The following is a 72089-nucleotide window of genomic DNA, read 5'->3' on the forward strand; positions in this document are numbered from 1 at the left end:
CAGTTGTTTGGAATGAAGTGAATATGCTATTTTCTGAAAAGATTTACAGCACATAGTAACCCACCAACAGTGCCTTTCTAAAACAGCTCTAGTTTCTGATTGGATGATGCGATTTTGAAATCGATTGTGGATTTGAAAAGCAGAGTAGTAGGGGAAGATTTAATTATATGATACCATTTTTCTCAAACTTGTTGCGTTAGTGGTCAAATCGGCAGTTGTTTGGAATGAAGTGAATCTGCTATTTTCTGAAAAGATTTACAGCAGATAGTAACCCACCAACAGTGCCTTTCTAAAACAGCTCTAGTTTCTGATTGGATGATGCGATTTTGAAATCGATTGTGGATTTGAAAAGCAGAGTAGTAGGGGAAGATTTCATTATATGATACCATCTGCTAATTTTTGACAAGATTTACAGCAGATAGTAACCCACCAACAGCGCCTTACTAAAAAAGCTCTAGTTTCTGATTGGTTGATGCGATTTTGAAATCGATTGTGGATTTGAAAAGCAGAGAAGTATGGGAAGATTTTATCATATGATACCATTTTTCTCAAACTTGTTGCGTTAATGGTCAAATCGGCAGTTGTTTGGAATGTAGTGAATCTGCTAATTTTTGACAAGATTTACAGCAGATAGTAACCCACCAACAGTGCCTTACTAAAACAGCTCTAGTTTCTGATTGGTTGATGCGATTTTGAAATTGATTGTGGATTTGAAAAGCAGAGAAGTAGGGGAAGATTTTATCATATGATACCATTTTTCTCAAACTTGTTGCGTTAGTGGTCAAATCGGCAGTTGTTTGGAATGAAGTGAATCTGCTATTTTCTGAAAAGATTTACAGCAGATAGCAACCCAACAACAGTGCCTTTCTAAAACAGCTCTAGTTTCTGATTGGATGATGCGATTTTGAAATCGATTGTGGATTTGAAAAGCAGAGTAGTAGGGGAAGATTTCATTACATGATACCATTTTTCTCAAACTTGTTGCGTTAGTGGTCAAATCGGCAGTTGTTTGGAATGTAGTGAATCTGCAAATTTTTGACAAGATTTACAGCAGATAGTAACCCACCAACAGCGCCTTACTAAAACAGCTCTAGTTTCTGATTGGTTGATGCGATTTTGAAATCGATTGTGGATTTGAAAAGCAGAGTAGTAGGGGAAGATTTCATTATATGATACCATTTTTCTCAAACTTGTTGCGTTAGTGGTCAAATCGGCAGTTGTTTGGAATGTAGTGAATCTGCTAATTTTTGACAAGATTTACAGCAGATAGTAACCCACAACAGTGCCTTTCTAAAACAGCTCTAGTTTCTGATTGGTTGATGCGATTTTGAAATCGATTGTGGATTTGAAAAGCAGAGAAGTAGGGGAAGATTTCATCATATGATACCATTTTTCTCAAACTTGTTGCGTTAGTGGTCAAATCGGCAGTTGTTTGGAATGAAGTGAATCTGCTATTTTCTGAAAAGATTTACAGCACATAGTAACCCACCAACAGTGCCTTTCTAAAACAGCTCTAGTTTCTGATTGGATGATGCGATTTTGAAATCGATTGTGGATTTGAAAAGCAGAGTAGTAGGGGAAGATTTCATTATATGATACCATTTTTCTCAAACTTGTTGCGTTAGTGGTCAAATCGGCAGTTGTTTGGAATGAAATGAATCTGCTATTTTCTGAAAAGATTTACAGCAGATAGTAACCCACCAACAGTGCCTTTCTAAAACAGCTCTAGTTTCTGATTGGATGATGCGATTTTGAAATCGATTGTGGATTTGAAAAGCAGAGTAGTAGGGGAAGATTTCATTATATGATACCATTTTTCTCAAACTTGTTGCGTTAGTGGTCAAATCGGCAGTTGTTTGGAATGAAGTGAATCTGCTATTTTCTGAAAAGATTTACAGCAGATAGTAACCCACCAACAGTGCCTTTCTAAAACAGCTCTAGTTTCTGATTGGATGATGCGATTTTGAAATCGATTGTGGATTTGAAAAGCAGAGTAGTAGGGGAAGATTTCATCATATGATACCATTTTTCTCAAACTTGTTGCGTTAGTGGTCAAATCGGCAGTTGTTTGGAATGTAGTGAATCTGCTAATTTTTGAAAAGATTTACAGCAGATAGTAACCCACCAACAGCGCCTTACTAAAACAGCTCTAGTTTCTGATTGGTTGATGCGATTTTGAAATCGATTATGGATTTGAAAAGCAGAGAAGTAGGGGAAGATTTTATCATATGATACCATTTTTCTCAAACTTGTTGCGTTAGTGGTCAAATCGGCAGTTGTTTGGAATGAAGTGAATCTGCTATTTTCTGAAAAGATTTACAGCAGATAGTAACCCAACAACAGTGCCTTTCTAAAACAGCTGTAGTTTCTGATTGGATGATGCGATTTTTAAATCGATTGTGGATTTGAAAAGCAGAGTAGTAGGGGAAGATTTCATTACATGATACCATTTTTCTCAAACTTGTTGCGTTAGTGGTCAAATCGGCAGTTGTTTGGAATGTAGTGAATCTGCTAATTTTTGACAAGATTTACAGCAGATAGTAACCCACCAACAGCGCCTTACTAAAACAGCTCTAGTTTCTGATTGGTTGATGCGATTTTGAAATCGATTGTGGATTTGAAAAGCAGAGTAGTAGGGGAAGATTTCATTATATGATACCATTTTTCTCAAACTTGTTCCGTTAGTGGTCAAATCGGCAGTTGTTTGGAATGTAGTGAATCTGCTAATTTTTGACAAGATTTACAGCAGATAGTAACCCACAACAGTGCCTTTCTAAAACAGCTCTAGTTTCTGATTGGTTGATGCGATTTTGAAATCGATTGTGGATTTGAAAAGCAGAGAAGTAGGGGAAGATTTCATCATATGATACCATTTTTCTCAAACTTGTTGCGTTAGTGGTCAAATCGGCAGTTGTTTGGAATGAAGTGAATCTGCTATTTTCTGAAAAGATTTACAGCAGATAGTAACCCACCAACAGTGCCTTTCTTAAACAGCTCTAGTTTCTGATTGGATGATGCGATTTTGAAATCGATTGTGGATTTGAAAAGCAGAGTAGTAGGGGAAGATTTCATTATATGATACCATTTTTCTCAAACTTGTTGCGTTAGTGGTCAAATCGGCAGTTGTTTGGAATGAAGTGAATCTGCTATTTTCTGAAAAGATTTACAGCAGATAGTAACCCACCAACAGTGCCTTTCTAAAACAGCTCTAGTTTCTGATTGGATGATGCGATTTTGAAATCGATTGTGGATTTGAAAAGCAGAGTAGTAGGGGAAGATTTCATTATATGATACCATTTTTCTCAAACTTGTTGCGTTAGTGGTCAAATCGGCAGTTGTTTGGAATGAAGTGAATCTGCTATTTTCTGAAAAGATTTACAGCAGATAGTAACCCACCAACAGTGCCTTTCTAAAACAGCTCTAGTTTCTGATTGGATGATGCGATTTTGAAATCGATTGTGGATTTGAAAAGCAGAGTAGTAGGGGAAGATTTCATCATATGATACCATTTTTCTCAAACTTGTTGCGTTAGTGGTCAAATCGGCAGTTGTTTGGAATGTAGTGAATCTGCTAATTTTTGAAAAGATTTACAGCAGATAGTAACCCACCAACAGCGCCTTACTAAAACAGCTCTAGTTTCTGATTGGTTGATGCGATTTTAAAATCGATTATGGATTTGAAAAGCAGAGAAGTAGGGGAAGATTTTATCATATGATACCATTTTTCTCAAACTTGTTGCGTTAGTGGTCAAATCGGCAGTTGTTTGGAATGAAGTGAATCTGCTATTTTCTGAAAAGATTTACAGCAGATAGTAACCCAACAACAGTGCCTTTCTAAAACAGCTCTAGTTTCTGATTGGATGATGCAATTTTGAAATCGATTGTGGATTTGAAAAGCAGAGTAGTAGGGGAAGATTTCATTATATGATACCATTTTTCTCAAACTTGTTGCGTTAGTGGTCAAATCGGCAGTTGTTTGGAATGTAGTGAATCTGCTCATTTTTGACAAGATTTACAGCAGATAGTAACCCACCAACAGTGCCTTACTAAAACAGCTCTAGTTTCTGATTGGTTGATGCGATTTTGAAATCGATTGTGGATTTGAAAAGCAGAGAAGTAGGGGAAGATTTTATCATATGATACCATTTTTCTCAAAATTGTTGCGTTAGTGGTCAAATCGGCAGTTGTTTGGATTGAAGTGAATCTGCTATTTTCTGAAAAGATTTACAGCAGATAGTAACCCAACAACAGTGCCTTTCTAAAACAGCTCTAGTTTCTGATTGGATGATGCGATTTTGAAATCGATTGTATATTTGAAAAGCAGAGTAGTAGGGGAAGATTTTATCATATGATACCATTTTTCTCAAACTTGTTGCGTTAGTGGTCAAATCGGCAGTTGTTTGGAATGTAGTGAATCTGCTAATTTTTGACAAGATTTACAGCAGATAGTAACCCACAACAGTGCTTTTCTAAAACAGCTCTAGTTTCTGATTGGTTGATGCGATTTTGAAATCGATTGTGGTTTTGAAAAGCAGAGAAGTAGGGGAGGATTTCATCATATGATACCTTTTTTCTCAAACTTGTTGCGTTAGTGGTCAAATCGGCAGTTGTTTGGAATGAAGTGAATCTGCTATTTTCTGAAAAGATTTACAGCAGATAGTAACCCACCAACAGTGCCTTTCTAAAACAGCTCTAGTTTCTGATTGGATGATGCGATTTTGAAATCGATTGTGGATTTGAAAAGCAGAGTAGTAGGGGAAGATTTCATTATATGATACCATTTTTCTCAAACTTGTTGCGTTAGTGGTCAAATCGGCAGTTGTTTGGAATGAAGTGAATCTGCTATTTTCTGAAAAGATTTACAGCAGATAGTAACCCACCAACAGTGCCTTTCTAAAACAGCTCTAGTTTCTGATTGGATGATGCGATTTTGAAATCGATTGTGGATTTGAAAAGCAGAGTAGTAGGGGAAGATTTCATTATATGATACAATTTTTCTCAAACTTGTTGCGTTAGTGGTCAAATCGGCAGTTGTTTGGAATGAAGTGAATCTGCTATTTTCTGAAAAGATTTACAGCAGATAGTAACCCACCAACAGTGCCTTTCTAAAACAGCTCTAGTTTCTGATTGGATGATGCGATTTTGAAATCGATTGTGGATTTGAAAAGCAGAGTAGTAGGGGAAGATTTCATTATATGATACCATTTTTCTCAAACTTGTTGCGTTAGTGGTCAAATCGGCAGTTGTTTGGAATGTAGTGAATCTGCTAATTTTTGACATGATTTACAGCAGATAGTAACCCACAACAGTGCCTTTCTAAAACAGCTCTAGTTTCTGATTGGTTGATGCGATTTTGAAATCGATTGTGGATTTGAAAAGCAGAGAAGTAGGGGAAGATTTCATCATATGATACCATTTTTCTCAAACTTGTTGCGTTAGTGGTCAAATCGGCAGTTGTTTGGAATGTAGTGAATCTGCTAATTTTTGAAAAGATTTACAGCAGATAGTAACCCAACAACAGTGCCTTACTAAAACAGCTCTAGTTTCTGATTGGTTGATGCGATTTTGAAATCGATTGTGGATTTGAAAAGCAGAGAAGTAGGGGAAGATTTCATCATATGATACCATTTTTCTCAAACTTGTTGCGTTAGTGGTCAAATCGGCAGTTGTTTGGAATGAAGTGAATCTGCTATTTTCTGAAAAGATTTACAGCAGATAGTAACCCACCAACAGTGCCTTTCTAAAACAGCTCTAGTTTCTGATTGGATGATGCGATTTTGAAATCGATTGTGGATTTGAAAAGCAGAGTAGTAGGGGAAGATTTCATTATATGATACAATTTTTCTCAAACTTGTTGCGTTAGTGGTCAAATCGGCAGTTGTTTGGAATGAAGTGAATCTGCTATTTTCTGAAAAGATTTACAGCAGATAGTAACCCACCAACAGTGCCTTTCTAAAACAGCTCTAGTTTCTGATTGGATGATGCGATTTTGAAATCGATTGTGGATTTGAAAAGCAGAGTAGTAGGGGAAGATTTCATCATATGATACCATTTTTCTCAAACTTGTTGCGTTAGTGGTCAAATCGGCAGTTGTTTGGAATGTAGTGAATCTGCTAATTTTTGAAAAGATTTACAGCAGATAGTAACCCACCAACAGCGCCTTACTAAAACAGCTCTAGTTTCTGATTGGTTGATGCGATTTTAAAATCGATTATGGATTTGAAAAGCAGAGAAGTAGGGGAAGATTTTATCATATGATACCATTTTTCTCAAACTTGTTGCGTTAGTGGTCAAATCGGCAGTTGTTTGGAATGAAGTGAATCTGCTATTTTCTGAAAAGATTTACAGCAGATAGTAACCCAACAACAGTGCCTTTCTAAAACAGCTCTAGTTTCTGATTGGATGATGCAATTTTGAAATCGATTGTGGATTTGAAAAGCAGAGTAGTAGGGGAAGATTTCATTATATGATACCATTTTTCTCAAACTTGTTGCGTTAGTGGTCAAATCGGCAGTTGTTTGGAATGTAGTGAATCTGCTCATTTTTGACAAGATTTACAGCAGATAGTAACCCACCAACAGTGCCTTACTAAAACAGCTCTAGTTTCTGATTGGTTGATGCGATTTTGAAATCGATTGTGGATTTGAAAAGCAGAGAAGTAGGGGAAGATTTTATCATATGATACCATTTTTCTCAAAATTGTTGCGTTAGTGGTCAAATCGGCAGTTGTTTGGATTGAAGTGAATCTGCTATTTTCTGAAAAGATTTACAGCAGATAGTAACCCAACAACAGTGCCTTTCTAAAACAGCTCTAGTTTCTGATTGGATGATGCGATTTTGAAATCGATTGTATATTTGAAAAGCAGAGTAGTAGGGGAAGATTTTATCATATGATACCATTTTTCTCAAACTTGTTGCGTTAGTGGTCAAATCGGCAGTTGTTTGGAATGTAGTGAATCTGCTAATTTTTGACAAGATTTACAGCAGATAGTAACCCACAACAGTGCTTTTCTAAAACAGCTCTAGTTTCTGATTGGTTGATGCGATTTTGAAATCGATTGTGGTTTTGAAAAGCAGAGAAGTAGGGGAGGATTTCATCATATGATACCTTTTTTCTCAAACTTGTTGCGTTAGTGGTCAAATCGGCAGTTGTTTGGAATGAAGTGAATCTGCTATTTTCTGAAAAGATTTACAGCAGATAGTAACCCACCAACAGTGCCTTTCTAAAACAGCTCTAGTTTCTGATTGGATGATGCGATTTTGAAATCGATTGTGGATTTGAAAAGCAGAGTAGTAGGGGAAGATTTCATTATATGATACCATTTTTCTCAAACTTGTTGCGTTAGTGGTCAAATCGGCAGTTGTTTGGAATGAAGTGAATCTGCTATTTTCTGAAAAGATTTACAGCAGATAGTAACCCACCAACAGTGCCTTTCTAAAACAGCTCTAGTTTCTGATTGGATGATGCGATTTTGAAATCGATTGTGGATTTGAAAAGCAGAGTAGTAGGGGAAGATTTCATTATATGATACAATTTTTCTCAAACTTGTTGCGTTAGTGGTCAAATCGGCAGTTGTTTGGAATGAAGTGAATCTGCTATTTTCTGAAAAGATTTACAGCAGATAGTAACCCACCAACAGTGCCTTTCTAAAACAGCTCTAGTTTCTGATTGGATGATGCGATTTTGAAATCGATTGTGGATTTGAAAAGCAGAGTAGTAGGGGAAGATTTCATTATATGATACCATTTTTCTCAAACTTGTTGCGTTAGTGGTCAAATCGGCAGTTGTTTGGAATGTAGTGAATCTGCTAATTTTTGACATGATTTACAGCAGATAGTAACCCACAACAGTGCCTTTCTAAAACAGCTCTAGTTTCTGATTGGTTGATGCGATTTTGAAATCGATTGTGGATTTGAAAAGCAGAGAAGTAGGGGAAGATTTCATCATATGATACCATTTTTCTCAAACTTGTTGCGTTAGTGGTCAAATCGGCAGTTGTTTGGAATGTAGTGAATCTGCTAATTTTTGAAAAGATTTACAGCAGATAGTAACCCAACAACAGTGCCTTACTAAAACAGCTCTAGTTTCTGATTGGTTGATGCGATTTTGAAATCGATTGTGGATTTGAAAAGCAGAGAAGTAGGGGAAGATTTCATCATATGATACCATTTTTCTCAAACTTGTTGCGTTAGTGGTCAAATCGGCAGTTGTTTGGAATGAAGTGAATCTGCTATTTTCTGAAAAGATTTACAGCAGATAGTAACCCACCAACAGTGCCTTTCTAAAACAGCTCTAGTTTCTGATTGGATGATGCGATTTTGAAATCGATTGTGGATTTGAAAAGCAGAGTAGTAGGGGAAGATTTCATTATATGATACAATTTTTCTCAAACTTGTTGCGTTAGTGGTCAAATCGGCAGTTGTTTGGAATGAAGTGAATCTGCTATTTTCTGAAAAGATTTACAGCAGATAGTAACCCACCAACAGTGCCTTTCTAAAACAGCTCTAGTTTCTGATTGGATGATGCGATTTTGAAATCGAAAATGGATTTGAAAAGCAGAGAAGTAGGGGAAGATTTTATCATATGATACCATTTTTCTCAAACTTGTTGCGTTAGTGGTCAAATCGGCAGTTGTTTGGAATGAAGTGAATCTGCTATTTTCTGAAAAGATTTACAGCAGATAGTAACCCAACAACAGTGCCTTTCTAAAACAGCTCTAGTTTCTGATTGGATGATGCGATTTTGAAATCGATTGTGGATTTGAAAAGCAGAGTAGTAGGGGAAGAATTCATTATATGATACAATTTTTCCCAAACTTGTTGCGTTAGTGGTCAAATCGGCAGTTGTTTGGAATGTAGTGAATCTGCTAATTTTTGACAAGATTTACAGCAGATAGTAACCCACCAACAGTGCCTTACTAAAACAGCTCTAGTTTCTGATTGGTTGATGCGATTTTGAAATCGATTGTGGATTTGAAAAGCAGAGAAGAAGGGGAAGATTTTATCATATGATACAATTTTTCTCAAACTTGTTGCGTTAGTGGTCAAATCGGCAGTTGTTTGGAATGAAGTGAATCTGCTATTTTCTGAAAAGATTTACAGCAGATAGTAACCCAACAACAGTGCCTTTCTAAAACAGCTCTAGTTTCTGATTGGATGATGCGATTTTGAAATCGATTGTGGATTTGAAAAGCAGAGTAGTAGGGGAAGATTTCATTATATGATACCATTTTTCTCAAACTTGTTGCGTTAGTGGTCAAATCGGCAGTTGTTTGGAATGAAGTGAATCTGCTATTTTCTGAAAAGATTTACAGCAGATAGTAACCCACCAACAGTGCCTTTCTAAAACAGCTCTAGTTTCTGATTGGATGATGCGATTTTGAAATCGATTGTGGATTTGAAAAGCAGAGTAGTAGGGGAAGATTTCATTATATGATACCATTTTTCTCAAACTTGTTGCGTTAGTGGTCAAATCGGCAGTTGTTTGGAATGAAGTGAATCTGCTATTTTCTGAAAAGATTTACAGCAGATAGTAACCCACCAACAGTGCCTTTCTAAAACAGCTCTAGTTTCTGATTGGATGATGCGATTTTGAAATCGATTGTGGATTTGAAAAGCAGAGTAGTAGGGGAAGATTTCATTATATGATACCATTTTTCTCAAACTTGTTGCGTTAGTGGTCAAATCGGCAGTTGTTTGGAATGTAGTGAATCTGCTAATTTTTGACATGATTTACAGCAGATAGTAACCCACAACAGTGCCTTTCTAAAACAGCTCTAGTTTCTGATTGGTTGATGCGATTTTGAAATCGATTGTGGATTTGAAAAGCAGAGAAGTAGGGGAAGATTTCATCATATGATACCATTTTTCTCAAACTTGTTGCGTTAGTGGTCAAATCGGCAGTTGTTTGGAATGTAGTGAATCTGCTAATTTTTGAAAAGATTTACAGCAGATAGTAACCCAACAACAGTGCCTTACTAAAACAGCTCTAGTTTCTGATTGGTTGATGCGATTTTGAAATCGATTGTGGATTTGAAAAGCAGAGTAGTAGGGGAAGATTTCATTATATGATACCATTTTTCTCAAACTTGTTGCGTTAGTGGTCAAATCGGCAGTTGTTTGGAATGTAGTGAATCTGCTAATTTTTGACAAGATTTACAGCAGATAGTAACCCACAACAGTGCCTTTCTAAAACAGCTCTAGTTTCTGATTGGTTGATGCGATTTTGAAATCGATTGTGGATTTGAAAAGCAGAGAAGTAGGGGAAGATTTCATCATATGATACCATTTTTCTCAAACTTGTTGCGTTAGTGGTCAAATCGGCAGTTGTTTGGAATGAAGTGAATCTGCTATTTTCTGAAAAGATTTACAGCAGATAGTAACCCACCAACAGTGCCTTTCTAAAACAGCTCTAGTTTCTGATTGGATGATGCGATTTTGAAATCGATTGTGGATTTGAAAAGCAGAGTAGTAGGGGAAGATTTCATTATATGATACAATTTTTCTCAAACTTGTTGCGTTAGTGGTCAAATCGGCAGTTGTTTGGAATGAAGTGAATCTGCTATTTTCTGAAAAGATTTACAGCAGATAGTAACCCACCAACAGTGCCTTTCTAAAACAGCTCTAGTTTCTGATTGGATGATGCGATTTTGAAATCGAAAATGGATTTGAAAAGCAGAGAAGTAGGGGAAGATTTTATCATATGATACCATTTTTCTCAAACTTGTTGCGTTAGTGGTCAAATCGGCAGTTGTTTGGAATGAAGTGAATCTGCTATTTTCTGAAAAGATTTACAGCAGATAGTAACCCAACAACAGTGCCTTTCTAAAACAGCTCTAGTTTCTGATTGGATGATGCGATTTTGAAATCGATTGTGGATTTGAAAAGCAGAGTAGTAGGGGAAGAATTCATTATATGATAAAATTTTTCCCAAACTTGTTGCGTTAGTGGTCAAATCGGCAGTTGTTTGGAATGTAGTGAATCTGCTAATTTTTGACAAGATTTACAGCAGATAGTAACCCACCAACAGTGCCTTACTAAAACAGCTCTAGTTTCTGATTGGTTGATGCGATTTTGAAATCGATTGTGGATTTGAAAAGCAGAGAAGAAGGGGAAGATTTTATCATATGATACAATTTTTCTCAAACTTGTTGCGTTAGTGGTCAAATCGGCAGTTGTTTGGAATGAAGTGAATCTGCTATTTTCTGAAAAGATTTACAGCAGATAGTAACCCAACAACAGTGCCTTTCTAAAACAGCTCTAGTTTCTGATTGGATGATGCGATTTTTAAATCGATTGTGGATTTGAAAAGCAGAGTAGTAGGGGAAGATTTCATTACATGATACCATTTTTCTCAAACTTGTTGCGTTAGTGGTCAAATCGGCAGTTGTTTGGAATGTAGTGAATCTGCTAATTTTTGACAAGATTTACAGCAGATAGTAACCCACCAACAGCGCCTTTCTTAAACAGCTCTAGTTTCTGATTGGATGATGCGATTTTGAAATCGATTGTGGATTTGAAAAGCAGAGTAGTAGGGGAAGATTTCATTATATGATACCATTTTTCTCAAACTTGTTGCGTTAGTGGTCAAATCGGCAGTTGTTTGGAATGAAGTGAATCTGCTATTTTCTGAAAAGATTTACAGCAGATAGTAACCCACCAACAGTGCCTTTCTAAAACAGCTCTAGTTTCTGATTGGATGATGCGATTTTGAAATCGATTGTGGATTTGAAAAGCAGAGTAGTAGGGGAAGATTTCATTATATGATACCATTTTTCTCAAACTTGTTGCGTTAGTGGTCAAATCGGCAGTTGTTTGGAATGAAGTGAATCTGCTATTTTCTGAAAAGATTTACAGCAGATAGTAACCCACCAACAGTGCCTTTCTAAAACAGCTCTAGTTCCTGATTGGATGATGCGATTTTGAAATCGATTGTGGATTTGAAAAGCAGAGTAGTAGGGGAAGATTTCATTATATGATACAATTTTTCTCAAACTTGTTGCGTTAGTGGTCAAATCGGCAGTTGTTTGGAATGTAGTGAATCTGCTAATTGTTGACAAGATTTACAGCAGATAGTAACCCACAACAGTGCCTTTCTAAAACAGCTCTAGTTTCTGATTGGTTGATGCGATTTTGAAATCGATTGTGGATTTGAAAAGCAGAGAAGTAGGGGAAGATTTCATCATATGATACCATTTTTCTCAAACTTGTTGCGTTAGTGGTCAAATCGGCAGTTGTTTGGAATGTAGTGAATCTGCTAATTTTTGAAAAGATTTACAGCAGATAGTAACCCACCAACAGCGCCTTACTAAAACAGCTCTAGTTTCTGATTGGTTGATGCGATTTTGAAATCGATTATGGATTTGAAAAGCAGAGAAGTAGGGGAAGATTTTATCATATGATACCATTTTTCTCAAACTTGTTGCGTTAGTGGTCAAATCGGCAGTTGTTTGGAATGAAGTGAATCTGCTATTTTCTGAAAAGATTTACAGCAGATAGTAACCCAACAACAGTGCCTTTCTAAAACAGCTCTAGTTTCTGATTGGATGATGCAATTTTGAAATCGATTGTGGATTTGAAAAGCAGAGTAGTAGGGGAAGATTTCATTATATGATACCATTTTTCTCAAACTTGTTGCGTTAGTGGTCAAATCGGCAGTTGTTTGGAATGTAGTGAATCTGCTAATTTTTGACAAGATTTACAGCAGATAGTAACCCACCAACAGTGCCTTACTAAAACAGCTCTAGATTCTGATTGGTTGATGCGATTTTGAAATCGATTGTGGATTTGAAAAGCAGAGAAGTAGGGGAAGATTTTATCATATGATACCATTTTTCTCAAAATTGTTGCGTTAGTGGTCAAATCGGCAGTTGTTTGGAATGAAGTGAATCTGCTATTTTCTGAAAAGATTTACAGCAGATAGTAACCCAACAACAGTGCCTTTCTAAAACAGCTCTAGTTTCTGATTGGATGATGCGATTTTGAAATCGATTGTATATTTGAAAAGCAGAGTAGTAGGGGAAGATTTTATCATATGATACCATTTTTCTCAAACTTGTTGCGTTAGTGGTCAAATCGGCAGTTGTTTGGAATGTAGTGAATCTGCTAATTTTTGACAAGATTTACAGCAGATAGTAACCCACAACAGTGCTTTTCTAAAACAGCTCTAGTTTCTGATTGGTTGATGCGATTTTGAAATCGATTGTGGTTTTGAAAAGCAGAGAAGTAGGGGAAGATTTCATCATATGATACCATTTTTCTCAAACTTGTTGCGTTAGTGGTCAAATCGGCAGTTGTTTGGAATGAAGTGAATCTGCTATTTTCTGAAAAGATTTACAGCAGATAGTAACCCACCAACAGTGCCTTTCTAAAACAGCTCTAGTTTCTGATTGGATGATGCGATTTTGAAATCGATTGTGGATTTGAAAAGCAGAGTAGTAGGGGAAGATTTCATTATATGATACCATTTTTCTCAAACTTGTTGTGTTAGTGGTCAAATCGGCAGTTGTTTGGAATGAAGTGAATCTGCTATTTTCTGAAAAGATTTACAGCAGATAGTAACCCACCAACAGTGCCTTTCTAAAACAGCTCTAGTTTCTGATTGGATGATGCGATTTTGAAATCGATTGTGGATTTGAAAAGCAGAGTAGTAGGGGAAGATTTCATTATATGATACCATTTTTCTCAAACTTGTTGCGTTAGTGGTCAAATCGGCAGTTGTTTGGAATGTAGTGAATCTGCTAATTGTTGACAAGATTTACAGCAGATAGTAACCCACAACAGTGCCTTTCTAAAACAGCTCTAGTTTCTGATTGGTTGATGCGATTTTGAAATCGATTGTGGATTTGAAAAGCAGAGAAGTAGGGGAAGATTTCATCATATGATACCATTTTTCTCAAACTTGTTGCGTTAGTGGTCAAATCGGCAGTTGTTTGGAATGTAGTGAATCTGCTAATTTTTGAAAAGATTTACAGCAGATAGTAACCCACCAACAGCGCCTTACTAAAACAGCTCTAGTTTCTGATTGGTTGATGCGATTTTGAAATCGATTATGGATTTGAAAAGCAGAGAAGTAGGGGAAGATTTTATCATATGATACCATTTTTCTCAAACTTGTTGCGTTAGTGGTCAAATCGGCAGTTGTTTGGAATGAAGTGAATCTGCTATTTTCTGAAAAGATTTACAGCAGATAGTAACCCAACAACAGTGCCTTTCTAAAACAGCTCTAGTTTCTGATTGGATGATGCAATTTTGAAATCGATTGTGGATTTGAAAAGCAGAGTAGTAGGGGAAGATTTCATTATATGATACCATTTTTCTCAAACTTGTTGCGTTAGTGGTCAAATCGGCAGTTGTTTGGAATGTAGTGAATCTGCTAATTTTTGACAAGATTTACAGCAGATAGTAACCCACCAACAGTGCCTTACTAAAACAGCTCTAGTTTCTGATTGGTTGATGCGATTTTGAAATCGATTGTGGATTTGAAAAGCAGAGAAGTAGGGGCAGATTTTATCATATGATACCATTTTTCTCAAAATTGTTGCGTTAGTGGTCAAATCGGCAGTTGTTTGGAATGAAGTGAATCTGCTATTTTCTGAAAAGATTTACAGCAGATAGTAACCCAACAACAGTGCCTTTCTAAAACAGCTCTAGTTTCTGATTGGATGATGCGATTTTGAAATCGATTGTATATTTGAAAAGCAGAGTAGTAGGGGAAGATTTTATCATATGATACCATTTTTCTCAAACTTGTTGCGTTAGTGGTCAAATCGGCAGTTGTTTGGAATGTAGTGAATCTGCTAATTTTTGACAAGATTTACAGCAGATAGTAACCCACAACAGTGCTTTTCTAAAACAGCTCTAGTTTCTGATTGGTTGATGCGATTTTGAAATCGATTGTGGTTTTGAAAAGCAGAGAAGTAGGGGAAGATTTCATCATATGATACCATTTTTCTCAAACTTGTTGCGTTAGTGGTCAAATCGGCAGTTGTTTGGAATGAAGTGAATCTGCTATTTTCTGAAAAGATTTACAGCAGATAGTAACCCACCAACAGTGCCTTTCTAAAACAGCTCTAGTTTCTGATTGGATGATGCGATTTTGAAATCGATTGTGGATTTGAAAAGCAGAGTAGTAGGGGAAGATTTCATTATATGATACCATTTTTCTCAAACTTGTTGCGTTAGTGGTCAAATCGGCAGTTGTTTGGAATGAAGTGAATCTGCTATTTTCTGAAAAGATTTACAGCAGATAGTAACCCACCAACAGTGCCTTTCTAAAACAGCTCTAGTTTCTGATTGGATGATGCGATTTTGAAATCGATTGTGGATTTGAAAAGCAGAGTAGTAGGGGAAGATTTCATTATATGATACCATTTTTCTCAAACTTGTTGCGTTAGTGGTCAAATCGGCAGTTGTTTGGAATGTAGTGAATCTGCTAATTTTTGACATGATTTACAGCAGATAGTAACCCACAACAGTGCCTTTCTAAAACAGCTCTAGTTTCTGATTGGTTGATGCGATTTTGAAATCGATTGTGGATTTGAAAAGCAGAGAAGTAGGGGAAGATTTCATCATATGATACCATTTTTCTCAAACTTGTTGCGTTAGTGGTCAAATCGGCAGTTGTTTGGAATGTAGTGAATCTGCTAATTTTTGAAAAGATTTACAGCAGATAGTAACCCACCAACAGTGCCTTTCTAAAACAGCTCTAGTTTCTGATTGGATGATGCGATTTTGAAATCGATTGTGGATTTGAAAAGCAGAGTAGTAGGGGAAGATTTCATTATATGATACCATTTTTCTCAAACTTGTTGCGTTAGTGGTCAAATCGGCAGTTGTTTGGAATGAAGTGAATCTGCTATTTTCTGAAAAGATTTACAGCAGATAGTAACCCACCAACAGTGCCTTTCTAAAACAGCTCTAGTTTCTGATTGGATGATGCGATTTTGAAATCGATTGTGGATTTGAAAAGCAGAGTAGTAGGGGAAGATTTCATTATATGATACCATTTTTCTCAAACTTGTTGCGTTAGTGGTCAAATCGGCAGTTGTTTGGAATGTAGTGAATCTGCTAATTTTTGACATGATTTACAGCAGATAGTAACCCACAACAGTGCCTTTCTAAAACAGCTCTAGTTTCTGATTGGTTGATGCGATTTTGAAATCGATTGTGGATTTGAAAAGCAGAGAAGTAGGGGAAGATTTCATCATATGATACCATTTTTCTCAAACTTGTTGCGTTAGTGGTCAAATCGGCAGTTGTTTGGAATGTAGTGAATCTGCTAATTTTTGAAAAGATTTACAGCAGATAGTAACCCACCAACAGTGCCTTTCTAAAACAGCTCTAGTTTCTGATTGGATGATGCGATTTTGAAATCGATTGTGGATTTGAAAAGCAGAGTAGTAGGGGAAGATTTCATTATATGATACCATTTTTCTCAAACTTGTTGCGTTAGTGGTCAAATCGGCAGTTGTTTGCAATGAAGTGAATCTGCTATTTTCTGAAAAGATTTACAGCAGATAGTAACCCACCAACAGTGCCTTTCTAAAACAGCTCTAGTTTCTGATTGGATGATGCGATTTTGAAATCGATTGTGGATTTTAAAAGCAGAGTAGTAGGGGAAGATTTCATTATATGATACCATTTTTCTCAAACTTGTTGCGTTAGTGGTCAAATCAGCAGTTGTTTGGAATGAAGTGAATCTGCTATTTTCTGAAAAGATTTACAGCAGATAGTAACCCACCAACAGTGCCTTTCTAAAACAGCTCTAGTTTCTGATTGGATGATGCGATTTTGAAATCGATTGTGGATTTGAAAAGCAGAGTAGTAGGGGAAGATTTCATTATATGATACCATTTTTCTCAAACTTGTTGCGTTAGTGGTCAAATCGGCAGTTGTTTGCAATGAAGTGAATCTGCTATTTTCTGAAAAGATTTACAGCAGATAGTAACCCACCAACAGTGCCTTTCTAAAACAGCTCTAGTTTCTGATTGGATGATGCGATTTTGAAATCGATTGTGGATTTTAAAAGCAGAGTAGTAGGGGAAGATTTCATTATATGATACCATTTTTCTCAAACTTGTTGCGTTAGTGGTCAAATCGGCAGTTGTTTGGAATGAAGTGAATCTGCTATTTTCTGAAAAGATTTACAGCAGATAGTAACCCACCAACAGTGCCTTTCTAAAACAGCTCTAGTTTCTGATTGGATGATGCGATTTTGAAATCGATTGTGGATTTGAAAAGCAGAGTAGTAGGGGAAGATTTCATTATATGATACCATTTTTCTCAAACTTGTTGCGTTAGTGGTCAAATCGGCAGTTGTTTGGAATGTAGTGAATCTGCTAATTTTTGACAAGATTTACAGCAGATAGTAACCCACCAACAGTGCCTTACTAAAACAGCTCTAGTTTCTGATTGGTTGATGCGATTTTGAAATCGATTGTGGATTTGAAAAGCAGAGAAGTAGGGGAAGATTTTATCATATGATACCATTTTTCTCAAACTTGTTGCGTTAGTGGTCAAATCGGCAGTTGTTTGCAATGAAGTGAATCTGCTATTTTCTGAAAAGATTTACAGCAGATAGTAACCCACCAACAGTGCCTTTCTAAAACAGCTCTAGTTTCTGATTGGATGATGCGATTTTGAAATCGATTGTGGATTTGAAAAGCAGAGTAGTAGGGGAAGATTTCATTATATGATACCATTTTTCTCAAACTTGTTGCGTTAGTGGTCAAATCGGCAGTTGTTTGGAATGAAGTGAATCTGCTATTTTCTGAAAAGATTTACAGCAGATAGTAACCCACCAACAGTGCCTTTCTAAAACAGCTCTAGTTTCTGATTGGATGATGCGATTTTGAAATCGATTGTGGATTTGAAAAGCAGAGTAGTAGGGGAAGATTTCATTATATGATACCATTTTTCTCAAACTTGTTGCGTTAGTGGTCAAATCGGCAGTTGTTTGGAATGTAGTGAATCTGCTAATTTTTGACATGATTTACAGCAGATAGTAACCCACAACAGTGCCTTTCTAAAACAGCTCTAGTTTCTGATTGGTTGATGCGATTTTGAAATCGATTGTGGATTTGAAAAGCAGAGAAGTAGGGGAAGATTTCATCATATGATACCATTTTTCTCAAACTTGTTGCGTTAGTGGTCAAATCGGCAGTTGTTTGGAATGTAGTGAATCTGCTAATTTTTGAAAAGATTTACAGCAGATAGTAACCCACCAACAGTGCCTTTCTAAAACAGCTCTAGTTTCTGATTGGATGATGCGATTTTGAAATCGATTGTGGATTTGAAAAGCAGAGTAGTAGGGGAAGATTTCATTATATGATACCATTTTTCTCAAACTTGTTGCGTTAGTGGTCAAATCGGCAGTTGTTTGGAATGAAGTGAATCTGCTATTTTCTGAAAAGATTTACAGCAGATAGTAACCCACCAACAGTGCCTTTCTAAAACAGCTCTAGTTTCTGATTGGATGATGCGATTTTGAAATCGATTGTGGATTTGAAAAGCAGAGTAGTAGGGGAAGATTTCATTATATGATACCATTTTTCTCAAACTTGTTGCGTTAGTGGTCAAATCGGCAGTTGTTTGGAATGTAGTGAATCTGCTAATTTTTGACATGATTTACAGCAGATAGTAACCCACAACAGTGCCTTTCTAAAACAGCTCTAGTTTCTGATTGGTTGATGCGATTTTGAAATCGATTGTGGATTTGAAAAGCAGAGAAGTAGGGGAAGATTTCATCATATGATACCATTTTTCTCAAACTTGTTGCGTTAGTGGTCAAATCGGCAGTTGTTTGGAATGTAGTGAATCTGCTAATTTTTGAAAAGATTTACAGCAGATAGTAACCCACCAACAGTGCCTTTCTAAAACAGCTCTAGTTTCTGATTGGATGATGCGATTTTGAAATCGATTGTGGATTTGAAAAGCAGAGTAGTAGGGGAAGATTTCATTATATGATACCATTTTTCTCAAACTTGTTGCGTTAGTGGTCAAATCGGCAGTTGTTTGCAATGAAGTGAATCTGCTATTTTCTGAAAAGATTTACAGCAGATAGTAACCCACCAACAGTGCCTTTCTAAAACAGCTCTAGTTTCTGATTGGATGATGCGATTTTGAAATCGATTGTGGATTTTAAAAGCAGAGTAGTAGGGGAAGATTTCATTATTTGATACCATTTTTCTCAAACTTGTTGCGTTAGTGGTCAAATCAGCAGTTGTTTGGAATGAAGTGAATCTGCTATTTTCTGAAAAGATTTACAGCAGATAGTAACCCACCAACAGTGCCTTTCTAAAACAGCTCTAGTTTCTGATTGGATGATGCGATTTTGAAATCGATTGTGGATTTGAAAAGCAGAGTAGTAGGGGAAGATTTCATTATATGATACCATTTTTCTCAAACTTGTTGCGTTAGTGGTCAAATCGGCAGTTGTTTGCAATGAAGTGAATCTGCTATTTTCTGAAAAGATTTACAGCAGATAGTAACCCACCAACAGTGCCTTTCTAAAACAGCTCTAGTTTCTGATTGGATGATGCGATTTTGAAATCGATTGTGGATTTTAAAAGCAGAGTAGTAGGGGAAGATTTCATTATATGATACCATTTTTCTCAAACTTGTTGCGTTAGTGGTCAAATCGGCAGTTGTTTGGAATGAAGTGAATCTGCTATTTTCTGAAAAGATTTACAGCAGATAGTAACCCACCAACAGTGCCTTTCTAAAACAGCTCTAGTTTCTGATTGGATGATGCGATTTTGAAATCGATTGTGGATTTGAAAAGCAGAGTAGTAGGGGAAGATTTCATTATATGATACCATTTTTCTCAAACTTGTTGCGTTAGTGGTCAAATCGGCAGTTGTTTGGAATGTAGTGAATCTGCTAATTTTTGACAAGATTTACAGCAGATAGTAACCCACCAACAGTGCCTTACTAAAACAGCTCTAGTTTCTGATTGGTTGATGCGATTTTGAAATCGATTGTGGATTTGAAAAGCAGAGAAGTAGGGGAAGATTTTATCATATGATACCATTTTTCTCAAACTTGTTGCGTTAGTGGTCAAATCGGCAGTTGTTTGCAATGAAGTGAATCTGCTATTTTCTGAAAAGATTTACAGCAGATAGTAACCCACCAACAGTGCCTTTCTAAAACAGCTCTAGTTTCTGATTGGATGATGCGATTTTGAAATCGATTGTGGATTTTAAAAGCAGAGTAGTAGGGGAAGATTTCATTATATGATACCATTTTTCTCAAACTTGTTGCATTAGTGGTCAAATCGGCAGTTGTTTGGAATGAAGTGAATCTGCTATTTTCTGAAAAGATTTACAGCAGATAGTAACCCACCAACAGTGCCTTTCTAAAACAGCTCTAGTTTCTGTTTGGATGATGCGATTTTGAAATCGATTGTGGATTTGAAAAGCAGAGTAGTAGGGGAAGATTTCATTATATGATACCATTTTTCTCAAACTTGTTGCGTTAGTGGTCAAATCGGCAGTTGTTTGGAATGTAGTGAATCTGCTAATTTTTGACAAGATTTACAGCAGATAGTAACCCACCAACAGTGCCTTACTAAAACAGCTCTAGTTTCTGATTGGTTGATGCGATTTTGAAATCGATTGTGGATTTGAAAAGCAGAGAAGTAGGGGAAGATTTTATCATATGATACCATTTTTCTCAAACTTGTTGCGTTAGTGGTCAAATCGGCAGTTGTTTGGAATGAAGTGAATCTGCTATTTTCTGAAAAGATTTACAGCAGATAGTAACCCACCAACAGTGCCTTTCTAAAACAGCTCTAGTTTCTGATTGGATGATGCGATTTTGAAATCGATTGTGGATTTGAAAAGCAGAGTAGTAGGGGAAGATTTCATTATATGATACCATTTTTCTCAAACTTGTTGCGTTAGTGGTCAAATCGGCAGTTGTTTGGAATGTAGTGAATCTGCTAATTTTTGACATGATTTACAGCAGATAGTAACCCACAACAGTGCCTTTCTAAAACAGCTCTAGTTTCTGATTGGTTGATGCGATTTTGAAATCGATTGTGGATTTGAAAAGCAGAGAAGTAGGGGAAGATTTCATCATATGATACCATTTTTCTCAAACTTGTTGCGTTAGTGGTCAAATCGGCAGTTGTTTGGAATGTAGTGAATCTGCTAATTTTTGAAAAGATTTACAGCAGATAGTAACCCACCAACAGTGCCTTTCTAAAACAGCTCTAGTTTCTGATTGGATGATGCGATTTTGAAATCGATTGTGGATTTGAAAAGCAGAGTAGTAGGGGAAGATTTCATTATATGATACCATTTTTCTCAAACTTGTTGCGTTAGTGGTCAAATCGGCAGTTGTTTGCAATGAAGTGAATCTGCTATTTTCTGAAAAGATTTACAGCAGATAGTAACCCACCAACAGTGCCTTTCTAAAAAACAGCTCTAGTTTCTGATTGGATGATGCGATTTTGAAATCGATTGTGGATTTTAAAAGCAGAGTAGTAGGGGAAGATTTCATTATATGATACCATTTTTCTCAAACTTGTTGCGTTAGTGGTCAAATCGGCAGTTGTTTGGAATGAAGTGAATCTGCTATTTTCTGAAAAGATTTACAGCAGATAGTAACCCACCAACAGTGCCTTTCTAAAACAGCTCTAGTTTCTGATTGGATGATGCGATTTTGAAATCGATTGTGGATTTGAAAAGCAGAGTAGTAGGGGAAGATTTCATTATATGATACCATTTTTCTCAAACTTGTTGCGTTAGTGGTCAAATCGGCAGTTGTTTGGAATGTAGTGAATCTGCTAATTTTTGACAAGATTTACAGCAGATAGTAACCCACCAACAGCGCCTTACTAAAACAGCTCTAGTTTCTGATTGGTTGATGCGATTTTGAAATCGATTGTGGATTTGAAAAGCAGAGAAGTAGGGGAAGATTTTATCATATGATACCATTTTTCTCAAACTTGTTGCGTTAGTGGTCAAATGGGCAGTTGTTTGGAATGTAGTGAATCTGCTAATTTTTGACAAGATTTACAGCAGATAGTAACCCACAACAGTGCCTTTCTAAAACAGCTCTAGTTTCTGATTGGATGGTGCGATTTTGAAATCGATTGTGGATTTGAAAAGCAGAGAAGTAGGGGAAGATTTTATCATATGATACCATTTTTCTCAAACTTGTTGCGTTAGTGGTCAAATCGGCAGTTGTTTGGAATGAAGTGAATCTGCTATTTTCTGAAAAGATTTACAGCAGATAGTACCCACCAACAGTGCCTTACTAAAACAGCTCTAGTTTCTGATTGGTTGATGCGATTTTGAAATTGATTGTGGATTTGAAAAGCAGAGTAGTAGGGGAAGATTTCATTATATGATACCATTTTTCTCAAACTTGTTGCGTTAGTGGTCAAATCGGCAGTTGTTTGGAATGAAGTGAATCTGCTATTTTCTGAAAAGATTTACAGCAGATAGTAACCCACCAACAGTGCCTTTCTAAAACAGCTCTAGTTTCTGATTGGATGATGCGATTTTGAAATCGATTGTGGATTTGAAAAGCAGAGTAGTAGGGGAAGATTTCATTATATGATACCATTTTTCTCAAACTTGTTGCGTTAGTGGTCAAATCGGCAGTTGTTTGCAATGAAGTGAATCTGCTATTTTCTGAAAAGATTTACAGCAGATAGTAACCCACCAACAGTGCCTTTCTAAAACAGCTCTAGTTTCTGATTGGATGATGCGATTTTGAAATCGATTGTGGATTTTAAAAGCAGAGTAGTAGGGGAAGATTTCATTATATGATACCATTTTTCTCAAACTTGTTGCGTTAGTGGTCAAATCGGCAGTTGTTTGGAATGAAGTGAATCTGCTATTTTCTGAAAAGATTTACAGCAGATAGTAACCCACCAACAGTGCCTTTCTAAAACAGCTCTAGTTTCTGATTGGATGATGCGATTTTGAAATCGATTGTGGATTTGAAAAGCAGAGAAGTAGGGGAAGATTTCATCATATGATACAATTTTTCTCAAACTTGTTGCGTTAGTGGTCAAATCGGCAGTTGTTTGGAATGTAGTGAATCTGCTAATTTTTGACATGATTTACAGCAGATAGTAACCCACAACAGTGCCTTTCTAAAACAGCTCTAGTTTCTGATTGGTTGATGCGATTTTGAAATCGATTGTGGATTTGAAAAGCAGAGAAGTAGGGGAAGATTTCATCATATGATACAATTTTTCTCAAACTTGTTGCGTTAGTGGTCAAATCGGCAGTTGTTTGGAATGTAGTGAATCTGCTAATTTTTGAAAAGATTTACAGCAGATAGTAACCCACCAACAGTGCCTTTCTAAAACAGCTCTAGTTTCTGATTGGATGATGCGATTTTGAAATCGATTGTGGATTTGAAAAGCAGAGTAGTAGGGGAAGATTTCATTATATGATACCATTTTTCTCAAACTTGTTGCGTTAGTGGTCAAATCGGCAGTTGTTTGCAATGAAGTGAATCTGCTATTTTCTGAAAAGATTTACAGCAGATAGTAACCCACCAACAGTGCCTTTCTAAAACAGCTCTAGTTTCTGATTGGATGATGCGATTTTGAAATCGATTGTGGATTTTAAAAGCAGAGTAGTAGGGGAAGATTTCATTATATGATACCATTTTTCTCAAACTTGTTGCGTTAGTGGTCAAATCAGCAGTTGTTTGGAATGAAGTGAATCTGCTATTTTCTGAAAAGATTTACAGCAGATAGTAACCCACCAACAGTGCCTTTCTAAAACAGCTCTAGTTTCTGATTGGATGATGCGATTTTGAAATCGATTGTGGATTTGAAAAGCAGAGTAGTAGGGGAAGATTTCATTATATGATACCATTTTTCTCAAACTTGTTGCGTTAGTGGTCAAATCGGCAGTTGTTTGCAATGAAGTGAATCTGCTATTTTCTGAAAAGATTTACAGCAGATAGTAACCCACCAACAGTGCCTTTCTAAAACAGCTCTAGTTTCTGATTGGATGATGCGATTTTGAAATCGATTGTGGATTTTAAAAGCAGAGTAGTAGGGGAAGATTTCATTATATGATACCATTTTTCTCAAACTTGTTGCGTTAGTGGTCAAATCGGCAGTTGTTTGGAATGAAGTGAATCTGCTATTTTCTGAAAAGATTTACAGCAGATAGTAACCCACCAACAGTGCCTTTCTAAAACAGCTCTAGTTTCTGATTGGATGATGCGATTTTGAAATCGATTGTGGATTTGAAAAGCAGAGTAGTAGGGGAAGATTTCATTATATGATACCATTTTTCTCAAACTTGTTGCGTTAGTGGTCAAATCGGCAGTTGTTTGGAATGTAGTGAATCTGATAATTTTTGACAAGATTTACAGCAGATAGTAACCCACCAACAGTGCCTTACTAAAACAGCTCTAGTTTCTGATTGGTTGATGCGATTTTGAAATCGATTGTGGATTTGAAAAGCAGAGAAGTAGGGGAAGATTTTATCATATGATACCATTTTTCTCAAACTTGTTGCGTTAGTGGTCAAATCGGCAGTTGTTTGCAATGAAGTGAATCTGCTATTTTCTGAAAAGATTTACAGCAGATAGTAACCCACCAACAGTGCCTTTCTAAAACAGCTCTAGTTTCTGATTGGATGATGCGATTTTGAAATCGATTGTGGATTTTAAAAGCAGAGTAGTAGGGGAAGATTTCATTATATGATACCATTTTTCTCAAACTTGTTGCATTAGTGGTCAAATCGGCAGTTGTTTGGAATGAAGTGAATCTGCTATTTTCTGAAAAGATTTACAGCAGATAGTAACCCACCAACAGTGCCTTTCTAAAACAGCTCTAGTTTCTGATTGGATGATGCGATTTTGAAATCGATTGTGGATTTGAAAAGCAGAGTAGTAGGGGAAGATTTCATTATATGATACCATTTTTCTCAAACTTGTTGCGTTAGTGGTCAAATCGGCAGTTGTTTGGAATGTAGTGAATCTGCTAATTTTTGACATGATTTACAGCAGATAGTAACCCACAACAGTGCCTTTCCAAAACAGCTCTAGTTTCTGATTGGTTGATGCGATTTTGAAATCGATTGTGGATTTGAAAAGCAGAGAAGTAGGGGAAGATTTCATCATATGATACCATTTTTCTCAAACTTGTTGCGTTAGTGGTCAAATCGGCAGTTGTTTGGAATGTAGTGAATCTGCTAATTTTTGAAAAGATTTACAGCAGATAGTAACCCACCAACAGTGCCTTTCTAAAACAGCTCTAGTTTCTGATTGGATGATGCGATTTTGAAATCGATTGTGGATTTGAAAAGCAGAGTAGTAGGGGAAGATTTCATTATATGATACCATTTTTCTCAAACTTGTTGCGTTAGTGGTCAAATCGGCAGTTGTTTGCAATGAAGTGAATCTGCTATTTTCTGAAAAGATTTACAGCAGATAGTAACCCACCAACAGTGCCTTTCTAAAAAACAGCTCTAGTTTCTGATTGGATGATGCGATTTTGAAATCGATTGTGGATTTTAAAAGCAGAGTAGTAGGGGAAGATTTCATTATATGATACAATTTTTCTCAAACTTGTTGCGTTAGTGGTCAAATCGGCAGTTGTTTGGAATGAAGTGAATCTGCTATTTTCTGAAAAGATTTACAGCAGATAGTAACCCACCAACAGTGCCTTTCTAAAACAGCTCTAGTTTCTGATTGGATGATGCGATTTTGAAATCGATTGTGGATTTGAAAAGCAGAGTAGTAGGGGAAGATTTCATTATATGATACCATTTTTCTCAAACTTGTTGCGTTAGTGGTCAAATCGGCAGTTGTTTGGAATGTAGTGAATCTGCTAATTTTTGACAAGATTTACAGCAGATAGTAACCCACCAACAGCGCCTTACTAAAACAGCTCTAGTTTCTGATTGGTTGATGCGATTTTGAAATCGATTGTGGATTTGAAAAGCAGAGAAGTAGGGGAAGATTTTATCATATGATACCATTTTTCTCAAACTTGTTGCGTTAGTGGTCAAATGGGCAGTTGTTTGGAATGTAGTGAATCTGCTAATTTTTGACAAGATTTACAGCAGATAGTAACCCACAACAGTGCCTTTCTAAAACAGCTCTAGTTTCTGATTGGATGGTGCGATTTTGAAATCGATTGTGGATTTGAAAAGCAGAGAAGTAGGGGAAGATTTTATCATATGATACCATTTTTCTCAAACTTGTTGCGTTAGTGGTCAAATCGGCAGTTGTTTGGAATGAAGTGAATCTGCTATTTTCTGAAAAGATTTACAGCAGATAGTACCCACCAACAGTGCCTTACTAAAACAGCTCTAGTTTCTGATTGGATGATGCGATTTTGAAATCGATTGTGGATTTTAAAAGCAGAGTAGTAGGGGAAGATTTCATTATATGATACAATTTTTCTCAAACTTGTTGCGTTAGTGGTCAAATCGGCAGTTGTTTGGAATGAAGTGAATCTGCTATTTTCTGAAAAGATTTACAGCAGATAGTAACCCACCAACAGTGCCTTTCTAAAACAGCTCTAGTTTCTGATTGGATGATGCGATTTTGAAATCGATTGTGGATTTGAAAAGCAGAGTAGTAGGGGAAGATTTCATTATATGATACCATTTTTCTCAAACTTGTTGCGTTAGTGGTCAAATCGGCAGTTGTTTGGAATGTAGTGAATCTGCTAATTTTTGACAAGATTTACAGCAGATAGTAACCCACCAACAGCGCCTTACTAAAACAGCTCTAGTTTCTGATTGGTTGATGCGATTTTGAAATCGATTGTGGATTTGAAAAGCAGAGAAGTAGGGGAAGATTTTATCATATGATACCATTTTTCTCAAACTTGTTGCGTTAGTGGTCAAATGGGCAGTTGTTTGGAATGTAGTGAATCTGCTAATTTTTGACAAGATTTACAGCAGATAGTAACCCACAACAGTGCCTTTCTAAAACAGCTCTAGTTTCTGATTGGATGGTGCGATTTTGAAATCGATTGTGGATTTGAAAAGCAGAGAAGTAGGGGAAGATTTTATCATATGATACCATTTTTCTCAAACTTGTTGCGTTAGTGGTCAAATCGGCAGTTGTTTGGAATGAAGTGAATCTGCTATTTTCTGAAAAGATTTACAGCAGATAGTACCCACCAACAGTGCCTTACTAAAACAGCTCTAGTTTCTGATTGGTTGATGCGATTTTGAAATTGATTGTGGATTTGAAAAGCAGAGTAGTAGGGGAAGATTTCATTATATGATACCATTTTTCTCAAACTTGTTGCGTTAGTGGTCAAATCGGCAGTTGTTTGCAATGAAGTGAATCTGCTATTTTCTGAAAAGATTTACAGCAGATAGTAACCCACCAACAGTGCCTTTCTAAAAAACAGCTCTAGTTTCTGATTGGATGATGCGATTTTGAAATCGATTGTGGATTTTAAAAGCAGAGTAGTAGGGGAAGATTTCATTATATGATACAATTTTTCTCAAACTTGTTGCGTTAGTGGTCAAATCGGCAGTTGTTTGGAATGAAGTGAATCTGCTATTTTCTGAAAAGATTTACAGCAGATAGTAACCCACCAACAGTGCCTTTCTAAAACAGCTCTAGTTTCTGATTGGATGATGCGATTTTGAAATCGATTGTGGATTTGAAAAGCAGAGTAGTAGGGGAAGATTTCATTATATGATACCATTTTTCTCAAACTTGTTGCGTTAGTGGTCAAATCGGCAGTTGTTTGGAATGTAGTGAATCTGCTAATTTTTGACAAGATTTACAGCAGATAGTAACCCACCAACAGCGCCTTACTAAAACAGCTCTAGTTTCTGATTGGTTGATGCGATTTTGAAATCGATTGTGGATTTGAAAAGCAGAGAAGTAGGGGAAGATTTTATCATATGATACCATTTTTCTCAAACTTGTTGCGTTAGTGGTCAAATGGGCAGTTGTTTGGAATGTAGTGAATCTGCTAATTTTTGACAAGATTTACAGCAGATAGTAACCCACAACAGTGCCTTTCTAAAACAGCTCTAGTTTCTGATTGGATGGTGCGATTTTGAAATCGATTGTGGATTTGAAAAGCAGAGAAGTAGGGGAAGATTTTATCATATGATACCATTTTTCTCAAACTTGTTGCGTTAGTGGTCAAATCGGCAGTTGTTTGGAATGAAGTGAATCTGCTATTTTCTGAAAAGATTTACAGCAGATAGTACCCACCAACAGTGCCTTACTAAAACAGCTCTAGTTTCTGATTGGTTGATGCGATTTTGAAATTGATTGTGGATTTGAAAAGCAGAGTAGTAGGGGAAGATTTCATTATATGATACCATTTTTCTCAAACTTGTTGCGTTAGTGGTCAAATCGGCAGTTGTTTGGAATGAAGTGAATCTGCTATTTTCTGAAAAGATTTACAGCAGATAGTAACCCACCAACAGTGCCTTTCTAAAACAGCTCTAGTTTCTGATTGGATGATGCGATTTTGAAATCGATTGTGGATTTTAAAAGCAGAGTAGTAGGGGAAGATTTCATTATATGATACAATTTTTCTCAAACTTGTTGCGTTAGTGGTCAAATCGGCAGTTGTTTGGAATGAAGTGAATCTGCTATTTTCTGAAAAGATTTACAGCAGATAGTAACCCACCAACAGTGCCTTTCTAAAACAGCTCTAGTTTCTGATTGGATGATGCGATTTTGAAATCGATTGTGGATTTGAAAAGCAGAGTAGTAGGGGAAGATTTCATTATATGATACCATTTTTCTCAAACTTGTTGCGTTAGTGGTCAAATCGGCAGTTGTTTGGAATGTAGTGAATCTGCTAATTTTTGACAAGATTTACAGCAGATAGTAACCCACCAACAGCGCCTTACTAAAACAGCTCTAGTTTCTGATTGGTTGATGCGATTTTGAAATCGATTGTGGATTTGAAAAGCAGAGAAGTAGGGGAAGATTTTATCATATGATACCATTTTTCTCAAACTTGTTGCGTTAGTGGTCAAATGGGCAGTTGTTTGGAATGTAGTGAATCTGCTAATTTTTGACAAGATTTACAGCAGATAGTAACCCACAACAGTGCCTTTCTAAAACAGCTCTAGTTTCTGATTGGATGGTGCGATTTTGAAATCGATTGTGGATTTGAAAAGCAGAGAAGTAGGGGAAGATTTTATCATATGATACCATTTTTCTCAAACTTGTTGCGTTAGTGGTCAAATCGGCAGTTGTTTGGAATGAAGTGAATCTGCTATTTTCTGAAAAGATTTACAGCAGATAGTACCCACCAACAGTGCCTTACTAAAACAGCTCTAGTTTCTGATTGGTTGATGCGATTTTGAAATTGATTGTGGATTTGAAAAGCAGAGTAGTAGGGGAAGATTTCATTATATGATACCATTTTTCTCAAACTTGTTGCGTTAGTGGTCAAATCGGCAGTTGTTTGGAATGAAGTGAATCTGCTATTTTCTGAAAAGATTTACAGCAGATAGTAACCCACCAACAGTGCCTTTCTAAAACAGCTCTAGTTTCTGATTGGATGATGCGATTTTGAAATCGATTGTGGATTTGAAAAGCAGAGTAGTAGGGGAAGATTTCATTATATGATACCATTTTTCTCAAACTTGTTGCGTTAGTGGTCAAATCGGCAGTTGTTTGGAATGAAGTGAATCTGCTATTTTCTGAAAAGATTTACAGCAGATAGTAACCCACCAACAGTGCCTTTCTAAAACAGCTCTAGTTTCTGATTGGATGATGCGATTTTGAAATCGATTGTGGATTTTAAAAGCAGAGTAGTAGGGGAAGATTTCATTATATGATACCATTTTTCTCAAACTTGTTGCGTTAGTGGTCAAATCGGCAGTTGTTTGGAATGAAGTGAATCTGCTATTTTCTGAAAAGATTTACAGCAGATAGTAACCCACCAACAGTGCCTTTCTAAAACAGCTCTAGTTTCTGATTGGATGATGCGATTTTGAAATCGATTGTGGATTTGAAAAGCAGAGTAGTAGGGGAAGATTTCATTATATGATACCATTTTTCTCAAACTTGTTGCGTTAGTGGTCAAATCGGCAGTTGTTTGGAATGAAGTGAATCTGCTATTTTCTGAAAAGATTTACAGCAGATAGTAACCCACCAACAGTGCCTTTCTAAAACAGCTCTAGTTTCTGATTGGATGATGCGATTTTGAAATCGATTGTGGATTTGAAAAGCAGAGTAGTAGGGGAAGATTTCATTATATGATACCATTTTTCTCAAACTTGTTGCGTTAGTGGTCAAATCGGCAGTTGTTTGCAATGAAGTGAATCTGCTATTTTCTGAAAAGATTTACAGCAGATAGTAACCCACCAACAGTGCCTTTCTAAAACAGCTCTAGTTTCTGATTGGATGATGCGATTTTGAAATCGATTGTGGATTTTAAAAGCAGAGTAGTAGGGGAAGATTTCATTATATGATACCATTTTTCTCAAACTTGTTGCGTTAGTGGTCAAATCGGCAGTTGTTTGGAATGTAGTGAATCTGCTAATTTTTGACAAGATTTACAGCAGATAGTAACCCACCAACAGTGCCTTACTAAAACAGCTCTAGTTTCTGATTGGTTGATGCGATTTTGAAATCGATTGTGGATTTGAAAAGCAGAGAAGTAGGGGAAGATTTTATCATATGATACCATTTTTCTCAAACTTGTTGCGTTAGTGGTCAAATCGGCAGTTGTTTGGAATGAAGTGAATCTGCTATTTTCTGAAAAGATTTACAGCAGATAGTAACCCACCAACAGTGCCTTTCTAAAACAGCTCTAGTTTCTGATTGGATGATGCGATTTTGAAATCGATTGTGGATTTGAAAAGCAGAGTAGTAGGGGAAGATTTCATTATATGATACCATTTTTCTCAAACTTGTTGCGTTAGTGGTCAAATCGGCAGTTGTTTGCAATGAAGTGAATCTGCTATTTTCTGAAAAGATTTACAGCAGATAGTAACCCACCAACAGTGCCTTTCTAAAACAGCTCTAGTTTCTGATTGGATGATGCGATTTTGAAATCGATTGTGGATTTTAAAAGCAGAGTAGTAGGGGAAGATTTCATTATATGATACCATTTTTCTTAAACTTGTTGCGTTAGTGGTCAAATCGGCAGTTGTTTGGAATGAAGTGAATCTGCTATTTTCTGAAAAGATTTACAGCAGATAGTAACCCACCAACAGTGCCTTTCTAAAACAGCTCTAGTTTCTGATTGGATGATGCGATTTTGAAATCGATTGTGGATTTGAAAAGCAGAGTAGTAGGGGAAGATTTCATTATATGATACCATTTTTCTCAAACTTGTTGCGTTAGTGGTCAAATCGGCAGTTGTTTGGAATGTAGTGAATCTGCTAATTTTTGACAAGATGTACAGCAGATAGTAACCCACCAACAGTGCCTTACTAAAACAGCTCTAGTTTCTGATTGGTTGATGCGATTTTGAAATCGATTGTGGATTTGAAAAGCAGAGAAGTAGGGGAAGATTTTATCATATGATACCATTTTTCTCAAACTTGTTGCGTTAGTGGTCAAATCGGCAGTTGTTTGGAATGAAGTGAATCTGCTATTTTCTGAAAAGATTTACAGCAGATAGTAACCCACCAACAGTGCCTTTCTAAAACAGCTCTAGTTTCTGATTGGATGATGCGATTTTGAAATCGATTGTGGATTTGAAAAGCAGAGTAGTAGGGGAAGATTTCATTATATGATACCATTTTTCTCAAACTTGTTGCGTTAGTGGTCAAATCGGCAGTTGTTTGGAATGTAGTGAATCTGCTAATTTTTGACATGATTTACAGCAGATAGTAACCCACAACAGTGCCTTTCTAAAACAGCTCTAGTTTCTGATTGGTTGATGCGATTTTGAAATCGATTGTGGATTTGAAAAGCAGAGAAGTAGGGGAAGATTTCATCATATGATACCATTTTTCTCAAACTTGTTGCGTTAGTGGTCAAATCGGCAGTTGTTTGGAATGTAGTGAATCTGCTAATTTTTGAAAAGATTTACAGCAGATAGTAACCCACCAACAGTGCCTTTCTAAAACAGCTCTAGTTTCTGATTGGATGATGCGATTTTGAAATCGATTGTGGATTTGAAAAGCAGAGTAGTAGGGGAAGATTTCATTATATGATACCATTTTTCTCAAACTTGTTGCGTTAGTGGTCAAATCGGCAGTTGTTTGCAATGAAGTGAATCTGCTATTTTCTGAAAAGATTTACAGCAGATAGTAACCCACCAACAGTGCCTTTCTAAAAAACAGCTCTAGTTTCTGATTGGATGATGCGATTTTGAAATCGATTGTGGATTTTAAAAGCAGAGTAGTAGGGGAAGATTTCATTATATGATACCATTTTTCTCAAACTTGTTGCGTTAGTGGTCAAATCGGCAGTTGTTTGGAATGTAGTGAATCTGCTAATTTTTGACAAGATTTACAGCAGATAGTAACCCACCAACAGTGCCTTACTAAAACAGCTCTAGTTTCTGATTGGTTGATGCGATTTTGAAATCGATTGTGGATTTGAAAAGCAGAGAAGTAGGGGAAGATTTTATCATATGATACCATTTTTCTCAAACTTGTTGCGTTAGTGGTCAAATCGGCAGTTGTTTGGAATGAAGTGAATCTGCTATTTTCTGAAAAGATTTACAGCAGATAGTAACCCACCAACAGTGCCTTTCTAAAACAGCTCTAGTTTCTGATTGGATGATGCGATTTTGAAATCGATTGTGGATTTGAAAAGCAGAGTAGTAGGGGAAGATTTCATTATATGATACCATTTTTCTCAAACTTGTTGCGTTAGTGGTCAAATCGGCAGTTGTTTGCAATGAAGTGAATCTGCTATTTTCTGAAAAGATTTACAGCAGATAGTAACCCACCAACAGTGCCTTTCTAAAACAGCTCTAGTTTCTGATTGGATGATGCGATTTTGAAATCGATTGTGGATTTGAAAAGCAGAGTAGTAGGGGAAGATTTCATTATATGATACCATTTTTCTCAAACTTGTTGCGTTAGTGGTCAAATCGGCAGTTGTTTGGAATGAAGTGAATCTGCTATTTTCTGAAAAGATTTACAGCAGATAGTAACCCACCAACAGTGCCTTTCTAAAACAGCTCTAGTTTCTGATTGGATGATGCGATTTTGAAATCGATTGTGGATTTGAAAAGCAGAGTAGTAGGGGAAGATTTCATTATATGATACCATTTTTCTCAAACTTGTTGCGTTAGTGGTCAAATCGGCAGTTGTTTGCAATGAAGTGAATCTGCTATTTTCTGAAAAGATTTACAGCAGATAGTAACCCACCAACAGTGCCTTTCTAAAACAGCTCTAGTTTCTGATTGGATGATGCGATTTTGAAATCGATTGTGGATTTTAAAAGCAGAGTAGTAGGGGAAGATTTCATTATATGATACCATTTTTCTCAAACTTGTTGCGTTAGTGGTCAAATCGGCAGTTGTTTGGAATGTAGTGAATCTGCTAATTTTTGACAAGATTTACAGCAGATAGTAACCCACCAACAGTGCCTTACTAAAACAGCTCTAGTTTCTGATTGGTTGATGCGATTTTGAAATCGATTGTGGATTTGAAAAGCAGAGAAGTAGGGGAAGATTTTATCATATGATACCATTTTTCTCAAACTTGTTGCGTTAGTGGTCAAATCGGCAGTTGTTTGGAATGAAGTGAATCTGCTATTTTCTGAAAAGATTTACAGCAGATAGTAACCCACCAACAGTGCCTTTCTAAAACAGCTCTAGTTTCTGATTGGATGATGCGATTTTGAAATCGATTGTGGATTTGAAAAGCAGAGTAGTAGGGGAAGATTTCATTATATGATACCATTTTTCTCAAACTTGTTGCGTTAGTGGTCAAATCGGCAGTTGTTTGCAATGAAGTGAATCTGCTATTTTCTGAAAAGATTTACAGCAGATAGTAACCCACCAACAGTGCCTTTCTAAAACAGCTCTAGTTTCTGATTGGATGATGCGATTTTGAAATCGATTGTGGATTTTAAAAGCAGAGTAGTAGGGGAAGATTTCATTATATGATACCATTTTTCTTAAACTTGTTGCGTTAGTGGTCAAATCGGCAGTTGTTTGGAATGAAGTGAATCTGCTATTTTCTGAAAAGATTTACAGCAGATAGTAACCCACCAACAGTGCCTTTCTAAAACAGCTCTAGTTTCTGATTGGATGATGCGATTTTGAAATCGATTGTGGATTTGAAAAGCAGAGTAGTAGGGGAAGATTTCATTATATGATACCATTTTTCTCAAACTTGTTGCGTTAGTGGTCAAATCGGCAGTTGTTTGGAATGTAGTGAATCTGCTAATTTTTGACAAGATGTACAGCAGATAGTAACCCACCAACAGTGCCTTACTAAAACAGCTCTAGTTTCTGATTGGTTGATGCGATTTTGAAATCGATTGTGGATTTGAAAAGCAGAGAAGTAGGGGAAGATTTTATCATATGATACCATTTTTCTCAAACTTGTTGCGTTAGTGGTCAAATCGGCAGTTGTTTGGAATGAAGTGAATCTGCTATTTTCTGAAAAGATTTACAGCAGATAGTAACCCACCAACAGTGCCTTTCTAAAACAGCTCTAGTTTCTGATTGGATGATGCGATTTTGAAATCGATTGTGGATTTGAAAAGCAGAGTAGTAGGGGAAGATTTCATTATATGATACCATTTTTCTCAAACTTGTTGCGTTAGTGGTCAAATCGGCAGTTGTTTGGAATGTAGTGAATCTGCTAATTTTTGACATGATTTACAGCAGATAGTAACCCACAACAGTGCCTTTCTAAAACAGCTCTAGTTTCTGATTGGTTGATGCGATTTTGAAATCGATTGTGGATTTGAAAAGCAGAGAAGTAGGGGAAGATTTCATCATATGATACCATTTTTCTCAAACTTGTTGCGTTAGTGGTCAAATCGGCAGTTGTTTGGAATGTAGTGAATCTGCTAATTTTTGAAAAGATTTACAGCAGATAGTAACCCACCAACAGTGCCTTTCTAAAACAGCTCTAGTTTCTGATTGGATGATGCGATTTTGAAATCGATTGTGGATTTGAAAAGCAGAGTAGTAGGGGAAGATTTCATTATATGATACCATTTTTCTCAAACTTGTTGCGTTAGTGGTCAAATCGGCAGTTGTTTGCAATGAAGTGAATCTGCTATTTTCTGAAAAGATTTACAGCAGATAGTAACCCACCAACAGTGCCTTTCTAAAAAACAGCTCTAGTTTCTGATTGGATGATGCGATTTTGAAATCGATTGTGGATTTTAAAAGCAGAGTAGTAGGGGAAGATTTCATTATATGATACCATTTTTCTCAAACTTGTTGCGTTAGTGGTCAAATCGGCAGTTGTTTGGAATGTAGTGAATCTGCTAATTTTTGACAAGATTTACAGCAGATAGTAACCCACCAACAGTGCCTTACTAAAACAGCTCTAGTTTCTGATTGGTTGATGCGATTTTGAAATCGATTGTGGATTTGAAAAGCAGAGAAGTAGGGGAAGATTTTATCATATGATACCATTTTTCTCAAACTTGTTGCGTTAGTGGTCAAATCGGCAGTTGTTTGGAATGAAGTGAATCTGCTATTTTCTGAAAAGATTTACAGCAGATAGTAACCCACCAACAGTGCCTTTCTAAAACAGCTCTAGTTTCTGATTGGATGATGCGATTTTGAAATCGATTGTGGATTTGAAAAGCAGAGTAGTAGGGGAAGATTTCATTATATGATACCATTTTTCTCAAACTTGTTGCGTTAGTGGTCAAATCGGCAGTTGTTTGCAATGAAGTGAATCTGCTATTTTCTGAAAAGATTTACAGCAGATAGTAACCCACCAACAGTGCCTTTCTAAAACAGCTCTAGTTTCTGATTGGATGATGCGATTTTGAAATCGATTGTGGATTTTAAAAGCAGAGTAGTAGGGGAAGATTTCATTATATGATACCATTTTTCTCAAACTTGTTGCGTTAGTGGTCAAATCGGCAGTTGTTTGGAATGAAGTGAATTTGCTATTTTCTGAAAAGATTTACAGCAGATAGTAACCCACCAACAGTGCCTTTCTAAAACAGCTCTAGTTTCTGATTGGATGATGCGATTTTGAAATCGATTGTGGATTTGAAAAGCAGAGTAGTAGGGGAAGATTTCATTATATGATACCATTTTTCTCAAACTTGTTGCGTTAGTGGTCAAATCGGCAGTTGTTTGGAATGTAGTGAATCTGCTAATTTTTGACAAGATTTACAGCAGATAGTAACCCACCAACAGTGCCTTACTAAAACAGCTCTAGTTTCTGATTGGTTGATGCGATTTTGAAATCGATTGTGGATTTGAAAAGCAGAGAAGTAGGGGAAGATTTTATCATATGATACCATTTTTCTCAAACTTGTTGCGTTAGTGGTCAAATCGGCAGTTGTTTGGAATGAAGTGAATCTGCTATTTTCTGAAAAGATTTACAGCAGATAGTAACCCACCAACAGTGCCTTTCTAAAACAGCTCTAGTTTCTGATTGGATGATGCGATTTTGAAATCGATTGTGGATTTGAAAAGCAGAATAGTAGGGGAAGATTTCATTATATGATACCATTTTTCTCAAACTTGTTGCGTTAGTGGTCAAATCGGCAGTTGTTTGGAATGTAGTGAATCTGCTAATTTTTGACATGATTTACAGCAGATAGTAACCCACAACAGTGCCTTTCTAAAACAGCTCTAGTTTCTGATTGGTTGATGCGATTTTGAAATCGATTGTGGATTTGAAAAGCAGAGAAGTAGGGGAAGATTTCATCATATGATACCATTTTTCTCAAACTTGTTGCGTTAGTGGTCAAATCGGCAGTTGTTTGGAATGTAGTGAATCTGCTAATTTTTTAAAAGATTTACAGCAGATAGTAACCCACCAACAGTGCCTTTCTAAAACAGCTCTAGTTTCTGATTGGATGATGCGATTTTGAAATCGATTGTGGATTTGAAAAGCAGAGTAGTAGGGGAAGATTTCATTATATGATACCATTTTTCTCAAACTTGTTGCGTTAGTGGTCAAATCGGCAGTTGTTTGCAATGAAGTGAATCTGCTATTTTCTGAAAAGATTTACAGCAGATAGTAACCCACCAACAGTGCCTTTCTAAAAAACAGCTCTAGTTTCTGATTGGATGATGCGATTTTGAAATCGATTGTGGATTTTAAAAGCAGAGTAGTAGGGGAAGATTTCATTATATGATACCATTTTTTTAAACTTGTTGCGTTAGTGGTCAAATCGGCAGTTGTTTGGAATGAAGTGAATCTGCTATTTTCTGAAAAGATTTACAGCAGATAGTAACCCACCAACAGTGCCTTTCTAAAACAGCTCTAGTTTCTGATTGGATGATGCGATTTTGAAATCGATTGTGGATTTGAAAAGCAGAGTAGTAGGGGAAGATTTCATTATATGATACCATTTTTCTCAAACTTGTTGCGTTAGTGGTCAAATCGGCAGTTGTTTGGAATGAAGTGAATCTGCTATTTTCTGAAAAGATTTACAGCAGATAGTAACCCACCAACAGTGCCTTTCTAAAACAGCTCTAGTTTCTGATTGGATGATGCGATTTTGAAATCGATTGTGGATTTGAAAAGCAGAGCAGTAGGGGAAGATTTCATTATATGATACCATTTTTCTCAAACTTGTTCCGTTAGTGGTCAAATCGGCAGTTGTTTGGAATGTAGTGAATCTGCTAATTTTTGACAAGATTTACAGCAGATAGTAACCCACCAACAGCGCCTTACTAAAACAGCTCTAGTTTCTGATTGGTTGATGCGATTTTGAAATCGATTGTGGAATTGAAAAGCAGAGAAGTAGGGGAAGATTTTATCATATGATACCATTTTTCTCAAACTTGTTGCGTTAGTGGTCAAATCGGCAGTTGTTTGGAATGAAGTGAATCTGCTATTTTCTGAAAAGATTTACAGCAGATAGTACCCACCAACAGTGCCTTACTAAAACAGCTCTAGTTTTTGATTGGTTGATGCGATTTTGAAATTGATTGTGGATTTGAAAAGCAGAGTAGTAGGGGAAGATTTCATTATATGATACAATTTTTCTCAAACTTGTTGCGTTAGTGGTCAAATCGGCAGTTGTTTGGAATGAAGTGAATCTGCTATTTTCTGAAAAGATTTACAGCAGATAGTAACCCACCAACAGTGCCTTTCTAAAACAGCTCTAGTTTCTGATTGGATGATGCGATTTTGAAATCGATTGTGGATTTGAAAAGCAGAGTAGTAGGGGAAGATTTCATTATATGATACCATTTTTCTCAAACTTGTTCCGTTAGTGGTCAAATCGGCAGTTGTTTGGAATGTAGTGAATCTGCTAATTTTTGACAAGATTTACAGCAGATAGTAACCCACCAACAGCGCCTTACTAAAACAGCTCTAGTTTCTGATTGGTTGATGCGATTTTGAAATCGATTGTGGATTTGAAAAGCAGAGAAGTAGGGGAAGATTTTATCATATGATACCATTTTTCTCAAACTTGTTGTGTTAGTGGTCAAATCGGCAGTTGTTTGGAATGTAGTGAATCTGCTAATTTTTGACAAGATTTACAGCAGATAGTAACCCACAACAGTGCCTTTCTAAAACAGCTCTAGTTTCTGATTGGATGGTGCGATTTTGAAATCGATTGTGGATTTGAAAAGCAGAGAAGTAGGGGAAGATTTTATCATATGATACCATTTTTCTCAAACTTGTTGCGTTAGTGGTCAAATCGGCAGTCGTTTGGAATGAAGTGAATCTGCTATTTTCTGAAAAGATTTACAGCAGATAGTACCCACCAACAGTGCCTTACTAAAACAGCTCTAGTTTCTGATTGGTTGATGCGATTTTGAAATTGATTGTGGATTTGAAAAGCAGAGTAGTAGGGGAAGATTTCATTATATGATACCATTTTTCTCAAACTTGTTGCGTTAGTGGGCAAATCGGCAGTTGTTTGGAATGTAGTGAATCTGCTAATTTTTGACAAGAATTACAGCATATATTAACCCACCAACAGTGCCTTTCTAAAACAGCTCTAGTTTCTGATTGGATGGTGCGATTTTGAAATCGATTGTGGATTTGAAAAGCAGAGAAGTAGGGGAACATTTTATCATATGATACCATTTTTCTCAAACTTGTTGCGTTAGTGGTCAAATCGGCAGTTGTTTGGAATGAAGTGAATCTGCTATTTTCTGAAAAGATTTACAGCAGATAGTAACCCACCAACAGTGCCTTTCTAAAACAGCTCTAGTTTCTGATTGGATGATGCGATTTTGAAATCGATTGTGGATTTGAAAAGCAGAGTAGTAGGGGAAGATTTCATTATATGATACCATTTTTCTCAAACTTGTTCCGTTAGTGGTCAAATCGGCAGTTGTTTGGAATGTAGTGAATCTGCTAATTTTTGACAAGATTTACAGCAGATAGTAACCCACCAACAGCGCCTTACTAAAACAGCTCTAGTTTCTGATTGGTTGATGCGATTTTGAAATCGATTGTGGATTTGAAAAGCAGAGAAGTAGGGGAAGATTTTATCATATGATACCATTTTTCTCAAACTTGTTGCGTTAGTGGTCAAATCGGCAGTTGTTTGGAATGTAGTGAATCTGCTAATTTTTGACAAGATTTACAGCAGATAGTAACCCACAACAGTGCCTTTCTAAAACAGCTCTAGTTTCTGATTGGATGGTGCGATTTTGAAATCGATTGTGGATTTGAAAAGCAGAGAAGTAGGGGAAGATTTTATCATATGATACCATTTTTCTCAAACTTGTTGCGTTAGTGGTCAAATCGGCAGTTGTTTGGAATGAAGTGAATCTGCTATTTTCTGAAAAGATTTACAGCAGATAGTACCCACCAACAGTGCCTTACTAAAACAGCTCTAGTTTCTGATTGGTTGATGCGATTTTGAAATTGATTGTGGATTTGAAAAGCAGAGTAGTAGGGGAAGATTTCATTATATGATACCATTTTTCTCAAACTTGTTGCGTTAGTGGTCAAATCGGCAGTTGTTTGGAATGTAGTGAATCTGCTAATTTTTGACAAGATTTACAGCATATATTAACCCACCAACAGTGCCTTTCTAAAACAGCTCTAGTTTCTGATTGGATGGTGCGATTTTGAAATCGATTGTGGATTTGAAAAGCAGAGAAGTAGGGGAACATTTTATCATATGATACCATTTTTCTCAAACTTGTTGCGTTAGTGGTCAAATCGGCAGTTGTTTGGAATGAAGTGAATCTGCTATTTTCTGAAAAGATTTACAGCAGATAGTAACCCACCAACAGTGCCTTTCTAAAACAGCTCTAGTTTCTGATTGGATGATGCGATTTTGAAATCGATTGTGGATTTGAAAAGCAGAGTAGTAGGGGAAGATTTCATTATATGATACCATTTTTCTCAAACTTGTTCCGTTAGTGGTCAAATCGGCAGTTGTTTGGAATGTAGTGAATCTGCTAATTTTTGACAAGATTTACAGCAGATAGTAACCCACCAACAGCGCCTTACTAAAACAGCTCTAGTTTCTGATTGGTTGATGCGATTTTGAAATCGATTGTGGATTTGAAAAGCAGAGAAGTAGGGGAAGATTTTATCATATGATACCATTTTTCTCAAACTTGTTGTGTTAGTGGTCAAATCGGCAGTTGTTTGGAATGTAGTGAATCTGCTAATTTTTGACAAGATTTACAGCAGATAGTAACCCACAACAGTGCCTTTCTAAAACAGCTCTAGTTTCTGATTGGATGGTGCGATTTTGAAATCGATTGTGGATTTGAAAAGCAGAGAAGTAGGGGAAGATTTTATCATATGATACCATTTTTCTCAAACTTGTTGCGTTAGTGGTCAAATCGGCAGTTGTTTGGAATGAAGTGAATCTGCTATTTTCTGAAAAGATTTACAGCAGATAGTACCCACCAACAGTGCCTTACTAAAACAGCTCTAGTTTCTGATTGGTTGATGCGATTTTGAAATTGATTGTGGATTTGAAAAGCAGAGTAGTAGGGGAAGATTTCATTATATGATACCATTTTTCTCAAACTTGTTGCGTTAGTGGTCAAATCGGCAGTTGTTTGGAATGTAGTGAATCTGCTAATTTTTGACAAGATTTACAGCAGATAGTAACCCACCAACAGTGCCTTTCTAAAACAGCTCTAGTTTCTGATTGGATGATGCGATTTTGAAATCGATTGTGGATTTGAAAAGCAGAGTAGTAGGGGAAGATTTCATTATATGATACCATTTTTCTCAAACTGTTTGCGTTAGTGGTCAAATCGGCAGTTGTTTGGAATGAAGTGAATCTGCTATTTTCTGAAAAGATTTACAGCAGATAGTAACCCACCAACAGTGCCTTTCTAAAACAGCTCTAGTTTCTGATTGGATGATGCGATTTTGAAATCGATTGTGGATTTGAAAAGCAGAGTAGTAGGGGAAGATTTCATTATATGATACCATTTTTCTCAAACTTGTTGCGTTAGTGGTCAAATCGGCAGTTGTTTGGAATGTAGTGAATCTGCTAATTGTTGACAAGATTTACAGCAGATAGTAACCCACAACAGTGCCTTTCTAAAACAGCTCTAGTTTCTGATTGGTTGATGCGATTTTGAAATCGATTGTGGATTTGAAAAGCAGAGAAGTAGGGGAAGATTTCATCATATGATACCATTTTTCTCAAACTTGTTGCGTTAGTGGTCAAATCGGCAGTTGTTTGGAATGTAGTGAATCTGCTAATTTTTGAAAAGATTTACAGCAGATAGTAACCCACCAACAGCGCCTTACTAAAACAGCTCTAGTTTCTGATTGGTTGATGCGATTTTGAAATCGATTATGGATTTGAAAAGCAGAGAAGTAGGGGAAAATTTTATCATATGATACCATTTTTCTCAAACTTGTTGCGTTAGTGGTCAAATCGGCAGTTGTTTGGAATGAAGTGAATCTGCTATTTTCTGAAAAGATTTACAGCAGATAGTAACCCAACAACAGTGCCTTTCTAAAACAGCTCTAGTTTCTGATTGGATGATGCAATTTTGAAATCGATTGTGGATTTGAAAAGCAGAGTAGTAGGGGAAGATTTCATTATATGATACCATTTTTCTCAATCTTGTTGCGTTAGTGGTCAAATCGGCAGTTGTTTGGAATGTAGTGAATCTGCTAATTTTTGACAAGATTTACAGCAGATAGTAACCCACCAACAGTGCCTTACTAAAACAGCTCTAGTTTCTGATTGGTTGATGCGATTTTGAAATCGATTGTGGATTTGAAAAGCAGAGAAGTAGGGGAAGATTTTATCATATGATACCATTTTTCTCAAAATTGTTGCGTTAGTGGTCAAATCGGCAGTTGTTTGGAATGAAGTGAATCTGCTATTTTCTGAAAAGATTTACAGCAGATAGTAACCCAACAACAGTGCCTTTCTAAAACAGCTCTAGTTTCTGATTGGATGATGCGATTTTGAAATCGATTGTATATTTGAAAAGCAGAGTAGTAGGGGAAGATTTTATCATATGATACCATTTTTCTCAAACTTGTTGCGTTAGTGGTCAAATCGGCAGTTGTTTGGAATGTAGTGAATCTGCTAATTTTTGACAAGATTTACAGCAGATAGTAACCCACAACAGTGCTTTTCTAAAACAGCTCTAGTTTCTGATTGGTTGATGCGATTTTGAAATCGATTGTGGTTTTGAAAAGCAGAGAAGTAGGGGAAGATTTCATCATATGATACCATTTTTCTCAAACTTGTTGCGTTAGTGGTCAAATCGGCAGTTGTTTGGAATGAAGTGAATCTGCTATTTTCTGAAAAGATTTACAGCAGATAGTAACCCACCAACAGTGCCTTTCTAAAACAGCTCTAGTTTCTGATTGGATGATGCGATTTTGAAATCGATTGTGGATTTGAAAAGCAGCGTAGTAGGGGAAGATTTCATTATATGATACAATTTTTCTCAAACTTGTTGCGTTAGTGGTCAAATCGGCAGTTGTTTGGAATGAAGTGAATCTGCTATTTTCTGAAAAGATTTACAGCAGATAGTAACCCACCAACAGTGCCTTTCTAAAACAGCTCTAGTTTCTGATTGGATGATGCGATTTTGAAATCGATTGTGGATTTGAAAAGCAGAGTAGTAGGGGAAGATTTCATTATATGATACCATTTTTCTCAAACTTGTTGCGTTAGTGGTCAAATCGGCAGTTGTTTGGAATGAAGTGAATCTGCTATTTTCTGAAAAGATTTACAGCAGATAGTAACCCACCAACAGTGCCTTTCTAAAACAGCTCTAGTTTCTGATTGGATGATGCGATTTTGAAATCGATTGTGGATTTGAAAAGCAGAGTAGTAGGGGAAGATTTCATTATATGATACCATTTTCCTCAAACTTGTTGCGTTAGTGGTCAAATCGGCAGTTGTTTGGAATGTAGTGAATCTGCTAATTTTTGACATGATTTACAGCAGATAGTAACCCACAACAGTGCCTTTCTAAAACAGCTCTAGTTTCTGATTGGTTGATGCGATTTTGAAATCGATTGTGGATTTGAAAAGCAGAGAAGTAGGGGAAGATTTCATCATCTGATACCATTTTTCTCAAACTTGTTGCGTTAGTGGTCAAATCGGCAGTTGTTTGGAATGTAGTGAATCTGCTAATTTTTGAAAAGATTTACAGCAGATAGTAACCCACCAACAGTGCCTTTCTAAAACAGCTCTAGTTTCTGATTGGATGATGCGATTTTGAAATCGATTGTGGATTTGAAAAGCAGAGTAGTAGGGGAAGATTTCATTATATGATACCATTTTTCTCAAACTTGTTGCGTTAGTGGTCAAATCGGCAGTTGTTTGCAATGAAGTGAATCTGCTATTTTCTGAAAAGATTTACAGCAGATAGTAACCCACCAACAGTGCCTTTCTAAAACAGCTCTAGTTTCTGATTGGATGATGCGATTTTGAAATCGATTGTGGATTTTAAAAGCAGAGTAGTAGGGGAAGATTTCATTATATGATACCATTTTTCTCAAACTTGTTGCGTTAGTGGTCAAATCGGCAGTTGTTTGGAATGAAGTGAATCTGCTATTTTCTGAAAAGATTTACAGCAGATAGTAACCCACCAACAGTGCCTTTCTAAAACAGCTCTAGTTTCTGATTGGATGATGCGATTTTGAAATCGATTGTGGATTTGAAAAGCAGAGTAGTAGGGGAAGATTTCATTATATGATACCATTTTTCTCAAACTTGTTGCGTTAGTGGTCAAATCGGCAGTTGTTTGCAATGAAGTGAATCTGCTATTTTCTGAAAAGATTTACAGCAGATAGTAACCCACCAACAGTGCCTTTCTAAAACAGCTCTAGTTTCTGATTGGATGATGCGATTTTGAAATCGATTGTGGATTTGAAAAGCAGAGTAGTAGGGGAAGATTTCATTATATGATACCATTTTCCTCAAACTTGTTGCGTTAGTGGTCAAATCGGCAGTTGTTTGGAATGTAGTGAATCTGCTAATTTTTGAAAAGATTTACAGCAGATAGTAACCCACCAACAGTGCCTTTCTAAAACAGCTCTAGTTTCTGATTGGATGATGCGATTTTGAAATCGATTGTGGATTTTAAAAGCAGAGTAGTAGGGGAAGATTTCATTATATGATACCATTTTTCTCAAACTTGTTGCGTTAGTGGTCAAATCGGCAGTTGTTTGGAATGAAGTGAATCTGCTATTTTCTGAAAAGATTTACAGCAGATAGTAACCCACCAACAGTGCCTTTCTAAAACAGCTCTAGTTTCTGATTGGATGATGCGATTTTGAAATCGATTGTGGATTTGAAAAGCAGAGTAGTAGGGGAAGATTTCATTATATGATACCATTTTTCTCAAACTTGTTGCGTTAGTGGTCAAATCGGCAGTTGTTTGCAATGAAGTGAATCTGCTATTTTCTGAAAAGATTTACAGCAGATAGTAACCCACCAACAGTGCCTTTCTAAAACAGCTCTAGTTTCTGATTGGATGATGCGATTTTGAAATCGATTGTGGATTTGAAAAGCAGAGTAGTAGGGGAAGATTTCATTATATGATACCATTTTCCTCAAACTTGTTGCGTTAGTGGTCAAATCGGCAGTTGTTTGGAATGTAGTGAATCTGCTAATTTTTGACATGATTTACAGCAGATAGTAACCCACAACAGTGCCTTTCTAAAACAGCTCTAGTTTCTGATTGGTTGATGCGATTTTGAAATCGATTGTGGATTTGAAAAGCAGAGAAGTAGGGGAAGATTTCATCATCTGATACCATTTTTCTCAAACTTGTTGCGTTAGTGGTCAAATCGGCAGTTGTTTGGAATGTAGTGAATCTGCTAATTTTTGAAAAGATTTACAGCAGATAGTAACCCACCAACAGTGCCTTTCTAAAACAGCTCTAGTTTCTGATTGGATGATGCGATTTTGAAATCGATTGTGGATTTGAAAAGCAGAGTAGTAGGGGAAGATTTCATTATATGATACCATTTTTCTCAAACTTGTTGCGTTAGTGGTCAAATCGGCAGTTGTTTGCAATGAAGTGAATCTGCTATTTTCTGAAAAGATTTACAGCAGATAGTAACCCACCAACAGTGCCTTTCTAAAACAGCTCTAGTTTCTGATTGGATGATGCGATTTTGAAATCGATTGTGGATTTTAAAAGCAGAGTAGTAGGGGAAGATTTCATTATATGATACCATTTTTCTCAAACTTGTTGCGTTAGTGGTCAAATCGGCAGTTGTTTGGAATGAAGTGAATCTGCTATTTTCTGAAAAGATTTACAGCAGATAGTAACCCACCAACAGTGCCTTTCTAAAACAGCTCTAGTTTCTGATTGGATGATGCGATTTTGAAATCGATTGTGGATTTGAAAAGCAGAGTAGTAGGGGAAGATTTCATTATATGATACCATTTTTCTCAAACTTGTTGCGTTAGTGGTCAAATCGGCAGTTGTTTGCAATGAAGTGAATCTGCTATTTTCTGAAAAGATTTACAGCAGATAGTAACCCACCAACAGTGCCTTTCTAAAACAGCTCTAGTTTCTGATTGGATGATGCGATTTTGAAATCGATTGTGGATTTTAAAAGCAGAGTAGTAGGGGAAGATTTCATTATATGATACCATTTTTCTCAAACTTGTTGCGTTAGTGGTCAAATCGGCAGTTGTTTGGAATGAAGTGAATCTGCTATTTTCTGAAAAGATTTACAGCAGATAGTAACCCACCAACAGTGCCTTTCTAAAACAGCTCTAGTTTCTGATTGGATGATGCGATTTTGAAATCGATTGTGGATTTGAAAAGCAGAGTAGTAGGGGAAGATTTCATTATATGATACCATTTTTCTCAAACTTGTTGCGTTAGTGGTCAAATCGGCAGTTGTTTGGAATGTAGTGAATCTGCTAATTTTTGACAAGATTTACAGCAGATAGTAACCCACCAACAGTGCCTTACTAAAACAGCTCTAGTTTCTGATTGGTTGATGCGATTTTGAAATCGATTGTGGATTTGAAAAGCAGAGAAGTAGGGGAAGATTTTATCATATGATACCATTTTTCTCAAACTTGTTGCGTTAGTGGTCAAATCGGCAGTTGTTTGGAATAAAGTGAATCTGCTATTTTCTGAAAAGATTTACAGCAGATAGTAACCCAACAACAGTGCCTTTCTAAAACAGCTCTAGTTTCTGATTGGATGATGCGATTTTGAAATCGATTGTATATTTGAATAGCAGAGTAGTAGGGGAAGATTTTATCATATGATACCATTTTTCTCAAACTTGTTGCGTTAGTGGTCAAATCGGCAGTTGTTTGGAATGAAGTGAATCTGCTATTTTCTGAAAAGATTTACAGCAGATAGTAACCCACCAACCATGCCTTACTAAAACAGCTCTAGTTTCTGATTGGTTGATGCGATTTTGAAATTGATTGTGGATTTGAAAAGCAGAGTAGTAGGGGAAGATTTCATTATATGATACCATTTTTCTCAAACTTGTTGCGTTAGTGGTCAAATCGGCAGTTGTTTGCAATGAAGTGAATCTGCTATTTTCTGAAAAGATTTACAGCAGATAGTAACCCACCAACAGTGCCTTTCTAAAACAGCTCTAGTTTCTGATTGGATGATGCGATTTTGAAATCGATTGTGGATTTTAAAAGCAGAGTAGTAGGGGAAGATTTCATTATATGATACCATTTTTCTCAAACTTGTTGCGTTAGTGGTCAAATCGGCAGTTGTTTGGAATGAAGTGAATCTGCTATTTTCTGAAAAGATTTACAGCAGATAGTAACCCACCAACAGTGCCTTTCTAAAACAGCTCTAGTTTCTGATTGGATGATGCGATTTTGAAATCGATTGTGGATTTGAAAAGCAGAGTAGTAGGGGAAGATTTCATTATATGATACCATTTTTCTCAAACTTGTTGCGTTAGTGGTCAAATCGGCAGTTGTTTGGAATGTAGTGAATCTGCTAATTTTTGACAAGATTTACAGCAGATAGTAACCCACCAACAGTGCCTTACTAAAACAGCTCTAGTTTCTGATTGGTTGATGCGATTTTGAAATCGATTGTGGATTTGAAAAGCAGAGAAGTAGGGGAAGATTTTATCATATGATACCATTTTTCTCAAACTTGTTGCGTTAGTGGTCAAATCGGCAGTTGTTTGGAATGAAGTGAATCTGCTATTTTCTGAAAAGATTTACAGCAGATAGTAACCCACCAACAGTGCCTTTCTAAAACAGCTCTAGTTTCTGATTGGATGATGCGATTTTGAAATCGATTGTGGATTTGAAAAGCAGAGTAGTAGGGGAAGATTTCATTATATGATACCATTTTTCTCAAACTTGTTGCGTTAGTGGTCAAATCGGCAGTTGTTTGGAATGTAGTGAATCTGCTAATTTTTGACAAGATTTACAGCAGATAGTAACCCACCAACAGTGCCTTACTAAAACAGCTCTAGTTTCTGATTGGTTGATGCGATTTTGAAATCGATTGTGGATTTGAAAAGCAGAGAAGTAGGGGAAGATTTTATCATATGATACCATTTTTCTCAAACTTGTTGCGTTAGTGGTCAAATCGGCAGTTGTTTGGAATAAAGTGAATCTGCTATTTTCTGAAAAGATTTACAGCAGATAGTAACCCAACAACAGTGCCTTTCTAAAACAGCTCTAGTTTCTGATTGGATGATGCGATTTTGAAATCGATTGTATATTTGAATAGCAGAGTAGTAGGGGAAGATTTTATCATATGATACCATTTTTCTCAAACTTGTTGCGTTAGTGGTCAAATCGGCAGTTGTTTGGAATGAAGTGAATCTGCTATTTTCTGAAAAGATTTACAGCAGATAGTAACCCACCAACCATGCCTTACTAAAACAGCTCTAGTTTCTGATTGGTTGATGCGATTTTGAAATTGATTGTGGATTTGAAAAGCAGAGTAGTAGGGGAAGATTTCATTATATGATACCATTTTTCTCAAACTTGTTGCGTTAGTGGGCAAATCGGCAGTTGTTTGGAATGTAGTGAATCTGCTAATTTTTGACAAGATTTACAGCATATATTAACCCACCAACAGTGCCTTTCTAAAACAGCTCTAGTTTCTGATTGGATGGTGCGATTTTGAAATCGATTGTGGATTTGAAAAGCAGAGAAGTAGGGGAACATTTTATCATATGATACCATTTTTCTCAAACTTGTTGCGTTAGTGGTCAAATCGGCAGTTGTTTGCAATGAAGTGAATCTGCTATTTTCTGAAAAGATTTACAGCAGATAGTAACCCACCAACAGTGCCTTTCTAAAACAGCTCTAGTTTCTGATTGGATGATGCGATTTTGAAATCGATTGTGGATTTTAAAAGCAGAGTAGTAGGGGAAGATTTCATTATATGATACCATTTTTCTCAAACTTGTTGCGTTAGTGGTCAAATCGGCAGTTGTTTGGAATGAAGTGAATCTGCTATTTTCTGAAAAGATTTACAGCAGATAGTAACCCACCAACAGTGCCTTTCTAAAACAGCTCTAGTTTCTGATTGGATGATGCGATTTTGAAATCGATTGTGGATTTGAAAAGCAGAGTAGTAGGGGAAGATTTCATTATATGATACCATTTTTCTCAAACTTGTTGCGTTAGTGGTCAAATCGGCAGTTGTTTGCAATGAAGTGAATCTGCTATTTTCTGAAAAGATTTACAGCAGATAGTAACCCACCAACAGTGCCTTTCTAAAACAGCTCTAGTTTCTGATTGGATGATGCGATTTTGAAATCGATTGTGGATTTTAAAAGCAGAGTAGTAGGGGAAGATTTCATTATATGATACCATTTTTCTCAAACTTGTTGCGTTAGTGGTCAAATCGGCAGTTGTTTGGAATGAAGTGAATCTGCTATTTTCTGAAAAGATTTACAGCAGATAGTAACCCACCAACAGTGCCTTTCTAAAACAGCTCTAGTTTCTGATTGGATGATGCGATTTTGAAATCGATTGTGGATTTGAAAAGCAGAGTAGTAGGGGAAGATTTCATTATATGATACCATTTTTCTCAAACTTGTTGCGTTAGTGGTCAAATCGGCAGTTGTTTGGAATGTAGTGAATCTGCTAATTTTTGACAAGATTTACAGCAGATAGTAACCCACCAACAGTGCCTTACTAAAACAGCTCTAGTTTCTGATTGGTTGATGCGATTTTGAAATCGATTGTGGATTTGAAAAGCAGAGAAGTAGGGGAAGATTTTATCATATGATACCATTTTTCTCAAACTTGTTGCGTTAGTGGTCAAATCGGCAGTTGTTTGGAATAAAGTGAATCTGCTATTTTCTGAAAAGATTTACAGCAGATAGTAACCCAACAACAGTGCCTTTCTAAAACAGCTCTAGTTTCTGATTGGATGATGCGATTTTGAAATCGATTGTATATTTGAATAGCAGAGTAGTAGGGGAAGATTTTATCATATGATACCATTTTTCTCAAACTTGTTGCGTTAGTGGTCAAATCGGCAGTTGTTTGGAATGAAGTGAATCTGCTATTTTCTGAAAAGATTTACAGCAGATAGTAACCCACCAACCATGCCTTACTAAAACAGCTCTAGTTTCTGATTGGTTGATGCGATTTTGAAATTGATTGTGGATTTGAAAAGCAGAGTAGTAGGGGAAGATTTCATTATATGATACCATTTTTCTCAAACTTGTTGCGTTAGTGGGCAAATCGGCAGTTGTTTGGAATGTAGTGAATCTGCTAATTTTTGACAAGATTTACAGCATATATTAACCCACCAACAGTGCCTTTCTAAAACAGCTCTAGTTTCTGATTGGATGGTGCGATTTTGAAATCGATTGTGGATTTGAAAAGCAGAGAAGTAGGGGAACATTTTATCATATGATACCATTTTTCTCAAACTTGTTGCGTTAGTGGTCAAATCGGCAGTTGTTTGCAATGAAGTGAATCTGCTATTTTCTGAAAAGATTTACAGCAGATAGTAACCCACCAACAGTGCCTTTCTAAAACAGCTCTAGTTTCTGATTGGATGATGCGATTTTGAAATCGATTGTGGATTTTAAAAGCAGAGTAGTAGGGGAAGATTTCATTATATGATACCATTTTTCTCAAACTTGTTGCGTTAGTGGTCAAATCGGCAGTTGTTTGGAATGAAGTGAATCTGCTATTTTCTGAAAAGATTTACAGCAGATAGTAACCCACCAACAGTGCCTTTCTAAAACAGCTCTAGTTTCTGATTGGATGATGCGATTTTGAAATCGATTGTGGATTTGAAAAGCAGAGTAGTAGGGGAAGATTTCATTATATGATACCATTTTTCTCAAACTTGTTGCGTTAGTGGTCAAATCGGCAGTTGTTTGCAATGAAGTGAATCTGCTATTTTCTGAAAAGATTTACAGCAGATAGTAACCCACCAACAGTGCCTTTCTAAAACAGCTCTAGTTTCTGATTGGATGATGCGATTTTGAAATCGATTGTGGATTTTAAAAGCAGAGTAGTAGGGGAAGATTTCATTATATGATACCATTTTTCTCAAACTTGTTGCGTTAGTGGTCAAATCGGCAGTTGTTTGGAATGAAGTGAATCTGCTATTTTCTGAAAAGATTTACAGCAGATAGTAACCCACCAACAGTGCCTTTCTAAAACAGCTCTAGTTTCTGATTGGATGATGCGATTTTGAAATCGATTGTGGATTTGAAAAGCAGAGTAGTAGGGGAAGATTTCATTATATGATACCATTTTTCTCAAACTTGTTGCGTTAGTGGTCAAATCGGCAGTTGTTTGGAATGTAGTGAATCTGCTAATTTTTGACAAGATTTACAGCAGATAGTAACCCACCAACAGTGCCTTACTAAAACAGCTCTAGTTTCTGATTGGTTGATGCGATTTTGAAATCGATTGTGGATTTGAAAAGCAGAGAAGTAGGGGAAGATTTTATCATATGATACCATTTTTCTCAAACTTGTTGCGTTAGTGGTCAAATCGGCAGTTGTTTGGAATAAAGTGAATCTGCTATTTTCTGAAAAGATTTACAGCAGATAGTAACCCAACAACAGTGCCTTTATAAAACAGCTCTAGTTTCTGATTGGATGATGCGATTTTGAAATCGATTGTATATTTGAATAGCAGAGTAGTAGGGGAAGATTTTATCATATGATACCATTTTTCTCAAACTTGTTGCGTTAGTGGTCAAATCGGCAGTTGTTTGGAATGAAGTGAATCTGCTATTTTCTGAAAAGATTTACAGCAGATAGTAACCCACCAACCATGCCTTACTAAAACAGCTCTAGTTTCTGATTGGTTGATGCGATTTTGAAATTGATTGTGGATTTGAAAAGCAGAGTAGTAGGGGAAGATTTCATTATATGATACCATTTTTCTCAAACTTGTTGCGTTAGTGGGCAAATCGGCAGTTGTTTGGAATGTAGTGAATCTGCTAATTTTTGACAAGATTTACAGCATATATTAACCCACCAACAGTGCCTTTCTAAAACAGCTCTAGTTTCTGATTGGATGGTGCGATTTTGAAATCGATTGTGGATTTGAAAAGCAGAGAAGTAGGGGAACATTTTATCATATGATACCATTTTTCTCAAACTTGTTGCGTTAGTGGTCAAATCGGCAGTTGTTTGGAATGAAGTGAATCTGCTATTTTCTGAAAAGATTTACAGCAGATAGTAACCCACCAACAGTGCCTTTCTAAAACAGCTCTAGTTTCTGATTGGATGATGCGATTTTGAAATCGATTGTGGATTTGAAAAGCAGAGTAGTAGGGGAAGATTTCATTATATGATACCATTTTTCTCAAACTTGTTCCGTTAGTGGTCAAATCGGCAGTTGTTTGGAATGTAGTGAATCTGCTAATTTTTGACAAGATTTACAGCAGATAGTAACCCACCAACAGCGCCTTACTAAAACAGCTCTAGTTTCTGATTGGTTGATGCGATTTTGAAATCGATTGTGGATTTGAAAAGCAGAGAAGTAGGGGAAGATTTTATCATATGATACCATTTTTCTCAAACTTGTTGCGTTAGTGGTCAAATCGGCAGTTGTTTGGAATGTAGTGAATCTGCTAATTTTTGACAAGATTTACAGCAGATAGTAACCCACAACAGTGACTTTCTAAAACAGCTCTAGTTTCTGATTGGATGGTGCGATTTTGAAATCGATTGTGGATTTGAAAAGCAGAGAAGTAGGGGAAGATTTTATCATATGATACCATTTTTCTCAAACTTGTTGCGTTAGTGGTCAAATCGGCAGTTGTTTGGAATGAAGTGAATCTGCTATTTTCTGAAAAGATTTACAGCAGATAGTACCCACCAACAGTGCCTTACTAAAACAGCTCTAGTTTCTGATTGGTTGATGCGATTTTGAAATTGATTGTGGATTTGAAAAGCAGAGTAGTAGGGGAAGATTTCATTATATGATACCATTTTTCTCAAACTTGTTGCGTTAGTGGTCAAATCGGCAGTTGTTTGGAATGTAGTGAATCTGCTAATTTTTGACAAGATTTACAGCAGATATTAACCCACCAACAGTGCCTTTCTAAAACAGCTCTAGTTTCTGATTGGATGGTGCGATTTTGAAATCGATTGTGGATTTGAAAAGCAGAGAAGTAGGGGAACATTTTATCATATGATACCATTTTTCTCAAACTTGTTGCGTTAGTGGTCAAATCGGCAGTTGTTTGGAATGAAGTGAATCTGCTATTTTCTGAAAAGATTTACAGCAGATAGTAACCCACCAACAGTGCCTTTCTAAAACAGCTCTAGTTTCTGATTGGATGATGCGATTTTGAAATCGATTGTGGATTTGAAAAGCAGAGTAGTAGGGGAAGATTTCATTATATGATACCATTTTTCTCAAACTTGTTCCGTTAGTGGTCAAATCGGCAGTTGTTTGGAATGTAGTGAATCTGCTAATTTTTGACAAGATTTACAGCAGATAGTAACCCACCAACAGCGCCTTACTAAAACAGCTCTAGTTTCTGATTGGTTGATGCGATTTTGAAATCGATTGTGGATTTGAAAAGCAGAGAAGTAGGGGAAGATGTTATCATATGATACCATTTTTCTCAAACTGGTTGTGTTAGTGGTCAAATCGGCAGTTCTTTGGAATGTAGTGAATCTGCTAATTTTTGACAAGATTTACAGCAGATAGTAACCCACAACAGTGCCTTTCTAAAACAGCTCTAGTTTCTGATTGGATGGTGCGATTTTGAAATCGATTGTGGATTTGAAAAGCAGAGAAGTAGGGGAAGATTTTATCATATGATACCATTTTTCTCAAACTTGTTGCGTTAGTGGTCAAATCGGCAGTTGTTTGGAATGAAGTGAATCTGCTATTTTCTGAAAAGATTTACAGCAGATAGTACCCACCAACAGTGCCTTACTAAAACAGCTCTAGTTTCTGATTGGTTGATGCGATTTTGAAATTGATTGTGGATTTTAAAAGCAGAGTAGTAGGGGAAGATTTCATTATATGATACCATTTTTCTCAAACTTGTTGCGTTAGTGGTCAAATCGGCAGTTGTTTGGAATGTAGTGAATCTGCTAATTTTTGACAAGATTTACAGCAGATAGTAACCCACCAACCGTGCCTTACTAAAACAGCTCTAGTTTCTGATTGGTTGATGCGATTTTGAAATTGATTGTGGATTTGAAAAGCAGAGTAGTAGGGGAAGATTTCATTATATGATACCATTTTTCTCAAACTGGTTGTGTTAGTGGTCAAATCGGCAGTTGTTTGGAATGTAGTGAATCTGCTAATTTTTGACAAGATTTACAGCAGATAGTAACCCACAACAGTGCCTTTCTAAAACAGCTCTAGTTTCTGATTGGATGGTGCGATTTTGAAATCGATTGTGGATTTGAAAAGCAGAGAAGTAGGGGAAGATTTTATCATATGATACCATTTTTCTCAAACTTGTTGCGTTAGTGGTCAAATCGGCAGTTGTTTGGAATGAAGTGAATCTGCTATTTTCTGAAAAGATTTACAGCAGATAGTACCCACCAACAGTGCCTTACTAAAACAGCTCTAGTTTCTGATTGGTTGATGCGATTTTGAAATTGATTGTGGATTTGAAAAGCAGAGTAGTAGGGGAAGATTTCATTATATGATACCATTTTTCTCAAACTTGTTGCGTTAGTGGTCAAATCGGCAGTTGTTTGGAATGTAGTGAATCTGCTAATTTTTGACAAGATTTACAGCATATATTAACCCACCAACAGTGCCTTTCTAAAACAGCTCTAGTTTCTGATTGGATGGTGCGATTTTGAAATCGATTGTGGATTTGAAAAGCAGAGAAGTAGGGGAACATTTTATCATATGATACCATTTTTCTCAAACTTGTTGCGTTAGTGGTCAAATCGGCAGTTGTTTGGAATGAAGTGAATCTGCTATTTTCTGAAAAGATTTACAGCAGATAGTAACCCACCAACAGTGCCTTTCTAAAACAGCTCTAGTTTCTGATTGGATGATGCGATTTTGAAATCGATTGTGGATTTGAAAAGCAGAGTAGTAGGGGAAGATTTCATTATATGATACCATTTTTCTCAAACTTGTTCCGTTAGTGGTCAAATCGGCAGTTGTTTGGAATGTAGTGAATCTGCTAATTTTTGACAAGATTTACAGCAGATAGTAACCCACAACAGTGCCTTTCTAAAACAGCTCTAGTTTCTGATTGGATGGTGCGATTTTGAAATCGATTGTGGATTTGAAAAGCAGAGAAGTAGGGGAACATTTTATCATATGATACCATTTTTCTCAAACTTGTTGCGTTAGTGGTCAAATCGGCAGTTGTTTGGAATGAAGTGAATCTGCTATTTTCTGAAAATATTTACAGCAGATAGTAACCCACCAACAGTGCCTTTCTAAAACAGCTCTAGTTTCTGATTGGATGATGCGATTTTGAAATCGATTGTGGATTTGAAAAGCAGAGAAGTAGGGGAACATTTTATCATATGATACCATTTTTCTCAAACTTGTTGCGTTAGTGGTCAAATCGGCAGTTGTTTGGAATGAAGTGAATCTGCTATTTTCTGAAAAGATTTACAGCAGATAGTAACCCACCAACAGTGCCTTTCTAAAACAGCTCTAGTTTCTGATTGGATGATGCGATTTTGAAATCGATTGTGGATTTGAAAAGCAGAGTAGTAGGGGAAGATTTCATTATATGATACCATTTTTCTCAAACTTGTTCCGTTAGTGGTCAAATCGGCAGTTGTTTGGAATGTAGTGAATCTGCTAATTTTTGACAAGATTTACAGCAGATAGTAACCCACAACAGTGCCTTTCTAAAACAGCTCTAGTTTCTGATTGGATGGTGCGATTTTGAAATCGATTGTGGATTTGAAAAGCAGAGAAGTAGGGGAACATTTTATCATATGATACCATTTTTCTCAAACTTGTTGCGTTAGTGGTCAAATCGGCAGTTGTTTGGAATGAAGTGAATCTGCTATTTTCTGAAAATATTTACAGCAGATAGTAACCCACCAACAGTGCCTTTCTAAAACAGCTCTAGTTTCTGATTGGATGATGCGATTTTGAAATCGATTGTGGATTTGAAAAGCAGAGAAGTAGGGGAACATTTTATCATATGATACCATTTTTCTCAAACTTGTTGCGTTAGTGGTCAAATCGGCAGTTGTTTGGAATGAAGTGAATCTGCTATTTTCTGAAAAGATTTACAGCAGATAGTAACCCACCAACAGTGCCTTTCTAAAACAGCTCTAGTTTCTGATTGGATGATGCGATTTTGAAATCGATTGTGGATTTGAAAAGCAGAGAAGTAGGGGAACATTTTATCATATGATACCATTTTTCTCAAACTTGTTGCGTTAGTGGTCAAATCGGCAGTTGTTTGGAATGAAGTGAATCTGCTATTTTCTGAAAAGATTTACAGCAGATAGTAACCCACCAACAGTGCCTTTCTAAAACAGCTCTAGTTTCTGATTGGATGATGCGATTTTGAAATCGATTGTGGATTTGAAAAGCAGAGTAGTAGGGGAAGATTTCATTATATGATACCATTTTTCTCAAACTTGTTCCGTTAGTGGTCAAATCGGCAGTTGTTTGGAATGTAGTGAATCTGCTAATTTTTGACAAGATTTACAGCAGATAGTAACCCACAACAGTGCCTTTCTAAAACAGCTCTAGTTTCTGATTGGATGGTGCGATTTTGAAATCGATTGTGGATTTGAAAAGCAGAGAAGTAGGGGAAGATTTTATCATATGATACCATTTTTCTCAAACTTGTTGCGTTAGTGGTCAAATCAGCAGTTGTTTGGAATGAAGTGAATCTGCTATTTTCTGAAAAGATTTACAGCAGATAGTACCCACCAACAGTGCCTTACTAAAACAGCTCTAGTTTCTGATTGGTTGATGCGATTTTGAAATTGATTGTGGATTTGAAAAGCAGAGAAGTAGGGGAAGATGTTATCATATGATACCATTTTTCTCAAACTGGTTGTGTTAGTGGTCAAATCGGCAGTTCTTTGGAATGTAGTGAATCTGCTAATTTTTGACAAGATTTACAGCAGATAGTAACCCACAACAGTGCCTTTCTAAAACAGCTCTAGTTTCTGATTGGATGGTGCGATTTTGAAATCGATTGTGGATTTGAAAAGCAGAGAAGTAGGGGAAGATTTTATCATATGATACCATTTTTCTCAAACTTGTTGCGTTAGTGGTCAAATCGGCAGTTGTTTGGAATGAAGTGAATCTGCTATTTTCTGAAAAGATTTACAGCAGATAGTACCCACCAACAGTGCCTTACTAAAACAGCTCTAGTTTCTGATTGGTTGATGCGATTTTGAAATTGATTGTGGATTTTAAAAGCAGAGTAGTAGGGGAAGATTTCATTATATGATACCATTTTTCTCAAACTTGTTGCGTTAGTGGTCAAATCGGCAGTTGTTTGGAATGTAGTGAATCTGCTAATTTTTGACAAGATTTACAGCAGATAGTAACCCACCAACCGTGCCTTACTAAAACAGCTCTAGTTTCTGATTGGTTGATGCGATTTTGAAATTGATTGTGGATTTGAAAAGCAGAGTAGTAGGGGAAGATTTCATTATATGATACCATTTTTCTCAAACTGGTTGTGTTAGTGGTCAAATCGGCAGTTGTTTGGAATGTAGTGAATCTGCTAATTTTTGACAAGATTTACAGCAGATAGTAACCCACAACAGTGCCTTTCTAAAACAGCTCTAGTTTCTGATTGGATGGTGCGATTTTGAAATCGATTGTGGATTTGAAAAGCAGAGAAGTAGGGGAAGATTTTATTATATGATACCATTTTTCTCAAACTTGTTGCGTTAGTGGTCAAATCGGCAGTTGTTTGGAATGAAGTGAATCTGCTATTTTCTGAAAAGATTTACAGCAGATAGTACCCACCAACAGTGCCTTACTAAAACAGCTCTAGTTTCTGATTGGTTGATGCGATTTTGAAATTGATTGTGGATTTGAAAAGCAGAGTAGTAGGGGAAGATTTCATTATATGATACCATTTTTCTCAAACTTGTTGCGTTAGTGGTCAAATCGGCAGTTGTTTGGAATGTAGTGAATCTGCTAATTTTTGACAAGATTTACAGCATATATTAACCCACCAACAGTGCCTTTCTAAAACAGCTCTAGTTTCTGATTGGATGGTGCGATTTTGAAATCGATTGTGGATTTGAAAAGCAGAGAAGTAGGGGAACATTTTATCATATGATACCATTTTTCTCAAACTTGTTGCGTTAGTGGTCAAATCGGCAGTTGTTTGGAATGAAGTGAATCTGCTATTTTCTGAAAAGATTTACAGCAGATAGTAACCCACCAACAGTGCCTTTCTAAAACAGCTCTAGTTTCTGATTGGATGATGCGATTTTGAAATCGATTGTGGATTTGAAAAGCAGAGTAGTAGGGGAAGATTTCATTATATGATACCATTTTTCTCAAACTTGTTCCGTTAGTGGTCAAATCGGCAGTTGTTTGGAATGTAGTGAATCTGCTAATTTTTGACAAGATTTACAGCAGATAGTAACCCACAACAGTGCCTTTCTAAAACAGCTCTAGTTTCTGATTGGATGGTGCGATTTTGAAATCGATTGTGGATTTGAAAAGCAGAGAAGTAGGGGAACATTTTATCATATGATACCATTTTTCTCAAACTTGTTGCGTTAGTGGTCAAATCGGCAGTTGTTTGGAATGAAGTGAATCTGCTATTTTCTGAAAATATTTACAGCAGATAGTAACCCACCAACAGTGCCTTTCTAAAACAGCTCTAGTTTCTGATTGGATGATGCGATTTTGAAATCGATTGTGGATTTGAAAAGCAGAGAAGTAGGGGAACATTTTATCATATGATACCATTTTTCTCAAACTTGTTGCGTTAGTGGTCAAATCGGCAGTTGTTTGGAATGAAGTGAATCTGCTATTTTCTGAAAAGATTTACAGCAGATAGTAACCCACCAACAGTGCCTTTCTAAAACAGCTCTAGTTTCTGATTGGATGATGCGATTTTGAAATCGATTGTGGATTTGAAAAGCAGAGAAGTAGGGGAACATTTTATCATATGATACCATTTTTCTCAAACTTGTTGCGTTAGTGGTCAAATCGGCAGTTGTTTGGAATGAAGTGAATCTGCTATTTTCTGAAAAGATTTACAGCAGATAGTAACCCACCAACAGTGCCTTTCTAAAACAGCTCTAGTTTCTGATTGGATGATGCGATTTTGAAATCGATTGTGGATTTGAAAAGCAGAGTAGTAGGGGAAGATTTCATTATATGATACCATTTTTCTCAAACTTGTTCCGTTAGTGGTCAAATCGGCAGTTGTTTGGAATGTAGTGAATCTGCTAATTTTTGACAAGATTTACAGCAGATAGTAACCCACAACAGTGCCTTTCTAAAACAGCTCTAGTTTCTGATTGGATGGTGCGATTTTGAAATCGATTGTGGATTTGAAAAGCAGAGAAGTAGGGGAAGATTTTATCATATGATACCATTTTTCTCAAACTTGTTGCGTTAGTGGTCAAATCAGCAGTTGTTTGGAATGAAGTGAATCTGCTATTTTCTGAAAAGATTTACAGCAGATAGTATCCACCAACAGTGCCTTACTAAAACAGCTCTAGTTTCTGATTGGTTGATGCGATTTTGAAATTGATTGTGGATTTGAAAAGCAGAGTAGTAGGGGAAGATTTCATTATATGATACCATTTTTCTCAAACTTGTTGCGTTAGTGGTCAAATCGGCAGTTGTTTGGAATGTAGTGAATCTGCTAATTTTTGACAAGATTTACAGCAGATAGTAACCCACCAACAGTGCCTTTCTAAAACAGCTCTAGTTTCTGATTGGATGGTGCGATTTTGAAATCGATTGTGGATTTGAAAAGCAGAGAAGTAGGGGAAGATTTTATCATATGATACCATTTTTCTCAAACTTGTTGCGTTAGTGGTCAAATCGGCAGTTGTTTGGAATGAAGTGAATCTGCTATTTTCTGAAAAGATTTACAGCAGATAGTAACCCACAACAGTGCCTTTCTAAAACAGCTCTAGTTTCTGATTGGTTGATGCGATTTTGAAATCGATTGTGGATTTGAAAAGCAGAGAAGTAGGGGAAGATTTCATCATATGATACCATTTTTCTCAAACTTGTTGCGTTAGTGGTCAAATCGGCAGTTGTTTGGAATGTAGTGAATCTGCTAATTTTTGAAAAGATTTACAGCAGATAGTAACACATCAACAGCGCCTTACTAAAACAGCTCTAGTTTCTGATTGGTTGATGCGATTTTGAAATCGATTATGGATTTGAAAAGCAGAGAAGTAGGGGAAGATTTTTTTCATATGATACCATTTTTCTCAAACTTGTTGCGTTAGTGGTCAAATCGGCAGTTGTTTGGAATGTAGTGAATCTGCTAATTTTTGACAAGATTTACAGCATATATTAACCCACCAACAGTGCCTTTCTAAAACAGCTCTAGTTTCTGATTGGATGGTGCGATTTTGAAATCGATTGTGGATTTGAAAAGCAGAGAAGTAGGGGAACATTTTATCATATGATACCATTTTTCTCAAACTTGTTGCGTTAGTGGTCAAATCGGCAGTTGTTTGGAATGAAGTGAATCTGCTATTTTCTGAAAAGATTTACAGCAGATAGTAACCCACCAACAGTGCCTTTCTAAAACAGCTCTAGTTTCTGATTGGATGATGAGATTTTGAAATCGATTGTGGATTTGAAAAGCAGAGTAGTAGGGGAAGATTTCATTATATGATACCATTTTTCTCAAACTTGTTCCGTTAGTGGTCAAATCGGCAGTTGTTTGGAATGTAGTGAATCTGCTAATTTTTGACAAGATTTACAGCAGATAGTAACCCACCAACAGCGCCTTACTAAAACAGCTCTAGTTTCTGATTGGTTGATGCGATTTTGAAATCGATTGTGGATTTGAAAAGCAGAGAAGTAGGGGAAGATTTTATCATATGATACCATTTTTCTCAAACTTGTTGTGTTAGTGGTCAAATCGGCAGTTGTTTGGAATGTAGTGAATCTGCTAATTTTTGACAAGATTTACAGCAGATAGTAACCCACAACAGTGCCTTTCTAAAACAGCTCTAGTTTCTGATTGGATGGTGCGATTTTGAAATCGATTGTGGATTTGAAAAGCAGAGAAGTAGGGGAAGATTTTATCATATGATACCATTTTTCTCAAACTTGTTGCGTTAGTGGTCAAATCGGCAGTTGTTTGGAATGAAGTGAATCTGCTATTTTCTGAAAAGATTTACAGCAGATAGTACCCACCAACAGTGCCTTACTAAAACAGCTCTAGTTTCTGATTGGTTGATGCGATTTTGAAATTGATTGTGGATTTGAAAAGCAGAGTAGTAGGGGAAGATTTCATTATATGATACCATTTTTCTCAAACTTGTTGCGTTAGTGGTCAAATCGGCAGTTGTTTGGAATGTAGTGAATCTGCTAATTTTTGACAATATTTACAGCATATATTAACCCACCAACAGTGCCTTTCTAAAACAGCTCTAGTTTCTGATTGGATGGTGCGATTTTGAAATCGATTGTGGATTTGAAAAGCAGAGAAGTAGGGGAAGATTTTATCATATGATACCATTTTTCTCAAACTTGTTGCGTTAGTGGTCAAATCGGCAGTTGTTTGGAATGAAGTGAATCTGCTATTTTCTGAAAAGATTTACAGCAGATAGTAACCCACCAACAGTGCCTTTCTAAAACAGCTCTAGTTTCTGATTGGTTGATGCGATTTTGAAATCGAATGTGGATTTGAAAAGCAGAGAAGTAGGGGAAGATTTTATCATATGATACCATTTTTCTCAAACTTGTTGCGTTAGTGGTCAAATCGGCAGTTGTTTGGAATGTAGTGAATCTGCTAATTTTTGACAAGATTTACAGCAGATAGTGACCCACAACAGTGCCTTTCTAAAACAGCTCTAGTTTCTGATTGGTTGATGCGATTTTGAAATCGATTGTGGATTTGAAAAGCAGAGAAGTAGGGGAAGATTTCATCATATGATACCATTTTTCTCAAACTTGTTGCGTTAGTGGTCAAATCGGCAGTTGTTTGGAATGTAGTGAATCTGCTAATTTTTGAAAAGATTTACAGCAGATAGTAACACACCAACAGCGCCTTACTAAAACAGCTCTAGTTTCTGATTGGTTGATGCGATTTTGAAATCGATTATGGATTTGAAAAGCAGAGAAGTAGGGGAAGATTTTTTTCATATGATACCATTTTTCTCAAACTTGTTGCGTTAGTGGTCAAATCGGCAGTTGTTTGGAATGAAGTGAATCTGCTATTTTCTGAAAAGATTTACAGCAGATAGTAACCCAACAACAGTGCCTTTCTAAAACAGCTCTAGTTTCTGATTGGATGATGCGATTTTGAAATCGATTGTGGATTTGAAAAGCAGAGTAGTAGGGGAAGATTTCATTATATGATACCATTTTTCTCAAACTTGTTGCGTTAGTGGTCAAATCGGCAGTTGTTTGGAATGTAGTGAATCTGCTAATTTTTGACAAGATTTACAGCAGATAGTAACCCACCAACAGTGCCTTACTAAAACAGCTCTAGTTTCTGATTGGTTGATGCGATTTTGAAATCGATTGTGGATTTGAAAAGCAGAGAAGTAGGGGAAGATTTTATCATATGATACCATTTTTCTCAAACTTGTTGCGTTAGTGGTCAAATCGGCAGTTGTTTGGAATGAAGTGAATCTGCTATTTTCTGAAAAGATTTACAGAAGATAGTAACCCACCAACAGTGCCTTACTAAAACAGCTCTAGTTTCTGATTGGTTGATGCGATTTTGAAATTGATTGTGGATTTGAAAAGCAGAGTAGTAGGGGAAGATTTCATTATATGATACAATTTTTCTCAAACTTGTTGCGTTAGTGGTCAAATCGACAGTTGTTTGGAATGAAGTGAATCTGCTATTTTCTGAAAAGATTTACAGCAGATAGTAACCCACCAACAGTGCCTTTCTAAAACAGCTCTAGTTTCTGATTGGATGATGCGATTTTGAAATCGATTGTGGATTTGAAAAGCAGAGTAGTAGGGGAAGATTTCATTATATGATACAATTTTTCTCAAACTTGTTCCGTTAGTGGTCAAATAGGCAGTTGTTTGGAATGTAGTGAATCTGCTAATTTTTGACAAGATTTACAGCATATATTAACCCACCAACAGTGCCTTTCTAAAACAGCTCTAGTTTCTGATTGGATGGTGCGATTTTGAAATCGATTGTGGATTTGAAAAGCAGAGAAGTAGGGGAACATTTTATCATATGATACCATTTTTCTCAAACTTGTTGCGTTAGTGGTCAAATCGGCAGTTGTTTGGAATGAAGTGAATCTGCTATTTTCTGAAAAGATTTACAGCAGATAGTAACCCACCAACAGTGCCTTTCTAAAACAGCTCTAGTTTCTGATTGGATGATGCGATTTTGAAATCGATTGTGGATTTGAAAAGCAGAGTAGTAGGGGAAGATTTCATTATATGATACCATTTTTCTCAAACTTGTTGCGTTAGTGGTCAAATCGGCAGTTGTTTGGAATGTAGTGAATCTGCTAATTTTTGACAAGATTTACAGCAGATAGTAACCCACCAACAGTGCCTTACTAAAACAGCTCTAGTTTCTGATTGGTTGATGCGATTTTGAAATCGATTGTGGATTTGAAAAGCAGAGAAGTAGGGGAAGATTTTATCATATGATACCATTTTTCTCAAACTTGTTGCGTTAGTGGTCAAATCGGCAGTTGTTTGGAATGAAGTGAATCTGCTATTTTCTGAAAAGATTTACAGAAGATAGTAACCCACCAACAGTGCCTTACTAAAACAGCTCTAGTTTCTGATTGGTTGATGCGATTTTGAAATTGATTGTGGATTTGAAAAGCAGAGTAGTAGGGGAAGATTTCATTATATGATACAATTTTTCTCAAACTTGTTGCGTTAGTGGTCAAATCGGCAGTTGTTTGGAATGAAGTGAATCTGCTATTTTCTGAAAAGATTTACAGCAGATAGTAACCCACCAACAGTGCCTTTCTAAAACAGCTCTAGTTTCTGATTGGATGATGCGATTTTGAAATCGATTGTGGATTTGAAAAGCAGAGTAGTAGGGGAAGATTTCATTATATGATACAATTTTTCTCAAACTTGTTCCGTTAGTGGTCAAATCGGCAGTTGTTTGGAATGTAGTGAATCTGCTAATTTTTGACATGATTTACAGCAGATAGTAACCCACCAACAGCGCCTTACTAAAACAGCTCTAGTTTCTGATTGGTTGATGCGATTTTGAAATCGATTGTGGATTTGAAAAGCAGAGAAGTAGGGGAAGATTTTATCATATGATACCATTTTTCTCAAACTTGTTGCGTTAGTGGTCAAATCGGCAGTTGTTTGGAATGTAGTGAATCTGCTAATTTTTGACAAGATTTACAGCAGATAGTAACCCACAACAGTGCCTTTCTAAAACAGCTCTAGTTTCTGATTGGATGGTGCGATTTTGAAATCGATTGTGGATTTGAAAAGCAGAGAAGTAGGGGAAGATTTTATCATATGATACCATTTTTCTCAAACTTGTTGCGTTAGTGGTCAAATCGGCAGTTGTTTGGAATGAAGTGAATCTGCTATTTTCTGAAAAGATTTACAGCAGATAGTACCCACCAACAGTGCCTTACTAAAACAGCTCTAGTTTCTGATTGGTTGATGCGATTTTGAAATTGATTGTGGATTTGAAAAGCAGAGTAGTAGGGGAAGATTTCATTATATGATACCATTTTTCTCAAACTTGTTGCGTTAGTGGTCAAATCGGCAGTTGTTTGGAATGTAGTGAATCTGCTAATTTTTGACAAGATTTACAGCATATATTAACCCACCAACAGTGCCTTTCTAAAACAGCTCTAGTTTCTGATTGGATGGTGCGATTTTGAAATCGATTGTGGATTTGAAAAGCAGAGAAGTAGGGGAACATTTTATCATATGATACCATTTTTCTCAAACTTGTTGCGTTAGTGGTCAAATCGGCAGTTGTTTGGAATGAAGTGAATCTGCTATTTTCTGAAAAGATTTACAGCAGATAGTAACCCACCAACAGTGCCTTTCTAAAACAGCTCTAGTTTCTGATTGGATGATGCGATTTTGAAATCGATTGTGGATTTGAAAAGCAGAGTAGTAGGGGAAGATTTCATTATATGATACCATTTTTCTCAAACTTGTTCCGTTAGTGGTCAAATCGGCAGTTGTTTGGAATGTAGTGAATCTGCTAATTTTTGACAAGATTTACAGCAGATAGTAACCCACCAACAGCGCCTTACTAAAACAGCTCTAGTTTCTGATTGGTTGATGCGATTTTGAAATCGATTGTGGATTTGAAAAGCAGAGAAGTAGGGGAAGATTTTATCATATGATACCATTTTTCTCAAACTTGTTGCGTTAGTGGTCAAATCGGCAGTTGTTTGGAATGTAGTGAATCTGCTAATTTTTGACAAGATTTACAGCAGATAGTAACCCACAACAGTGCCTTTCTAAAACAGCTCTAGTTTCTGATTGGATGGTGCGATTTTGAAATCGATTGTGGATTTGAAAAGCAGAGAAGTAGGGGAAGATTTTATCATATGATACCATTTTTCTCAAACTTGTTGCGTTAGTGGTCAAATCGGCAGTTGTTTGGAATGAAGTGAATCTGCTATTTTCTGAAAAGATTTACAGCAGATAGTAACCCACCAACAGTGCCTTTCTAAAACAGCTCTAGTTTCTGATTGGTTGATGCGATTTTGAAATCGAATGTGGATTTGAAAAGCAGAGAAGTAGGGGAAGATTTTATCATATGATACCATTTTTCTCAAACTTGTTGCGTTAGTGGTCAAATCGGCAGTTGTTTGGAATGTAGTGAATCTGCTAATTTTTGACAAGATTTACAGCAGATAGTAACCCACAACAGTGCCTTTCTAAAACAGCTCTAGTTTCTGATTGGATGGTGCGATTTTGAAATCGATTGTGGATTTGAAAAGCAGAGAAGTAGGGGAAGATTTTATCATATGATACCATTTTTCTCAAACTTGTTGCGTTAGTGGTCAAATCGGCAGTTGTTTGGAATGAAGTGAATCTGCTATTTTCTGAAAAGATTTACAGCAGATAGTAACCCACCAACAGTGCCTTTCTAAAACAGCTCTAGTTTCTGATTGGTTGATGCGATTTTGAAATCGAATGTGGATTTGAAAAGCAGAGAAGTAGGGGAAGATTTTATCATATGATACCATTTTTCTCAAACTTGTTGCGTTAGTGGTCAAATCGGCAGTTGTTTGGAATGTAGTGAATCTGCTAATTTTTGACAAGATTTACAGCAGATAGTAACCCACAACAGTGCCTTTCTAAAACAGCTCTAGTTTCTGATTGGTTGATGCGATTTTGAAATCGATTGTGGATTTGAAAAGCAGAGAAGTAGGGGAAGATTTCATCATATGATACAATTTTTCTCAAACTTGTTGCGTTAGTGGTCAAATCGGCAGTTGTTTGGAATGTAGTGAATCTGCTAATTTTTTAAAAGATTTACAGCAGATAGTAACCCACCAACAGCGCCTTACTAAAACAGCTCTAGTTTCTGATTGGTTGATGCGATTTTGAAATCGATTATGGATTTGAAAAGCAGAGAAGTAGGGGAAGATTTTTTTCATATGATACCATTTTTCTCAAACTTGTTGCGTTAGTGGTCAAATCGGCAGTTGTTTGGAATGAAGTGAATCTGCTATTTTCTGAAAAGATTTACAGCAGATAGTAACCCAACAACAGTGCCTTTCTAAAACAGCTCTAGTTTCTGATTGGATGATGCGATTTTGAAATCGATTGTGGATTTGAAAAGCAGAGTAGTAGGGGAAGATTTCATTATATGATACCATTTTTCTCAAACTTGTTGCGTTAGTGGTCAAATCGGCAGTTGTTTGGAATGTAGTGAATCTGCTAATTTTTGACAAGATTTACAGCAGATAGTAACCCACCAACAGTGCCTTACTAAAACAGCTCTAGTTTCTGATTGGTTGATGCGATTTTGAAATCGATTGTGGATTTGAAAAGCAGAGAAGTAGGGGAAGATTTTATCATATGATACCATTTTTCTCAAACTTGTTGCGTTAGTGGTCAAATCGGCAGTTGTTTGGAATGAAGTGAATCTGCTATTTTCTGAAAAGATTTACAGAAGATAGTAACCCACCAACAGTGCCTTACTAAAACAGCTCTAGTTTCTGATTGGTTGATGCGATTTTGAAATTGATTGTGGATTTGAAAAGCAGAGTAGTAGGGGAAGATTTCATTATATGATACCATTTTTCTCAAACTTGTTGCGTTAGTGGTCAAATCGGCAGTTGTTTGGAATGAAGTGAATCTGCTATTTTCTGAAAAGATTTACAGCAGATAGTAACCCACCAACAGTGCCTTTCTAAAACAGCTCTAGTTTCTGATTGGATGATGCGATTTTGAAATCGATTGTGGATTTGAAAAGCAGAGTAGTAGGGGAAGATTTCATTATATGATACAATTTTTCTCAAACTTGTTCCGTTAGTGGTCAAATCGGCAGTTGTTTGGAATGTAGTGAATCTGCTAATTTTTGACATGATTTACAGCAGATAGTAACCCACCAACAGCGCCTTACTAAAACAGCTCTAGTTTCTGATTGGTTGATGCGATTTTGAAATCGATTGTGGATTTGAAAAGCAGAGAAGTAGGGGAAGATTTTATCATATGATACCATTTTTCTCAAACTTGTTGCGTTAGTGGTCAAATCGGCAGTTGTTTGGAATGTAGTGAATCTGCTAATTTTTGACAAGATTTACAGCAGATAGTAACCCACAACAGTGCCTTTCTAAAACAGCTCTAGTTTCTGATTGGATGGTGCGATTTTGAAATCGATTGTGGATTTGAAAAGCAGAGAAGTAGGGGAAGATTTTATCATATGATACCATTTTTCTCAAACTTGTTGCGTTAGTGGTCAAATCGGCAGTTGTTTGGAATGAAGTGAATCTGCTATTTTCTGAAAAGATTTACAGCAGATAGTACCCACCAACAGTGCCTTACTAAAACAGCTCTAGTTTCTGATTGGTTGATGCGATTTTGAAATTGATTGTGGATTTGAAAAGCAGAGTAGTAGGGGAAGATTTCATTATATGATACCATTTTTCTCAAACTTGTTGCGTTAGTGGTCAAATCGGCAGTTGTTTGGAATGTAGTGAATCTGCTAATTTTTGACAAGATTTACAGCATATATTAACCCACCAACAGTGCCTTTCTAAAACAGCTCTAGTTTCTGATTGGATGGTGCGATTTTGAAATCGATTGTGGATTTGAAAAGCAGAGAAGTAGGGGAAGATTTTATCATATGATACCATTTTTCTCAAACTTGTTGCGTTAGTGGTCAAATCGGCAGTTGTTTGGAATGAAGTGAATCTGCTATTTTCTGAAAAGATTTACAGCAGATAGTAACCCACCAACAGTGCCTTTCTAAAACAGCTCTAGTTTCTGATTGGATGATGCGATTTTGAAATCGATTGTGGATTTGAAAAGCAGAGTAGTAGGGGAAGATTTCATTATATGATACCATTTTTCTCAAACTTGTTGCGTTAGTGGTCAAATCGGCAGTTGTTTGGAATGTAGTGAATCTGCTAATTTTTGACAAGATTTACAGCAGATAGTAACCCACCAACAGCGCCTTACTAAAACAGCTCTAGTTTCTGATTGGTTGATGCGATTTTGAAATCGATTGTGGATTTGAAAAGCAGAGAAGTAGGGGAAGATTTTATCATATGATACCATTTTTCTCAAACTTGTTGCGTTAGTGGTCAAATCGGCAGTTGTTTGGAATGTAGTGAATCTGCTAATTTTTGACAAGATTTACAGCAGATAGTAACCCACAACAGTGCCTTTCTAAAACAGCTCTAGTTTCTGATTGGATGGTGCGATTTTGAAATCGATTGTGGATTTGAAAAGCAGAGAAGTAGGGGAAGATTTTATCATATGATACCATTTTTCTCAAACTTGTTGCGTTAGTGGTCAAATCGGCAGTTGTTTGGAATGAAGTGAATCTGCTATTTTCTGAAAAGATTTACAGCAGATAGTACCCACCAACAGTGCCTTACTAAAACAGCTCTAGTTTCTGATTGGTTGATGCGATTTTGAAATTGATTGTGGATTTGAAAAGCAGAGTAGTAGGGGAAGATTTCATTATATGATACCATTTTTCTCAAACTTGTTGCGTTAGTGGTCAAATCGGCAGTTGTTTGGAATGTAGTGAATCTGCTAATTTTTGACAAGATTTACAGCATATATTAACCCACCAACAGTGCCTTTCTAAAACAGCTCTAGTTTCTGATTGGATGGTGCGATTTTGAAATCGATTGTGGATTTGAAAAGCAGAGAAGTAGGGGAAGATTTTATCATATGATACCATTTTTCTCAAACTTGTTGCGTTAGTGGTCAAATCGGCAGTTGTTTGGAATGAAGTGAATCTGCTATTTTCTGAAAAGATTTACAGCAGATAGTAACCCACCAACAGTGCCTTTCTAAAACAGCTCTAGTTTCTGATTGGATGATGCGATTTTGAAATCGATTGTGGATTTGAAAAGCAGAGTAGTAGGGGAAGATTTCATTATATGATACCATTTTTCTCAAACTTGTTGCGTTAGTGGTCAAATCGGCAGTTGTTTGGAATGTAGTGAATCTGCTAATTTTTGACAAGATTTACAGCAGATAGTAACCCACCAACAGTGCCTTACTAAAACAGCTCTAGTTTCTGATTGGTTGATGCGATTTTGAAATCGATTGTGGATTTGAAAAGCAGAGAAGTAGGGGAAGATTTTATCATATGATACCATTTTTCTCAAACTTGTTGCGTTAGTGGTCAAATCGGCAGTTGTTTGGAATGAAGTGAATCTGCTATTTTCTGAAAAGATTTACAGAAGATAGTAACCCACCAACAGTGCCTTACTAAAACAGCTCTAGTTTCTGATTGGTTGATGCGATTTTGAAATTGATTGTGGATTTGAAAAGCAGAGTAGTAGGGGAAGATTTCATTATATGATACAATTTTTCTCAAACTTGTTGCGTTAGTGGTCAAATCGGCAGTTGTTTGGAATGAAGTGAATCTGCTATTTTCTGAAAAGATTTACAGCAGATAGTAACCCACCAACAGTGCCTTTCTAAAACAGCTCTAGTTTCTGATTGGTTGATGCGATTTTGAAATCGATTGTGGATTTGAAAAGCAGAGTAGTAGGGGAAGATTTCATTATATGATACCATTTTTCTCAAACTTGTTGCGTTAGTGGTCAAATCGGCAGTTGTTTGGAATGAAGTGAATCTGCTATTTTCTGAAAAGATTTACAGCAGATAGTAACCCACCAACAGTGCCTTTCTAAAACAGCTCTAGTTTCTGATTGGATGATGCGATTTTGAAATCGATTGTGGATTTGAAAAGCAGAGTAGTAGGGGAAGATTTCATTATATGATACAATTTTTCTCAAACTTGTTCCGTTAGTGGTCAAATCGGCAGTTGTTTGGAATGTAGTGAATCTGCTAATTTTTGACATGATTTACAGCAGATAGTAACCCACCAACAGCGCCTTACTAAAACAGCTCTAGTTTCTGATTGGTTGATGCGATTTTGAAATCGATTGTGGATTTGAAAAGCAGAGAAGTAGGGGAAGATTTTATCATATGATACCATTTTTCTCAAACTTGTTGCGTTAGTGGTCAAATCGGCAGTTGTTTGGAATGTAGTGAATCTGCTAATTTTTGACAAGATTTACAGCAGATAGTAACCCACAACAGTGCCTTTCTAAAACAGCTCTAGTTTCTGATTGGATGGTGCGATTTTGAAATCGATTGTGGATTTGAAAAGCAGAGAAGTAGGGGAAGATTTTATCATATGATACCATTTTTCTCAAACTTGTTGCGTTAGTGGTCAAATCGGCAGTTGTTTGGAATGAAGTGAATCTGCTATTTTCTGAAAAGATTTACAGCAGATAGTACCCACCAACAGTGCCTTACTAAAACAGCTCTAGTTTCTGATTGGTTGATGCGATTTTGAAATTGATTGTGGATTTGAAAAGCAGAGTAGTAGGGGAAGATTTCATTATATGATACCATTTTTCTCAAACTTGTTGCGTTAGTGGTCAAATCGGCAGTTGTTTGGAATGTAGTGAATCTGCTAATTTTTGACAAGATTTACAGCATATATTAACCCACCAACAGTGCCTTTCTAAAACAGCTCTAGTTTCTGATTGGATGGTGCGATTTTGAAATCGATTGTGGATTTGAAAAGCAGAGAAGTAGGGGAAGATTTTATCATATGATACCATTTTTCTCAAACTTGTTGCGTTAGTGGTCAAATCGGCAGTTGTTTGGAATGAAGTGAATCTGCTATTTTCTGAAAAGATTTACAGCAGATAGTAACCCACCAACAGTGCCTTTCTAAAACAGCTCTAGTTTCTGATTGGATGATGCGATTTTGAAATCGATTGTGGATTTGAAAAGCAGAGTAGTAGGGGAAGATTTCATTATATGATACCATTTTTCTCAAACTTGTTGCGTTAGTGGTCAAATCGGCAGTTGTTTGGAATGTAGTGAATCTGCTAATTTTTGACAAGATTTACAGCAGATAGTAACCCACCAACAGTGCCTTACTAAAACAGCTCTAGTTTCTGATTGGTTGATGCGATTTTGAAATCGATTGTGGATTTGAAAAGCAGAGAAGTAGGGGAAGATTTTATCATATGATACCATTTTTCTCAAACTTGTTGCGTTAGTGGTCAAATCGGCAGTTGTTTGGAATGAAGTGAATCTGCTATTTTCTGAAAAGATTTACAGAAGATAGTAACCCACCAACAGTGCCTTACTAAAACAGCTCTAGTTTCTGATTGGTTGATGCGATTTTGAAATTGATTGTGGATTTGAAAAGCAGAGTAGTAGGGGAAGATTTCATTATATGATACAATTTTTCTCAAACTTGTTGCGTTAGTGGTCAAATCGGCAGTTGTTTGGAATGAAGTGAATCTGCTATTTTCTGAAAAGATTTACAGCAGATAGTAACCCACCAACAGTGCCTTTCTAAAACAGCTCTAGTTTCTGATTGGATGATGCAATTTTGAAATCGATTGT

The sequence above is a fragment of the Coregonus lavaretus genome (assembly GCF_964263955.1).
Source record: "Coregonus lavaretus genome assembly, chromosome: 22".
NCBI lineage: Eukaryota > Metazoa > Chordata > Actinopteri > Salmoniformes > Salmonidae > Coregonus > Coregonus lavaretus.